At 42.0% G+C, this 63,954-nt stretch overlaps 1 protein-coding gene across 1 annotated transcript; it reads left to right on the forward strand.

Moving 5' to 3' along the window:
- Positions 1 to 22,045: 22,045 nt before the first annotated feature.
- Positions 22,046 to 59,662, forward strand: CAB39L (calcium binding protein 39-like). Its single transcript, XM_010015531.1, has 8 exons — positions 22,046 to 22,174; positions 34,215 to 34,379; positions 39,645 to 39,763; positions 45,515 to 45,683; positions 49,259 to 49,318; positions 50,838 to 50,903; positions 51,592 to 51,735; positions 58,942 to 59,662. Exons 1-8 carry the CDS (start codon positions 22,073 to 22,075, stop codon positions 59,119 to 59,121), a joined length of 1,005 nt encoding a protein of 334 aa, XP_010013833.1. The 5' UTR covers positions 22,046 to 22,072; the 3' UTR covers positions 59,122 to 59,662.
- Positions 59,663 to 63,954: the final 4,292 nt, after the last annotated feature.

Raw genomic sequence — 63,954 nt, forward strand, 5'->3', positions numbered from 1 at the left:
TAGATTGCATGCAGACTCACATTACAAAGAAAAAAATAAAAAGCTTTAGTAAGTTTGACTGCTGCTGAACAAATAGATTTCATGTGTATCTGCCTACCTCCCCCCAAAAAATGTCCACCAAATACTACTGGTTAGCTTACTTTAGAGTGCAGATATGGTTTCTGTCAAAGTTTATGATGGACCAGTTACACGAGTTGTGGTTTGGTAGCATAAGTTTTAAGTGAAGAATTATTTTTAAAATGAATTGATTTTGTTGATAAACTCATAGCCAGGTGCTATAATCCTTGCATTAGCAGATCAAGATGCGTGGTTGCAGCCAGAGTATGGGAATGAGGAAGAAGGGACAGGATATTTTTTGGTTGTTTACTGGTTTTGCCACCACGTATTGCATCCCTTCCCCTCCAAAAAAGTGGGTGGATGGATTTTTTCTTTTCTTTTGTTCTTTTAGTATTGTATCCTGGATTGTCTGCTTTAGAAATGAATAATAAAGGTAGTTCCGAAAATTTCACACCAGTTACATTTAGCAAGTCCCTCCACAATTCCTCTTCTCCAAAAGCTGCATTTTTAATGGAAATGAGAGGTTTGGTTTTTTTCTAGCTGTTAAATTTCCAGGGTTCCCAGCAGGCTGATCAGTCTCCCTCTGCAGTCATGCCATTCCTAGAACCGATGCAAAGGAGGTAATGGCACTAAAGGCTAGACTTCCGTTTTTGGCAGCAATGTAATCTTAGAGCAACTTAATTGTGAAACAACATCTATAGATTATTTTACAACATGACAAGAAAACCTGGTATCTCAGTAATGTTTGTGTTCTGTGTTTCCTGTTGGAAGAGATAATAATTAAGATGGAAGAAAGAACCATTGCATTATTGGGCTTTGAAATGTGGGGACAGTTGCATGGTCTTTGTTAAAGACCCCATGTCAATCTAGCACAGAGGTACTTGTACAAATTCATATGTACAAATTTGTTGCAGCAAAGAATATAGATCACTTGCTGTTAAGTGTGGGAAGGAAGTTGTGTGGGGCTTTTAAAAGTAGAGCACTGGAGATCATTGAATATGGAAAGATTAAAATTATGTGGAGAGTTCACTTCCGGCAGCTATAGTGTTCAGAGCAACATGTAACCTTCAGCTCTTTGTTACACCTTTTTTCCTAGGTCAGCGGGGAGGCATTGCTGTATCAACTTTCCCTCCTCAAGTGTACGTTTACATTGTGCGCTCTCTGCAGCTGATTGGCAGTGGGGCAGCTGTCTTTCACGTCTACAGATAAGAAAAGACCGATACATGGTCATTCACTACCTGTTGCTTTTGGATGCATGAGAAGCTGTCTGCAGTATATGACTTATTTGTTGTTAGAAAGAAGGCATGAAATTGAAAGGGCAGGATTGGAGGATGGTTGTAGTCCTTCGGTAAGGCAAATATTGGGTGTATCACAATCTCTGGGAAAAGTCTATGAGTTTGGGGCTTTTTTGATCATTTTTGTTTTGTTTGCTTTTTGAGTTTTTCTTTGACAGATTGGTTTAAGAAATGAGCTAAGTAGTGCTGAACCTTCTAAATGCAAGTTCATTACACAGAAACTGTGCTGACCTTTGGTCCTACTCCTCCTCATCTGTAGGCCACTAATAGGTCTTGTCTTTTACACTGCAATCCATGTGTAGGTCTGTAACTGCCTTTGACATCTGTACTGCTTTATTGCAAGTGTCGCACATAGCCTTGGGCAAAATATGAAAGTAAAAGTGCTTTTGGTAAAGGCAAGTTTGAAGGAAGACAGGTTTGAATGAACCCTGAGGTCAAACTGGCTTGATAGTCTGTAGGTTGTGCGTTGTTTGGAAAAGGTCTTTCCCTTCGAAAAAGCAGCATTAATCTAAGGAGATCCATGCTCCTGTGATTCATATATGTTCCACTCTTTAGTTAGGGAAAGGAAGATGTTGCCAGAGGATTTCTTGAGTATCCTCATGCTATTCTACTTCTTAGGCAGCAGCTAACTGCTAAGAAAATTTCATGCACAGAGATGTTATCGATATTTTTTTCCTCTCTCACAAACTCCACCCTCTAAACTGAGTCTCTTCTCATCACTGCTCATAAGGTCTCATCACAGTTCATAAGGTTATGGGAGAAGATGGCTGCAAAACTATGTGACATTCCCATCTTTGAGGAGGAAAAACATGAGTGACTAAGCAAATCTTCTGTTCTGTGTGATGTGACATGCTATTACATTGCTAATATACTTCTAACATCACTTTCAAGAGTATCTCTCAAAGTTGGGGGGGATATGAGAACATGAGGGTAACTAGAATGTGCAGAGCTAAATACAAAAAGATGTTTAAGCAAAGCAGAAGTCCCATCTTGATTTAGAAGTGGTTCAAGGGCAGCAGCCAATATATAGGCATAAATAATTTTTTTATAAGGATGGTTAAAAAAACTCTCTAGATTTTCTTTAGGATGTAGGGGTAACAAAGAGGAGTTCTAAAAATACCAGAAACAAAAAGAACAGTAATCAGACACATGTCTGATGGCTGAGCTAAAGTTGTCAACAACAGTGCTGAAAAGACAAAACTGTTATGTACGTCTGTAGTGAGAACGAAGCTGAATATTACAAATGATTGAACAAGTCCATCATATTACATCAGTAAAGACTGAAAGAACACTTCAGAAAATGTGTTACAAATTTATGGAGACTGAGGGATTTTATTATGTTTTCTAATGGCTAATGTAAAACTGTCCAAAATTTTAAGGATTTTAATGTAGCAAATGTTATTCAAGATGACCAATAGAAAACATATATCCTAAAATGTCTAGTGTATCAGTTAGATTAAGGGTTTGGTCTGGTTGGTCTAGAAACTGACTCCTGAAAATGTTACACTCGAAGAATCATTGAATTAAGAGATGAATTTGTGATGTTCTGTTGTTGGATGTTTTTTTTGCAGAAAAAAACCTGGTCCCAAATGAACACAGCTGGAAGAAAATGTAAAATCCTTCCTGACGGTTTTATTCAGGCCATGTAGAGAAGAAAAATAAACGATGCCATGGCCTTGTGATTTTGATTTAAAGGAGCACGTTAGCTGACTCTTTTGAGAGATGGACTCAGAGCTTTGGGATGTCAATCACTACGGAAAAAGGCTGGATGCATCTCAAGGATGAGGAACAGTATCCAGAAAAACCCCAGTACTGCAAGGTATCGAGGCTCACAAACAACAGCCCGTGACACTCCCTGGAGATAAGTGTAGCCAAGAGCTGGTCGTAGTTGAATACACAGAATGGGAGATTTCATTTCTAATACTTCTCAGCCCATTTCTGGAACATAATCAAGTCTGGATTCACTTCAAGACTTATTTTAAAATTGAAGTCAGTACTGGTTTTAGGTGTTTGGAAAAACTTACCTATATACTTAGCGTAGATAGTGGTGAAGAAGTAAATTCTGAGTTTGTTGTTGAAAGGATTTGATCATGTACCTATGGATGAACAAAATGGAGAACAAATACAGGAGCTACAGTGGCAGGAGGCAGAAAGTAAAAAAGAATATGAATTCACATAAAAGGAAAAAATATTTAGAGTGGTAACTAAGTAACTATCGCACTGGCTTGTTGATGGACTTCAGAGATTCTCCAGCACTTGAAATTAACGTCAAGATACAAGATCTTTTAAAAAGCTGCTCTTGTTCAAGAAGCGGTTGAGCTAAGTCAGATAGTAATGCCTGCTTTGTGAGAACCAGAGTAGAACTTTCGGTTTTTGAAATCTTCTGTTGATAGTAACAACATACATTTCTTGTTTCAAGAAGAGGAAAAAATCTCTTTCAAACTCTGATTTTTCCAAATAAGATCTTATTTCTCACGTCTATAGGAAAACTGTAGAACTTGTCTTCAATTTTGAAAGAAAAGCCGGTTCTGTGTAAATGGTCACGGGTTCTTACTACTTATTACTTTTAAACTTCCTGACCATGTCATTTGTATTTTTCTTTAAATGGAAAAACATAAAAATAGGCAGTGTGGTTGTTGGGTTAAAAGTCGAGGTATTAAATATTAAATAGCTTAGCTTTACGACTTCAGTTACTTGGCTGATACGCAGCTGTTTGGAGACAGGTCTTTGTGTGCTGAAATATTTCAATGCAAGTTCTTATGCTTGTGAAAGTAATTCCATCCCATGATGACAGCTGGTAGAGACTGTCTTGCTGTGGTCATGGAAAACTGAACTGGTCTGACTCTCGCTAGGTGACCTTCTCACAGGATTCTGCCTGCCCTAAGAAAACAAGCCTTTTCTTTTCACTGGCACTGAGGTGGAAACTCCAAAACTGGAAATAATGCCAGACATCATTTTATGTCCTTATGAGCACTGCTGTTTTGAAAGAAATGGTTTGGGGACTTTTCTCTCTTATTTCCTCTATCAGGCCTACAGCTCTGACTCCTTGAGTTTAGGAATCTTTGCTGGACTTAATAGGAATGAAATGTGATGGTAGGCTTGGACATGACTTTGAGGAATGTCATATGAGAGAAAGAATAGAGATCCTGAATACATGTATGATATTAGAAAATGTGTCCTGCAGGTGTTCAGCTGACTCGATAGCTTCTGATTAGGATATAAGTATTATTATTTTGCAAAGATACTAGATAATTTCTCATGTCTGAGCTGATACAGCTCCTCAGACCCCCTCCTTTTTCATTTGTGAGGGGGTACATCTCACTTTCAGTGCCAATCAAGACGTTTTTGGGGTTTTTGTATCGGATAGTAGCAATGTTTTACCATTCAGAAATACAGATTTTTGTGGCAGATAAAGTTTTTTTATAAATGCAGACTGCAAAAACACACACATGGGAAAAATTATCAGTCCCTTCCCCCAGGAAGAGAGCACATGTATAAGAAAACTGTCCTGTTTCCAGAGGGGATGACAATGATGGTAAGTATAGATCTGTATGTTGTATAATGAAAGAGCTGTCAGATTTCATTCGGACATATACAGAGAAGTGATGTTTGCCAAGATTTCTGTCAGTATATTTCACCTGACACAGACTATATATCTAGAGCTTGCCATTTATGTCATGTGCTGAGTTACTTTCTTCCAGGTATCCAGAGCCTATTAGGGATCTTCACTGTTGAGGCTATCCAGAAGTAGAGTTGAATCAAAGCACACCCAGGTGCCTCAGCTGCTCTCCAAAACAGAGGTTGTCCTGAAGACAAGCACACTGCTGAGTGTTGGTCCTTGTTCAGGACAGACTGCCTGCACTAAAAAAATCATGCAATCACAGAATGGTTTGTGTTGGAAGGAACATTAAAGATCATCCAGTTCCAACCCCCCTGCCATGGGCAGGGACACCTTCCACTAGACCAGGTTGCTCAAAGTCCCGTCCAACCTGGCCTTGAACACTGCCAAGGAGGGGACAGCCACAGCTTCTGGGGACAACCTGTGCCAGTGTCTCAGCACCCTCATAGTGAAGAATTTCTTCCTAATACCTTATCTAAATCTACCCTCTTTGAGTTTAAAACCATCACTGTTTGTTCTATCACTACTTACTCTTATAGAGAAGTCCCTCTGTAGCTTTCTCATAGGCCCCCTTTAGATATTGGAAGGCTGCTCTGAAACCTCTCCAGAGCCTTCTCCAAATGCCAGCCTGCTGCCATTTAAGGAATTTAAGGAATGACCCTGTCTTATTAATTAAAACAAAAGGAACTCAGCCCTTAATTGAACGCTTTGTGGTTGTATGTGTCTGACATAATTTGTTATGTCAGTTGTTGGGCAACACAGATGGGGAGAACAGTGCCTGGTTTTTAGTAGGCTGGGAATGTGCATGGTTAGATTTTCCGTGTTGTGGAGTAACAGTACTGGACGCCATAGAATGCTGTACAGGTTAATTGGTTCAGGATAGTCAACTTTTGGCCAGGATGAACGTAGCTCTTTAGGTAGGCACTGGAGGCCCCACTGTGGGACCAGAAGAATATGTGGCCAAAATCTGACAGAGGATTCATGACAACAGGAACCATTCATCACCTAACATGTGAGATGATCAATTACAGACACATCCTTATTGTGGGCCAGAAGTGAAGCGGTGTTGCATTGTCCAGTGTTGCATTGACTGACCATCTATCTAGCACATGAATGCAAATGTGTTTGCAATCTGACAGGTGATGAATATACTTCATTGTTTGTCAGGAGGGATGACTTTGGGGTACTTGTGAAGACAATGTCTCCATGTGCAACTTGAGCTTGATTTTTCATTCTCAAGGTTCCCTCTCCTGATCCAATACGTTAAACTAATGTTGTTGCAGGACGAAGACTAGTGAAGAGCAAACTATGAGGAGAACTGGGTTGTTTTTCTCCAGGGGAACGGTGTTGATTGCCAGAGATTTTCTTGAGCGACTTCAGACAAGTCAGTTTAGAGTTATACTTGCTTCAATATAACAGCCATTTATCATAAATTTTAATGATGCATAGGTTTCATTGTTTGACGTTGGAAAAAACCTGTAATTCTTCATCTGAAAGCAGAAGTTAAGGCTCTTGTAGCCTAATATTATGCTGGTTTTGGTTCAATCTTTCTGCTTTAATAGAATTCTTAACTTGAATGAGAAGTCTCAGAAGTTTGTTTTGTCTGTGGTATGGTTTCTGGAGATGTGCATCACACAAGATTGTTATCCCAGTGTGCAAGAAAAGGATGCAGCAAGCTGGGCACTGCCTAGTATGTTTCTTTGGGTTCCATTACTAGTGTCAAAGCACCTTATGGTCCTGCCTGCATTCATTTTCCCATGGGGAGACTAAATGGCTTTTCCAAGGTCATGCAGAAATGTGTGACACAAATAGGAGCTGACTCTTGATTTCTTTGGTCTGAACTTCTCTCTTCATCTGTACAAAATCCTACCTCTGTATGGGACTTCTGGTTGAAAAGTACAATGGTTCCACAGGTAAATTCTGGTCTTTGCTGCCCTGAAGAAGTAACTAACTGGAATGCAGTAAATCACTGATGGTGCTGATTTCTTGTTTGATCCCTCATTGAGAGAAAACATCAGTATCTGAGCTCTCTTGGCTGCTCAGTCTTGATAGTCAGAAGCAATGTGGAATGCAGGACAAAATCTGTTGTATCTGAGTTTTGCAGATACAATTTCAAAGTCCCCAGGAAGAAGAATAGTTGCTCTTTTAGCATCTTTAAAGTGAACAGGTGTGGAGCCATTTGTATCTGTTTAACGTGGTGATTTTGGATGACACTTCAGGAAACCTCAAAGGTGCTAATTGCCAGAAGCAGAAAAAGAGTAGAGTAGTCCTTCTTCTGATATATATTTCTTTTCTACTTTGCACTTGGTGTCAGCTGCTCTTGGAGATGGGATTTGATGGAGCTTTGGCTGTCCAGAATGACAGTTCTTGTCTACTGGCATTCTTTAACAGTACATCTTAGAGTGCTCATTTTTGGTTGTTTGCTTGGTGCCACCTCAGTTTCCTCATACTAAAATGGGTGTTATGGTGAGCGCCTCACAGCAGCATTTAACTTGCATTACAAATTAAGCTCAGTTTTGTTTGTTTACAAGTTGTCTTGAGAGCACCTGATGAAAAATGCTTTAGATTTCTATAGTATTGGTCAATAGAGGAAAAGGCTTTTTTGTGTATGTGAGCATGTTGGAAGGGCATGTCTTAACATGCAGTACTCCATGCTGTCTTGCTAACTTTTACCTAACAGTAAGAAAATTGCTTACTGAAGCTATACTGAAGCTTGCTGAAGCTACTAAAGTTGGTATTTGCAGGAAGACTAAGCAGTATTGATATAGTTTGAATATTCCAGAAATGGGAGATGGCAGATAAATGCTCTTATGCATGCGAAACAATTTTGCAATCTAATGGAGAAAAGTGCTAGCAGTGATACAAGGACTATCTTCTGGCATACAAGACAGCGAGGGCTTACTTGACTGTGTATAAGTTCTGTTTGTTACTACGGTAAATAACTTTTTTGTGTTTTTACTATGCTGTGATACAAACTGTAAGATTGGTACGCATGTGATGAGAGGTTAAATTTTAGATCTTCAGCAAAGCTCTTTTTGTTGTTCCACACTTTTAGTTCTGTGAATGGACCTTAAACACACCCAGCCACTGAAATGGTTGACTGTATAGAAGCAGTTCGGAGAGATGAGAGCTTGAGTTATGTTAAAAATACCTGCTCAGCTCTTCAGGGAGTTGCTGAATTTGGAGGACTAGTTTCTGTTTGCATATGTCTATAGGCAAAAATCATCGTGATGGCAGGAGTTCACTGTTCCTCCACTCATGAAAGTGGGAGTACAGGTATGGTTCTTAATTGTGTTTTATGTTGGCACACAGTAGATAAGGGGGGCGATTAAAGTTTTATAAGCAACTCTTCAGGCATAAAATTTTAATCTGTTTTCATTTTCAGCTGTTGGGTTTTAGTAACTTCCTGTTTAGGCATGATTCCTGTTGGGGAGGGGGAATTAGCAAGGAAATGGATTAATTTTAGCTGACTTTCTCTAATGATGCAGCTGATGGATGCCTTTAAAATACACTAGCCTGTAAATAAAGTATTTATTACGTATGGGTCTCTGGTAGAAAAGCCAGTGTCAGTGTGTGATTGCTGGAATGATGTGAATGTGAATAGTATGTTCAGTAAAAACTCCTGAACACTTTATGAAAGCTAGTGCAACTCTAAAAGAACCCCCACACACCCACCCCCAAACACTTAGCAACTGTTTATTATTTGTATTAAATAAAACTGGTAGGAAAAGGCAGTATGTGCTTAAAAACACTAGAGGGAGCCAGGAAGAAAAAGAGGGGAAAACCACCGAAGACATGATTGCATTTTTAGGAATAGTTTATACAAAGCATCCGTTTAAATCCACCTGCTTACTTCAGCTAAAATGCAGCTACAGGTCTGCCGCTGCCTCTGGCTGCTTTCTGTTCCCACACGCTTCACTAAAGAAATGTCAGTTTTGTACTCCTGAGAGAGGCCAGAATCTTTGCTGCTTTTTAAACGGCCGTAGGGAAAACCACCTGCATTTCCATACATTGTACTCCCTTTTTTGCCTTGTTTCGTATTTGGATGAGCAGCCAGATGCTAATTTGCCTTCTGGTACTGGTGACTGTTTTGGAGGGATTGGTGTATAGAAGCAGCTCTGAGCTTATCTCTTTCTGAGATTATATGGGGAGGAAAAGAGAGAAAGTGGGGATGTTGGTGTTTGCCTGTTTGGGGATTGATTAGATTAAGAAGAGTTTGATGGCATTAATTTGGAATGGCCACATTGCTCTTGCTGGGGACCTGAGGAAAATGAGTATCTGCGAGCTTGAAGAATAACATAGAAACACAAAGTTATTGTAAAGTCTCTCTTGTTTTACGAGGTTTTAGAAGTGCTGTTGGGCATACCTTTTATATCACTTTGTTGTAAAGCTAAATGGCTTGAGTTAAAGTGTAACAGTTTATGATGTAGATAATAGAAGTAATTGGGTTTTAGTTCTCCTCCACCCTGATTAACTGCCATAATATTGATATCTTGGAATCTGTAAGAGTAGGATGAAATCCTGGGCAGGGGGATGTGTCTTTAGTTTTCAGGTTTTGGAGGATGGGGGAATCCTTTCAGTATTCTAAAGTTTCTCCTCTTGATAGCCAGTATTACACAACTAAACCTGTTGCCATAGAAAACTGAATTTTGGTGGCCTGGGGCTTTGGCATTGAGCAATTTTGGGTTAAAGAAGGATGGATGATGATGATTGTTATAATTTATTTATTATTATTATCTGTGCCTGCTTAGGGTTTTAGAATCATGGAAGTCATCTCAGAGACGGTAGGCAGACTTGAAGTGGGTGATTAAATGAGCAGAATTAATATGTATGTACTATGTGTTTATCATCTGCTGCTGTAATTTACTGCTACAACACTGATTGTTTGAGTTCCCTAATTTCTCTTTTTTACTTTGGAAAATAAATGGAAAGGGCCAGAGTAATGGACTGGATTTTTCTTCCTTTGGTCTTTATTAGATGGCATGATTTTAAATTACAAAGGCAAGGATGAATATTTCTCAGAAGTACTCTGACCATGCCTTAGCCTGAGGACTCTGCTCACTTTAAAGGAAACAAATATAATGGAATTCAAATATGTAGAGGCTGGAGTCCTTTAGCAGTGCACAGGGCTTTTTTTTTTTTTTTTTTTTTAGTGTACTTTGAGACTATAAAGACTTGCTGATTATTTATAATTACATCATTCCAGATTTGAGGTGGCTACAAATTAAGAATTGAATAAAACATTTCTTTTGAAATATTTAGTAACATCTTGGCAGCAAAAAAAAAAACAACCCACAAAAACCACCCAAAAAATGAACCAAACAGGTAAGAGCACTAAATAATTACAGCTTAATTCCTTTTGGATGATTCAGGGCTTTTCCCTGTCATCTGAGAATTAACTGCACTGAAGATGAAACAGAGTATTGAAATAGCAGAGAAATGTTTTTCCCTGCCCCTTTAGCTACTCTGCTTTGCACTGTTTCTCCTGCTGCAATGCAGGGGTGGGGACAGGCATGTTTCTTGCTCTCTTGGTGTGTGGAGGGCTCCTATTAAAGCCCAAAAGTATTGCCTCAGGTACAAGACTGGCAGAGTTGACCTGCAAGTTGAGCGCATATTCAGTTTATTCCTCAGAACCTGGAAAACAGGCATATTTAGTCTGATACAGAGGATAGTAATTTTCTAGATAAATTTCTTACACTTCCAAAGGACTGCAGAACTGTCTGTGAATACTTCAAGGAACTCAGTGACACACAGATTATCAAGTAGGGCCCCATAATGTGCAACTGTAGCAGCTTTTTAGTGACTGTTCAATCTTTTTATTTTGGTGATTGTTCAGTTGCAGGGTAGCACCCACCAATGCTGAACTCCACGGGGCAGCAGAGGGGTGTTCTTTTTACCTGTTGACGTGGTGGTAGATGCTTTATGGAAAGCAAGTAATTTCTCTCAGGAGAGTTAGAGGGAAGAAAGCTATTTGCTTAAAAATACACAGTAGAAATTAATGACATGGTGTACTTAATTTTTTTGTTGCCTTAGGAAAAGCCGGTGCCTTCAGTAGTAGCCCAAGGGCAGAGTTTTTATCGTTTGACTTTAGCCATGTCGTTTACCCAAAGGCTGTGGTATCGGATAAACAAGAAAGGCTCAACTGAGCTGGGCACAGCAAGATGCCCATGAAGCAGAGCCCAGCACCAGGTTTTCCCCCTGCATCCTTGTCCTTTGTGTGATGAAGTGTCAGCCTGTGCTGGTTGTGCACTTGCCTGCTGAGCTTTGTGGAGAAAGATGGTGATTCAGAATGGCTGGCTCGTCCTGCTCTGAGCTTGGCATCCACAGCATCCTTCACTGAACTTTTCCTGAAGGTGGCCTAGAGAGCAAACCTGGCTGGGGGTGTCTGACATGATGGCTTTAATTCTTTGCTGGAGAAATATTTCACTACTGGTTTGGAGCGGAAATTGCCACTTGGTGTCACTTGTTGCAGCACATTTAGGCGGAGCGGGAGCAGTGCTAGTGCCTGTTCCCAGTGTTGCTACAAAGGTAGTCCAAAAACATGGAGCTGAGGTATCTTGATGATGTGAGGTAAAGCTCACAAATGGTGGTGTGCTTCACACATAAGTCAAGAGCAGAAATCTGCTAATCTGAGGTTGGCTTGGCACCTCCCGTGCAAATGCAGGAGCAGACGCAGGAAGGTTGAGGGAGCAGGGACAACTTCTGCCTCTGAGGCCAGGAGGGATGGGCAAGCTGCTGATTCTTGTGTCTTCAGAGTGACAATTTTGGATACTCCTGTTTGCCTTGGTTAAGAGCTGGGATCACTAGGAAAGGATGTTAGCCCTTTAAAAGACGGCTGTTTTGTCTGTATTTCTCAGAAACAATGTTTCTCATGCCTTTTTTTTTGTTGCCTTTAATGAAGGGCTGTGAGTAGCTCCTGCAGGTGAGCCCTAAATCAAGATATGATGCAGCTGTAGTGCTGCTGTGCAGTGGGGGCTGAGATGAGCTCCCCAGGCAAATGTAGCATACAGAAGTCTTTTTAATAATGTAGGACTCTGGGATTTGCCCTGAAGAAGAGGGGATGAGAGGTGAAATCACTCCCCAAGCTGGTGAGCTCAGCAGAAATACATGCTGGGCTCTCCTTCCTGCTCGGGCTCAGCTGAGATCCCATGAGGATGGGATTTAAATCCCATCACCAGTACCCACGGTAACTGGTAAAGCATCCTCCTTTCGCTGCTCTCAGTGCCTGTTAGACAGCAAGAGGGGAGTAGATGGCACTTGCCATTCCCTTTGGGAATATGTGGCATTTGCTGAGCAATAGTTGCCAAGAGAAAAAAGTGAAGCATTAAAAATCCCTGTAATTGCATTTTGCTGTATTTGTGTGCTTGACAAGAGCTGGTAGTATTTGTTTCAGAATACTTTAATTGTATGATTCCCCCCGTCACATTAGCCTTTGAAGAAATCCTTTAGGCTGATGTTTTTCTTCATCAGGATTTACATTTTGCTTAGAATATACTGTAAGTTTATTTTTGACCCTCCAGTATTACCGTGGTAAAGCGTATGGATCTTTATGTTACAGTATATAGTCAGGCAGCTTAACTTCAGCTTCCCTGGGCAGGACTCTAGTGGAAGATGTGGTGCGTGAGCATGTTGACTTTATTATTATCTTGTAACAACAACCCGCCGTCGGGCTCCCTTATTTGCATTCTCAGCGGGACGGCAAGGTGAATAATTTAATTCCAGCAGCCTCCGCCACGTGATGGTGCGAGGACCCTGCACCCACAGACTTCGGAGGGGAATGGAAACTTACAGAAGTGATGCGAAATCATCGTATCTCCTCCCTTAACCCTGGGGAAGTCTCGGCAGAGCAATCGCGTCTTCGTTTGCTGTTCCGTGCGTTCCTCTGACGTGGAGGTTGGGGGGGGTGCGAGCCTGTGAGCAAGACGAGTGGGAAGCGGGGAGGGCAGTGGGGAAAAATGCACACCCAGCCACGGAGCTAGTTGGAGCAGGAACGGCGAGGAGCCGGAGCGAGGCCGGGAGTCCGGCCGCAGGCAGCGGGGAGTGGAAATTTACAGCTGCTTGTGAGCGCCTGTGCATGTTCAAGCGATCCTTTCTGCTCACACTTTTCCAGAGGCTGACGGCCGCTTGGCAGAAGAGGAGCGGGAGGCTGAGGAGCGAGATCCCTTGTCTCTGCCACGTGTCGGTAATCAGCGGGGGGGAATAAAGCGGAATTAAATGGGAGATAACTGAAGGCAGCTGCCGGCGGCGTGGGCTGCGGAGAGGCGGCAGAGCTGTCTTCAGCACCTGGCCATGAGGCTGCGCAGGGCTGCCTAGGGGCCCCCACCTTCCCTCACACGGTAAGTATCGGCTCAGATTGTGTCCTCTGAATGATAGAAAGTTAAGGGATTTAATAAAACTTTTATTTTTCCAGTTAGCACCAGCCTTTTCTTAACAAGCCGCTTGCCTGCTGGTTCTCGATAGTCACGCTGTTAGCTTTTTATAGCTTTGTAAACTGTGTTACCAGGAGTGGCTTTTTAATGCAGGCAACCCTAAACAATGCTCCTCCTGTTACATAAGGCGCTGGCTCCACGACTAAGCGCTCCGTGTCCATGGAATATCTCTGGAAATGGCTTTATTTGCAGTGCAGCTTCCAAAAATAAAATATCTGCAATATATCATTTCTCTCGCTCCTCTCCGCTGACTGCCTGCAGCTGCGGACTGGCTCTTGAGATGCAGAGGAATGAGAGCGTGGCCACTTGCATAAGACACTGGGAAGCGGTTAGAGATGAAGGGAAGATGAGTGTGTGTGTGAACTGTCACAAGAAACGGCGTATGTAAATTAACCATCTCGTTACTTACAGGCAGTAGGTCTCGTCAGCCTGAAATGCTAATTCTGTGCAATAGGCGATTCATGAAGTTGTTATCAGGCAGAACTTTCGTTGACCTTAAAGGAAAGGGGTTTTTTTCTGAGCAAAGACTCTTGGGCTAATATTAGTAGTAAAGTGAAATTACTGCTATAGAAAATGGTTTTAATGTGTTATGAAGCTATTGAAAGCAACACAGCAGGCTTGCTGAGAACGTAGTCAAGTGAATGCTGTGTAGAGAGGTAACTTTCAGTAACATCCAACAAAAAGCAAAAATAGTATTCACGTTCCTCACTAATGGGTTTAGAGGAAGTCCCATTCCCTCTTGGCTGCTGCCTATGTTATTTAAATTATATTACCAGTTTCCATTATTTCTACAGTTATTGTTACTACTAGAAATGGAAATTCAACTTGTTTTCCCTTTTACTTAAGTAAATGAAAAGCTGTTAAGTGCTGTTCTGTTAGAACTGTGTGTACTTCAGAGACATTAGTTAAGAGACCTCTTTCTGCATGACTGAGCTTGTGGGAGTTTTGCTACAGACTACACTTAGGCATGGAATTGAATTCTTAATCTTTTAGGTCTGAAAGACCTCCATGGTGACAAATGGAATTAGGGATCCCAAATATTCTTGACTCCTCAAGTCTGCAAACTTGGTGGTGAAAAATCACTGGTTTCTTATAGTTCTAGTTTTAGTCAACATAAAGTAATAACTTACTCCTTCTAGCTCTTTCATTAGCATGAGTGGGAGAGCCTGTGTAATCCTGTGATAGAGATGATCGATTCCAGTGTGAGTATGGTGCCACAGGATGCCACTTCTGCAAGGGTTTAGAATATGAATGCTGCCTGGCACTGCAATGTGCAAATGCTGTTTTGTAATAAATATTTTATAATAATAATAATAGATGTGGTAGCACAGGACTTGCTGCAATAGAAGGACACTAGGCAGCGAAGTCAAACACTCAAAGAGTTCCTAACTTTAATTCTGGCATTTATCTTTACCGGTGTAGTCTGTTCTCTGTACCCTACTCAGGATTGTTTCTTTAAGTTTGTTTTGGAGACTTTTCTTTGAGTTTATAAACTTACACCCCCTTTTCTCATCATCACTGCCTCATTCTGGGTTTGGCTGGTAAATGCCCGAGCTGTAACATCATACATCATCTCCAGCAGCCCTGTCTCTCTACCCAACTTCCAACCCCTTCTTCCTCTCTTTTCTTGGGCCAGCTCTTTGTAAGACTGTGGGGAGAACTGGACTGGAAACCCCTGTGATCTTTTCTTCCCCACCAGGCTTCCCATGTGGCCCTGCAAACTGCTGTACCACTCTAACAGAGGCTGTGGGGATGTGAGTAGATATGGAGCAGGGTGTCACCATCACGGAACAAAGCCTTTATCAAACTGTTGCCTCAGTGCCCGATTGCTGTTCAGTGTTTCACTCTACCCCTGTGTTTGCTGAGAGACTATATAGGCTTTTTGGGATTCTTACTGAATGGGCATTCAAGCAGTCAATTAAAAATTAAATTATTAATTTCTTTGGGTGCTTCCACCACAGCATTTGAGTGGAGCATCATTAGGAATGCCTTCAGTTTCATGACAGTATTGAACAACTGTGTGATACTGGTATTCTTATTCTGTAGAGGTGATCAGATTAAGGGCAGAGCTTTCTACTTATTTTCCACATCTGATCTTCAGGATGCTTGCCATCTGCTAAAAAAAAAGACATTTGTGGTAATGGCAGGCATTACTGCAATGTTTCATGTGTTCACGTGAGGTTTCAGCCAATATCCACCTTCATTCCAGGTAATGCAACAAGTAGCCAACAGCAAGGCTTATGACAAGTAAATTCTTGACCTTTTGGAATAATCTTGTTGCCAAGCAGAGATGGCATTCATTCACCTTAACCATAAATTTGCCCTTTCTTCTGTTAATCTTGTGTCTTATTTGCAATGTACCTTCCAAAATCTGCAATTTTTTGAGGATTTGCAGAGAATTTGCTTGTTGTGTAGCCCTGATTCCTTATGCATATTGGATGAAACCTGGGTTGTGTGAGGGAACTGCATGGGGGAGGATGGATCAGGCTTCTTCAGGTGATCAGCACACATGGGAGCTTCCAATCCCCTGGTTTGAGTATGTGATCTGTGATTGCAACAACTTCCCCAAATATGGCAGGAGGGGAAAATGAGGAGCATCTCTTCCATTATGTAGAAACTGAATGAGGCAAAATTATGAAGAAAGCATGCTAATTTAAATATATGGGTCTTGGGTAGATCGGGGTGAATGGGAAATGAGGGTCTCTTTTTCCATTCAAGAAGCTCTCACCCAGTCTGAGTTATTGTTTTGATTCTGATCGGAAAGTCACTGAAGGTTAGGAACTTGGGCAAGGCAGATGTCTGATACGTGACGGGAAGGAAATTTTTTTGCTCATTCATTTTTGAAGACCAAATGCTTGTCCAGAGGAGCGTCTGTGGAGAGTGCATGGATGGGCTCACGTGCTCTCTCCCATTCTTGCCTTCGTGGGCAGCAGGAAGCAGTTGTTACTGAGCTGCTTAACTGAGTCACTTCATAGTGGGATGGGCTGGTGAGTAAAGTGATGTTGCTGTCTTCATTTTTCTTTCATTATGCTTACTAGCTCAGTTGCGCTGTAATCATTTGGGGAAGTATGAGATTAAGAGCAAAGACATTGGGGAGGGTGCCTGTAAACAGAACTAGATTTCTTACTGTGCTTTATAGTTGTACTAAAGAGCTCAAGTTGCAGTATTTTTTTTAGTGCTTTCCCTTTATGAACAGATGAACTGGCAGAAGAGTTATTTTGAAAACTTTCATTTTGATGAAGCATAGGCTTTGGCCTCAGATGATCTCAGTTTCATTCCTGACACAGCCACTGATTTATTTTTTTTATTTTAATGTGGCCTTGGGTAAGTCTTCTAATCTTTTTGTGCTTCAGCTTCTCCCTTTGCAGAGGGCAGAGTAACAGCAAGTATATAGGGTTTTGGGTTTTTTGAGATGTGTTTTACTTCCCAGTTAAGTGTTTGCAGAGCTGGAGGCCTCTGAGGGAAAGCATGCCCTGAGTATGAAGGGATGTTAGGTTACCTTTGACAGCTTATGAATACACTAAAACTCCTGTCTTGTAAACTTTGTCCACCTCTGGACTCAACTTGCTGCTTTAGTCTCACGCAGAAACAACCAAACATTTATGGCTCACACAGAACAACCAATCATTTATGAAGTGGTGTTTTTTGGTGTTTCTGTCACCTAAAATAAAGTCAGTGCCATTTTTTTTCTCTCAAACATGGAGTTATATTCCTTGAAAGTATTTTTGTAAAAGTAAGGCTCATAAAATGTGCTGGATTCTCCAGGTCTGATGGCCGAAACATCCTGTTCATACTTGATGGCAACAGCAGGCTTTGGAAACCACCATTCCTCCTCCAGTGCTGCCAGCGCATTTTCCCCATGACCAGGAGAGAGAACCTCTGAGGCCAGGAGAGTCGCTCTGGTATGACACAGCTACAGCTGTTTCATTCCTTGGTCTCATAAGCTCCTCACAAAAGCACCAGAAAAAGAACATCATCACAACTAAATATTTCAGAAGTTGGCTGGTATCTGTTACGAATTCAGGAGTGTCCACAATGCATTTCTGATGTTATACAAACACACGCTGAATAACCATTAGATGGAAAATGTTTTCCTGGAAAGTAGCAAAGAAAGGGGCTCATTCAGCCCTGTCCCTCACTGCCAGACAGCAGTGTCAAAAATTTATGAACAGATGCTCTGTAGTGTGCCTGGTAGAGTAGGTAATTTCAAAATCTCAAAGCTCCAGTGGTTGGATACATTTACATTTTCAGCATAAGTTTATTCATCAGCAGTTTGTAGCCATTTGCTTCTGCATAAATAAAGTGTTATTGTTATGTGAACTAACTTCTTTGACTTCCCTGTATTTTTATTCTAAGCTTATCAAGGTGAGCACTTTTAGCCTCTTGGACATGCTGGTCTTCCTGTTTTTCTGGCCAGCCCAGGGTCCTTCTCTTCACCCACTCTAATCTCTATTGATTTTACTTGACTGTGGGTGTTCAGGATTGTGTGCAATGTTCTGTATGAAGTTCATCAAGACTTTGTGCAAAGAGATGAATGTCTTTGTATTTCTACTGGCAATTACTTTCTTAATTTGTCACAGATTAGAATGTGTCTTTCTCCTGTCTGTAAAATTTGGGTGTAATCACCAGGTGTCTGTCAGTTCTCACAGTAAGTCCTCAGCTAGAAGCAGGTATTCACAGACTTATAGAATGGGTTGGAAGGGACCTTTAAAGGTCATCTTGTCCAACCCTCTGCCAGGGGCAAGGATGTCTTTAGCCAGATCAGGTTGCTCAGACTCTTGTCCAACCTAACCTTGAATGTTTTCAGGGATGGGGCATCTACAAACTCTCTGCCTTTTCCGCTATTCAGCATTGTCTGATACTTTCTACTCTTATTTTTTATCCTATTTTTACTATCTCAGTCCTTGAGGCAATCCAGTTGCTCAGGTAATGGTATTCCAGTCCTCTTCTGTGTTGAGAATATCTTCCTATTGTGAGTCACCACAATTTTGGGATAGGTTCTTCATTCCTATGCCTTTCTAAATGCAATCCTATCCCCAAATTGCTCTTACCTTCTTAGACAATCAGTTTCCTGTAACATGACAACTTTCCTTTAACTAGTTTATTTTCTACTGTATTTAATTTAGTGTATTTCCATGTTAGATGCATGGCTTGTACTGTGTTTTCTCTGTCTAAAAATATATTCATAAGGGACTGTAGTGTGAGGTACCTTTGGTAAGCCTGTGTTACATTCTTTTCACTCATCACTCATCTTTGTATTTCAGTTATTTTTAGACTTATTTCTTGAGAAAACGAAGCTTATGTGGTCACACTGTCCATCTCTCATCATACTTCTCTTCCCATGGTAACTTTTGAACTTCCTGGCCAATTTCAGGCAACCTTGACAGAGAGCTAGATGCCTGGGAATTCCAAAAAGTGGACTGAAAATAAGTGATGAAAAGAATAGGGAATTTAAAACAAATTAGTGCCTGTACTGAAGAGAAGACCTTCCAAATAAAGCTTAGAGAGCAGAGAGTGATGCAAGGAGGACAGGGCAGAAATGCCCAGCTGTGCCAGACCTCGTGCTTCTTTGATGCTAGAGAATCCAGTCATGAGGAGCAGAGCTGGAGGAAAGGAGTCCTTGTTTTGCCATGTGCCTCATGGAATAACCAGCTGCAAGATTGTGGAGTAGAACTCCCTAATCTCAGCAAAGTAACTTTACCTCCATTTTCTTCTACCTGTAATTGTGAATAGCACATGTCCCCCTAGAAAATTCCTGCCTGGAGAAGCAAAAGGGACCATAACCTGCAGCTGCCAGTATGTATTTTCTGAAGTGAAGGATCATCTTTAGCCGTGTGTTGATGGGTTAAAAACTGTCCTGAAAAGGGGTAAATCCAAAAACATTCTTTGACATACATTTGGGGCTCTTCCCCTTTTTTTCTCTGTCTCCCTCCACTTGCATACAGCGAATGCTTTGCTTTGTATGTAAGATTGATAAATGAAGTGAAACAGAGACTTGGCTCTGTTCAGTGAAGGGATGAACTAAACAGTCTCTTGAGTCCCTTCCTGCCCTATTATCAGGGATTTTGCTGTTGTGATTAGGACACTGGTAGGTTATGAAGAGAAATGGTATTTTATCACTGAGCAGTGCTGTGTGACTTGATTGTGAGACTGGAACTATCAATGGAAAAATGCTGGCCTGCCTCTTGGAGTTTTATAGCAAAATTTGTGATTATTTAAATACAGACACCATACTCTAGACAGCTACGTAAGTTACTTTGGGGAGGAAAATGTGTTTATAATTTACAGTTAACATTTCAGTTAGAAATGTGGACTTCATTTTTTTTAAATCTCAGAACCCCTAGGTCATGTGTACTTCAATTTAAAACTCATATTACCTCCCCCTTTATTTTTCCTTGCCTGAGACCTCTAAAAGGGGAAGATGGAGTGGCTGCAGCAATCTGAACAGACATACCCCACCTTCTGAAAGGCAACATGCTTGTTAAGCTCCTGCTCTCTCACATCTTCACATCTTCTTGCGATATCTTCATGCCATTTCTTCATGCCACAGATAATAAAAGCATGCAGAATCAGGTTCTTCTCAAAGTGTGTTGTGTATTGTTAATCTTGTAATTGCAGCATGTGTGGGATTAAGGGGTGCTTGGTGCTTCCTAGCAGTGTTGAAACAAATTTCTTTTATAATACTGGCATCCCAGTCTTTTCCAGTGTTTGTATGTAGCTGAACATGCCCAAAGGAGTTAGTTGTTAGTATACCCAGTCTTCAGTCTTGCACGTTGTCAGGTTGAGGTGTGACTCTGCTCTGTTGCTAGCTGGATGGTGCTGCCAAAGCTTGCAGTTGTAAGCTCCATGGGAGCAAGATTCCACAGCTGAGAGCTCAGCCAAGGAGTGAAAATTACATAGCCAAAACTGCAGGAATAAAAATGAGTTTGAACTGAACTGTGAGGAGCTTGAAAATGAGAATTTGAAAGTGGTGAGCTTTCAGACACTGAACGTGAAAATATTCCTGTAAAACTGACCTAGCAACAAATGAGAAGCTATATACAAATTCCCCTACTGTGGACATTATAAAAGAACTTTTAGTTTAAGTAAGACATTTAAAAATATTTCCTGCGTGTCATAGAAATTGTTTTTATGAAGATGATCTGCAAAAATATTTTGAAATGTTTTTAATAAGATGTTAGAACAGACTCTCTATAGATTTTATTTATTTATTTATTTTTAAAGTACTATGGTTTGAATTTTGTACTTGGCTGTTTCATATGGCTGCTATTTATAGTTGTAATAGAAAGTATATCTAATCTGGGTATTAATTCTGTGGGATACTTGGGAATTAGTAACACATGGATGTATGGCACAAATGGGGCCATACTGCCTGATGGACTCTGTAGTGTGTCAGTAATAAAAAAAAAAAACCAAACCATGAGAGAAGTGGGTTCTTTGGGACCACTGGGTTTTCTTCTTTGTACTGTGTGTATCGTGCTGATTTAATTCTCTCCTTGAAAACCTCTGTATAAAACTTTCTTTTTTAATTTATTTAATTGTAAAAGTTGAAGAAGTGTAAGGAGATTGAAGTGGTTTGTGTATATATGCACAACTAATCTTGCAAATGTGTGTGTGGAGAGATGGTGATGGTTGTCTTTTGTTGTGGAAAGGGATAAAGGTTTTTTCCCCCTCCCTCCTTTGTTATTGTACAAACCAGAATGCAGTCAAAATGGTGCTGTGCTCCCTGGAAACTGCCTTAACCAGAGCGTACTCCCATCGGTAGTCTGTCCATTGACTTCAGCATATCTTTGTATTGAATCCTGAGCAAAACCCATGAGAATTCACAACTTCATGCTATGTAGAATCAGAAACTAAGCTATTTGGTTTCTTTCATGTATAAATACAGTGATGTGGTATTTGCCTTTCTAGACATACAGAGGAAGAATGTTTTAAATTAAACAAACAGAACCATTTTCATTAAAATGCTCAGCCTTTCATTTAAATGTCATGAAAACATTTGTGTCTGTATTTGGGCCTGATTCTCTGTTCTTTATTTAATTTGGGCAATGTTTTACACAAGTGAGATTTGACCCACAGATTCTTGATGTCTGTCAGGCTTAGGGGATAGCTTAAAGTGCTTCCTCTGGAGAAGCTTTGGGCTGAAAAATAAAAGCAGATGAAGAAGGAGCAATGGCAGAGAAACTGGGACCTTACGGTGCTCTAAACAAAGGACACTTTTGATACGCTGGTGTGTACAGTTAGTTATCTGATCGTGATGAAGCTGGTGAGGTTTGACAGAAACCCCTATTAGAAACCTAGTGGAACCTGCCAGATACGCAGTGTTCAAAAAACGTTGGACATAGGCATAGACTCAGTGAAGTGCTGACCTGTAGGTCAGGGGCTTTAGGAAACATCCAGCTCCTGCAAAAGTACTGAGTAGTTGCTTTCCACTTGCTAATGGTAGCTTGTGAATCCTGAATGAATCTGCAGTAACTGTACGCAAGGAATTTTACTCCTACTGAGAAGATGAAGCAAAATACAGTGCCTGAGGCATAAACTTTTCTTGTTCACTATGTCTTTGTGTGTTTTTATTGCATTTTTGTATAAACCTTAAAAGCTATTATTGTTTCTTGTTTGATTTAAGGCAGAATTCTTCTCTCCTGAAGAAAGAAATCAGGTGAAGAAAAACCATGCCTTTGTTTAGTAAATCACACAAAAATCCTGCTGAGATTGTGAAAATTCTGAAAGAAAACATGGCCATATTGGAAAAACAAGAAAAAAAGACAGACAAGGTATGAGATAATGTTGTTGAAGACCAATAAGGTTTTTATGCTGATGATAAAATTGTATTCGCTCACTGCCCTGATTCTGCAAGCACTTGCATGTGTGAGTAGCTTTGTGTTTGAATGGTTTTGCTGAAATCAGGGGGCTTTTGCATAAGTAAAGTGCACCAGATTTGGGGTCAGAGAGGAAATCTTGAGAGCCGGCAGCCTCAACCAAAATGAAGGGTGATCTCCTACTACTTCAAACAGTACTGCATCTAATGAAACAGCCTGAAAGGCTATTTGAAAACTGCTATACCATTAATTGTTTTAGTAGGATAACAAATGAGACTGCCAATTAATGTATAGGTGCACACTACTGATGAACCCTGTTTGCATAAAATGGCAAACCTGTGTGTATTCATATATATATAAAAACGATCTCACTCTGTCAATACTTTCCAACCTTCTGGGTGCTAATGCTTCCTAAATGACCAGTGTGATCAGCAGGTCAAGGGAAGTGATTCTGCCCCTCTACTCTGCTCTCGTGAGACCCCACTTGGAGTACTGCATATGGTTTTGGGTGTCCCTAACATAAGAAGGACGTGGAACTGTTGGAGCAAGTCCAGAGGAGGGCCACGAGGATGATAAGGGGGCTGGAGCACCTCCCTTATGAAGATAGGCTGAGAAAACTGGAGCTGTTCAGCCTGGAAAAGAGGCTTCATGGACACCTCAGAGTAGCTTTCCAGTATCTGAAGAGTGCCTACAAGGATGCTGGAGAGGGACTCTTCATCAGGGACTGTAGGGATAGGACAAGAGGTCATGGTTTTAAACTGATAGAGGGAAGATTTAGATTAGATACTAGGAAGAAGTTCTTTACTGTGAGGGTGCTGAGGCGCTGGCACAGGCTGCCCAGAGAAGCTGTGGCTGCCCCACCCTGGCAGCATTCAAGGCCAGGCTGGACGGGGCTTTGAGCAACCTGCTCTAGGGTGAGGTGTCCCGGCCCATGGCAGGGGGTTTGGAACTAGGTGATCTTAAGGTCCTTTCCAACTCAAACCATTCTGTGATCCTATAAGCTGTGCAATTCATGTTCTAATCATAGTGCTAAGTTTTTGCTAATACTGTTGCTTTTCTCTAACCCAGTGACACAGCCCTGAGTAACTTTTGCCACTTTTCCAGTAGCCAGTTGAGAAGATGCACCCAGCTTACAAAATGCTTCCAGTTAGGAATTTGTGCTCACATAAAATCAAATAATAATTATTTTTTTTTGGCATCTGACACTCCAGTCTTCTATATTATTACTGTAACAGAAGTATATGATTTTAATTAACAACAAACTAATTTTAGGTTAAAACTGAACGTCGGTGGGAACAGAAATAGCAGCTGATGCTACATTAACACTGGTTTTGTGCAGCTGCTGTTTGTGTATGCATGTTATGCTTCCCCACCTTATGAATGAGCTGGTATTAAAACATGCCCAACCCAAAAGGTAGGCATGGAGCCCTTCACACCCTTGGTGAAATCCTCTTGAAACTTTCTGGTTCAAAGTAAATAGCTCAGTGTGTGTTAATTATGTAAGATCGGTCACACGGATTTCAGGGAGGCCTCTGGTATTTGATGTCTCATGCTGAAGTATCTTCAGTTAACTGAAAGCACTGAGAGAATTTGACTCTGAACTAAAACTTAAAATAAGTAACTAAATAAACCAACAGAAACGTCTCTCTACTGCTGAATTAATCTTTCGGAGCCTGATTGAAGAAGACATTCAAAGCAGAAGCTCTAGACACGGATTTCTTTTCTATTTGCTTTGCAGCATGACTCCTCTGGGTTGTGGTTTGGAGGATTTTTAGCTTTCAACTGGTTTGTTTATTTGGGTGTCAGTGACAAAAGAGGAGAAATTCAGACTTCTTAGAAAATCAAGAACTCAATGTAAATTTTTCATAAAAGTCAGAACAGCTGGCGTGTGTTTTCCTCGGAAAGCAGAAGAGATAGGAGCATTCCCCAGGCATATTAGGATGGAAACAGCTCACAAATTTAATGACGACACTCATTTTACAGGAGAAGGTGGTTTTTCAGTATTTCTGCCATACTTTATGGGATGGAGGCTGTTCCTGGGGTGAATGTGGGTGATCAGGGGAGAGGAGGGAGCAGGGACAAGGTAGGTGCTTCAGCAGCAAGGCAGAAAGAGAACAAAGCAGCCTTTTTTTAATGGTATTCACACATATGCTTTATGTGGCTTGTTGACCTGGGACTTTTCACTGCAATGTAGGGGAAGCACACAGGGCTGTTCTCCCTGCAGAAGGGAAGATGTGAGAGTCCTCAGCAATGCTACCTTTCATCTAAAGTGTAAACACTGAGCCTATTCCTGAAATAAATACCTGTTAAAGAAAATAGCTGTATTCATTCTCTCGGGTTTAGGAAAGTGAATGGTGAAAAATCTTTTCAGTTCAGGGGCAATGATAAACTTTAAAAACGGCAGGAAAAATAACTCTTGCAAAAACAATCACCCCATCACATCTCTTACTATCCATATGGGTTTGTTAACTTAGTAAAACCATTTTGAAGGGTTGTTTGCGTTTTGAGTTTCAGAAAAAAAGATGAGGAGGAGACTTTCAATGGCACACAGATTTTCAAAACTTACTTAGTAAAACTAATGAATAACGTCTTTTCATGAGTCTGATCAGAGAAATTTAAGGGAAACAAAAGCAAAACAAAGCACAGTGCTGTACTCTCTGCTCTTCAAGAGCTGGAGAGGTTTTAAAATTTACCTCCAGTTTGATTTCCAGAGGGAGAGGAAACGTGTCAAATTTTCATAAAAGGGCCTAGAGGTCTGGCTCCCTGCAAGAGCCCGAGATCCTGGATATCCCAGGGCTTGTTTTGGACCCTGTGGGCCTGTGAATGCAGAAATTTGGGCACCAGGGTTCTCCAAGTTTTCAGATTTCTGGCTCCTTGTCTCCTGCAAGAGCTGGAGGGGTACTGTTGTGCCTGACCATAAACCCCAGGTTCCCAGGACTTCTAGGAGCACCCCTGATCTTGCCTGCATGCAGCATAGCTTCCAACAAGGACTTGCCAGGGGTACTTAAACAGGAAGATTTATCCCGTGACAATTGAGCTGTTATTGTAGTACAGCCAATGTGGTATGTGGGCTGAGACAGCTGAAAGTTGCTAATACAGCCGGAATTGGCAGAGAAGTGTGGCAAAGCCTAAATAAACTGCAGGGCTAGCGAAGAACCTCCTCATTTCCTTTTCCAGCTGAGAAATTGTAAGTTTGAGGTGAAGATGCCCTGGGCAGCTGCAGAGGCACAAGGTTGGACAAGGAGGGGTTTGATGCTTCTAGCAGAACTTTGTGGGACTTTCAACAGGAACCATCTGTGCTTTTTGGAAGGGCTGTTTTTAAGTGATGCATTATTTAAAATGATCATTCCTGCCAAGTTATGCAGTATGCGGGTAGAAAGAGCTCTACAGCAGATCAGTTAAGGTTTTATGAGCAATGGGAGAAGGGTGAAGGACAAAACTTGGTAGATAAGATGCAGAGAAGCCACTTTTAAGTATAAAGGCAATCATACATATTTTCTGAGGCTCGTTTCCATGTATACACATCATATACAGAAGTTTGCACCCTTTCTTAATGATGCTTTTTGTTAGTCATAGAATAGGACCCATTCAGATTTTGACTGAACTCTATTGACTGCACTAGCATCTATCTTCTTAGATAAGGATTGAATTTGACCCAGTTCCTCCATGTATCTTTTACATGTATTTTTTTTAACCTATGAATGCCTGTAGTGTTACCATAGTGCTTTTTTAAAACTCTCAGCTAAAAAGTAGGCTAAGTTTGAATGTTTGGTTCTTTTATTTTATGGGGTTTTTTTTGTTTGTTTGCTTGCACGGGTAGATGTGTGCTTAAAGCTTTGACATTTTCTCAGACATATTGATGGCTCATAGCCCTCAGGTTGAGAAGGGCCACCACACATGGCTCCTTTCGCTCTGAAGTGCTCTTCCTAATACCTTGGGTTTAATTTTATATTTTTTTTAATGACATCTATTTTAAAGAAGATATTGCAGCACTGGCAAAGCTAATGTAACAACTGGCAGACTAAGCAGGGTAAAACAGAACTGAAAAAGTGGACTAAAGCCTTCTTGCCGTCTTCATCAACCATCCTCATTCTCTCCAGCATCTGAAATAAGGTGTTCTTGTAGCACATACAATTGCTGTTGTCCTGTTCAGGCTTGATGTGGTGAAAAGAAACTAATTACATTTTATTACAGAATTCTATAAATGCCATATAAAGTTAATCTCAGCTGTGTAGAAGCAAGCTGTGCTTGTTTTTAATGAGAAATACCCATTCTGGAATGAACTAGGAAAGCAGGGAAGTATTTAACTACCTCAGAAATGAAGCCTTCACAGCTTAGACTCTCTTCTTTCTTTCTGCCATGAACTCCTGCAGCGTTTGGAGGATGCACATAAATAGTGAGCAAGAGAGGAGAAATCCTGATATCAAGCAGACAGATCTGTTGAACCTGAGGAAGAATGGATAGCCATACTGCTTCTTTTATTACTGATATGCTACCATGTCCTTTGTTAATAGATGTAAAAGCACATTAATAGAAATGATACCTGACCCATCTCACAAAAAAAGGGGAGTGATGACATGACTTCTCCAAGTCTTGTGTTCATTGCTAAGTCTGGTCAGCACAAAGCATTGCAGGTGGCATCCGGTATGTCACTGAAGGATGTCCTTAACACATCACCCTCACTGCTAACCAAACACCCTCGGGTGCGGCACCCGTGACTCAGTGCCATCTGCGGTGCCTACAGGTTTGGTAACATTTTCTGAACCTGCCCTGCAGCAAAAAGCCTTCAGAGTGTCACAGGCTTTTAATTTAGTACAGCAAACAGATCTGGGGTCCCTTGAAGCTTGGCCTGATCTTTGTGCTTGGCCTAGATGGGCTGAAAGATTTACAGTTTCTAGCGTAGCTGGTCTAAGACAGGTTTGTGGCAGAAGATGAACCCAAGTGAGTTAGAGCTGGTTTAGGGCACTGTGCTGATTGTTTCCCTGGCAGGCAGGACTGTAGGCTGCAGCACCTTTAGTCAGTTCAGAAACATAGCAAAGCTAGATGTAAAATAAGTGTCTAGCTTCTGCCCCTTTCACTTGCTTATATCTAACAAGACTGCTTGTTCAGGTAGGTCACTGCAATCTGTCCTTCGTTTCATCTTAATGTACTATAACAAATTTGGTCCTGTTCAGAAGGGTCAGGAGAGCAGCACTTTATTAAGGCTACAGTTAGAAGACTGTAAGATTTCTGGACCAAATATTTATATCAATAAATCCTGCCTTTTTACATCACAACAACGAAGCCATTATCAGCTCCTGTTCACCTTGCTTGCTCCTGTGTTGATAAAGCGACTGGGGACCAGGGTGCAAGAGGAGGTGCAGGCAGAGGATGTGATGTGCATTTGCATGGAAGAATGGTTGTAAGACTACTGTGAACATGGATGCTTATGGATGCGATTCTGCAGCTGCCAAAGTCAGTTGCAAAACTGCCTTCAACTTCATTGTTGCACACTGAAACCAAGGGAACGAGATAAGAAGGGCTTGGCCTTCCTTCCAGCTCGGCATGTCCTGGGGTTTTGTGGGACGTTTCATGTTTCAGCTTCCCTGTTCTGCTAAAAGCCTATTACTGCTCTAGAGATGGGAGAAAATCCAGACACAATCAGGTGCTGGTGCTGAGAATTAAAAGTCTCATCTGTTGCCTGCTTTTTTAATTATTTTTAAGGACTTCACAACCTTTAGTTCTGTCTTAAGTGCAGGATTGCAGGATTAACAGTGGGAAAGCAATTTATGTCCAGGTGGGGCAAATCCATCTCTTTCATTTAATCATACATCTTTTTACAAGGTGTTTCCCTGTTGTGCCTGCTTGGCCAAATTGTCTTTGCCAGCTTTGAGTACTATTATTTTGCCGAATGACAGAGTTCATGCCCCCTGATCCAAAATGTCCAAAATTTGTTCCTATATATCTGTTAAGCATGAAATTTTACCAAGAATAAGTCAGTTGGGATGACCTTGAAATTACATAGATGTTGGATTCACATTCCGCTAGTGGCTCTTCTTGGGAGTCCTTACAGTTGCATGTAGAGAGATGTGTTGGCACTATTCTTTTAGGAGGAAAATTGGTTTGAATCACACAGAATATTTTTAAACAAGATAAAGCCAAACCAAGGAGCTTGTCGCTTTTGGTTGTAATATATAGCATGGAATACTGTCAGTTCACTGAATCACACTTTGAAGTATTTAACATCACACTGGCAGGCATCTGTGTGTGTTACTGTCTGCTGCTGTGCAAGCAAGCAACAGTTTAGGAGATTTTTTTCCCTGGAAATATACTAGGTACACAAACAGAAGACATATGATCCTATTTGCTATATTCTTATGAGCGGTTGAGGATTTCTTGATCAGTATGCAGATGACAGATGTCAGGCATCCTGTATTTTTCTATGTATATTTGGTATTTGAGTTTGGAAAGGTGGAAAAAGTTTATGCAGTCTGTTTTTTTTCTTCACTGTAATAATTGGTCATAAATGTTATATTAAGTTCCTGGATGAGTAAAAGTAAGAATAAGCCCTGCTGACCTGTAACATATGTACATACGTGTGAAACTTCTAACCTGTTGGTGAAACAGAGGTAAAATAGAGACAACCCACTGAAAGCTTTGAAAAGCAGTTCAGGTGTCGGAGCTCGGACTATTGATTATTCAAAGCCTGATACTTTCTCCATTATGGTTTCTGTAATCTTCCTTGGAGAGAGGTAAAAAGATGCAATGGATCTACATGAAATAACAGGGAATCCATCTGTCTCTCTCTTCAACAAGCATAATGGGTATGGACTGTGAGCACCTAATATGACCCTTTTAAGATAAATGTGAAACTGGAGGGGAAGGTCAAGGTTAGTCAATAGAGGCAATTTTTATTAAGCCAGTTGAAATAGCTAAAAAGTTTAAGTTGCTGAAGTTGAGGACTGTTGGTAAAGTATCTCTTTTTAAAAAACTGACGTTATGAAGTTTTGATTTCTGAAGCCAATGCTCTGTTTGTTTTGCTTTATCACACACAAGCAGTGTTGCAAATAAACCAGCTTAGCCTTTTGAGTATAGAAAGTCCCAACTCGTGATTATGGAAATAAAAATTCAGCTTTCTGCATGAACAACAGATAAGACCTTTGTTTTAGCCTTCCATGCTACTCTTTAAAATCTCTCTGGAAGATTTTAGAAGAACAGAAAAAAAGACTTGTAGGATTTCTTTGTAATCCCTTAATGAAAAAACCCAAGAAATTCCTTATTGCGCTGCCTTGTATAATTGTGGAATATAGAGAAAAAATTAACCATTATTTAGCATTCCTTAATAATGCTAAATTACTGCCCTAAGAACGTTGTCATGCACTTTGGCCATCCTGTAGAGATAAATAGATAAAACTCAGAAATCGTCTTCTAAACCTGGCAAAGCAAGTTAAACTGAAGAACCTGGTATTAGTACCATGGGAAAGGAAGATCAGCACTGTAGTATGGAAATATTTCAGTGTAGGCACAGTAGTGTTACCCATTCTGTATAATAAAGGTTGGACCTTTAGAACCGAATGGGCTGGTCTCCGCATGCATGTTAGGCTGTAGAAAGGAGAGTCTTGAGTTCTTTTAGGGGAAGATTTTCAGATAGAATTTCAGGGAATAATTTCTTCATAAGCTCCTTTCTTTGTGTTATGGTCCCATTAACTCAACAATTATAAGACTTGGATATATGAGGAAAACAAGCTTGAGAAAAGTATGTTTAACTCAAAAGTTTCCAGCTCTTGCTGTTGAAGCTGTTGGTAGGTTTGGAAAGACACATTAATGCTGACAAAAAAGTCAACTTTATAAGCAGGGGAGGTTGAACAAGTTTATAATTTAAGTTAGAGAAGTTATAAAGGCTTACCTATGTCGTCAGTTTTCCAGCTACAAGTCTATTGTACATCACCTAGTCTAGCAGGGGTAGCAGAGTAATCCAAGGATGGTTAGAAACCTCCTGTGGGTTGCCGGTCACTATAGACTATACTCTGTGGATAAAGAGTTGTTTCTTGTTGGAGATAACTTGTTAGTCCTGTGTTGGGTGAAAGCAGAGAAGAAATGGCCACTGTTGGTAAGACTGCCTTCATTGCGCAGGTGGGTATGGGTAGTGCTCTCCTTTATTGCCCTTACACAGCTATTGCAACTCAACCTTGTAACTCATTTGAGGCTTAGCCATGTACCCACCCTGAATTTCAGTGTTCTGTGGTGGAACTGGATCCTCCCAAGTTTGGATGTTGCTGAGATGCCTGTATGCTAGAAACCTGCAAGTTTCTTCACTGAAAGGGTGAATCAGGTATTGAAACAGGCTGCCCAGGGCAGTGGTGGAATCGCCATCCCTGGAAGTGTTCAAAAACCATGTAGATGAGGCCCTTAGTGACATGGTTTAGTGATGAACTTGGCAGTCCTGGGGTAACAGTTTGACTTAATGATCTTAAAGGTCTTTTCCATCCTAAGTTTTTTTCGGAGGTCAAGATCCTGACGTCTGTGCAGTGACAGCAACACAAACACTAAATTGATGCGTGTGCTGGGAATCAGCTTGCATTTCATCTTGTGCTTTGTTGTCCCTGTCTGCAACTTTAACTGTCCAAAGTTCAGCATATCCCACTTTTGACATTTCCATGTAATATATATAAGCTGTTCTGTTTGGGATTCTTTGTTTAGTTTTTCTTCTCCCTGTTTTTTTCCTTCTGTTCACACCAGCTTCTCTAAATATAATGGCGTACATTTAGTCATGACGTAAAGGACTCACACCTAGAGGACAAAAGGAAAATCTGCTAGAAATAAGATTGTGCTTAATTGCAAGATTGAGGCAAATGGCTTAAAGTGCTTTGATATTTCATGAAACCTTTTCTTTTGCTCTGTAACTTCTGCTGAAGTGGCAGTTGCAGCATTTTGCTATTGTTGCTGTTGCCACTGATGGAAAATACAAAGTAGTATGGAAGTTGTAATAGGCTTTGGAATTTCTAGCAAATCTTTTCTTTGTCACTGCAGTTCTGCTTGTGTCATTGCTGGAGGAAGGGTGTCTTGCTGAGGCTTTTGTTGCTTTTTGCAAAGGGGCAGAATGAGTCTGGTTTCTTACAACAAGCTGTTCTGCAGCTATGTTTCTGTCATCTTGCATTTTCTGTGAATACATGGAAATACATTTGAGTGAATGTATTTGCTTTGTTGTTTGTTTTGGACAGAACTCGGGTCTTTGGATCTTGGAATGTCTTTTTTTTTTTTTTCTTCTGAGTCTTGAACAAGTTTCCATCCTAGAAACAGTGCTTATGTACTTAGGGTATTATGCTAAAAATGCTGTGAGATTAAGTAGGAATGTCAAAGTGGAGGGTAGAAGTGGCTGTTGTTTTAAAAATCTGTGTTTGGAATTACAGTTTTCCTCCAGATAGATTATAAAGGATAGGCACCAAAGAGCTGTCCTTAGATTTGACCGGGAATGGCTTTTGGTGGCAGGTTGGATGTCAAACCACAGACTATCCAGAGGATGTGAATGGGGAGGAAGTTAAACATGAGATGCAAATTACATGTAGAAAAGCTGAGAAGATGAGCGGGTGGGATGGCAGATGATTAGAGAAATGCATCTGTGGTGCCTAGTTGTGCCCATCAACACCACAGTGCTCTGTAGTTTCGTGTTCTCTTTCATTTTGCTTTTGCTCTCCTTTTTGAAAATTAAGCCTAAAGCTGAGTCTTGCAGATTTTTCTATATATCAGAAGGGACTACTTATACTTGAAAGGAAAGGAATTAATGTGTTTTTTACCACAGAATGCCAGAGATATTCACACCCTGCCCAGAAGAATGGATGAAAAGCCAAAAATGTATGGATTTTTTCTTTGATATGAAAATATTTGCACAGCTCTTATAAAGATTCAGAGCTTTAGTTTCCAAGATAGCACCCCTGTTGTTAATCCCATCTGTACTCTGTGGGATATCTCTAGTGGCATACCACTGACATTTGAGGTAAAAATAGGCTCTTTTGCTGAGCAATGGTACGGAGCAAGATTTCCGCTGTGGCTGAAGTTATCACATAGTCATATTCATTTACACACTGCTCATCATGACCTATCTCAACTAGCAGAAAACTGAGAATAGGCACAAACAGACTGGGGGAGAACATTTCTTATAGCATCCAAAATCAATCCTTGAATCTTCCAGGTAGGTATAATGCGAAAGTGGCTTTTTATTGGGGTTTTGGGCTTGCTTTTTTTGTTTTTAAGGATTTCTAGGCTTTTGCTGGGATTTTTATTCACTGGTGTGGATAAAACCTGTGATTTAAATTTGTATTAAAGTGTTGGAAAATCAGCACTTGAGAGGTGCCTCTCTGGAGGACTGTGGGTTTATTTTATGCAGATTAGTGGGATGGTATATGAAAGTATGACATTTTTTCCTTTCAGTTTATGTGAGAGAGATATGGAAATTATTTATTTGGCTTTGAACATCCATTAATGCCCAGTTAGCTTTTACAAATGACTCCCGGGTTTTCTGTGTGTGTCTTTATGTTTTTATTTATTTATTTCCCCTGCTAAGCTAATGAAACACTAACTTCAAATAAAAGTTTTGCAATATAGATGTGAAATGCTGTCCTATCTTCAGGATCTTTAACTGTCTTGCCTGGCACTTTACTGTCATTCTCAGCTTTGCTTTCAAACCTGTTCCTTACTTCCTTCCCACTCCCTGCCAAAAAATCCAACCAGGCTTGCTGTGGTTCATGCATGTATTAAGTATATGCCAACCCAGAAAGAGCCGTTGCCTCTATGGCACCATGTCTAGAGGTGGTGGGATTTAAAGCACGTACACACATGTGAAAAAATAACACCTTTGCTCCACAGAGTCTTTATTTATATGAAATGGAGCAAACCTGGGAGGAGAGCGTGAGCCAGAGCTTTGGGAAGTGGGATGTTATCATTCACTTTTAAACCTGCTGACTGCCACAAGCACTAAGCTGTTACCTGTTTATATGCATTTCTCTTTCATTTTCCTGTTATAATCTTTCTTATCAAGACATTTTGAAAAGTGATTCATGATTTGTCCTCTGTGTTAGATACCTGAAACTGAAACTTTGCACAAAATTAATACACAGTAGGTGGGAGCAAAAGATGAAACGCTTATTTTAGTTCATTTGGTGGCAGCTGTGGAGCTTTACCAAAGCAAATTAGAATCATAGAACGGTTTGGGTTGCAAAGGACCTTAAGATCATCTAGTTCCAACCCCCCTGCCATAGGCAGGGACACCTCACGCTAGACCAGGTTGCTCAATTGTTTCGTTTAATTAATTCCCCAACCTGAGATAGAAGTGCCTGCCTGCTCAGTAGGCAAATCCCTTGCAGAAGATGCTGGCTCAAACTACACTTGATGAGGAGAAATAGGTAGTGGCAATGCAAAGCTGGCAGGGTGTCCTGGTTTCAGCTAAGATAACGTTAATTTTCTTACTAGTAGCTGGTACAGTGCTGTGCTTTGGATTTAAAATGAGAGTGATGTTGATAGTTCAGGGATGTTTTAGTTGTTGCTGAGCAGTACTTACACAGAGCCAAGGCTTTTTCTGCTCCTTACCTCACCCCATGAGAGAGCAGGCTGGGGGTGCACAAAAGGCTGAAGGAGATACAGTCAGGGTGGCTGACTCAGCTATCCAAAGGGATATTCCAGACCATATGATGTCATGCTCGGTATATAAACTAGGGGAAAAAAGCTGGTTGGGAACTGCTGCTCAGGAACTGCCCCTATTTTGTGCCTGTGGTCTGTAAGTGATGGCATGCTGTGTTTAAATTGAAAATAACTGTGCTTGTGTAGGACCTGCAGAATCCAGCATGGATTCTCCAGCCTCAGGGATTACTTTAAATTATTAAACCATTTTACAACAGATAACAGGCATTGGCAGTATGGCTAGAAGCTTTTGGTTTGAACTGCTTGTCTTTTAAAGTAAAATGCTTTTTTTTTCCCTTTTCTTTGTTTTTTTTTTAAACAAAACCTGTGTGCTGGCAAACAGGCATCAGAGGAAGTGTCAAAATCTCTGCAAGCAATGAAGGAAATTCTGTGTGGGACCACAGACAAGGAGCCTCCTACAGAAATTGTGGCTCAGCTGGCGCAAGAGCTATACAACAGTGGCCTTCTAGTGACACTTATTGCCAACCTGCAGCTGATAGATTTTGAGGTAGGTCAGCATCCAGAAACCTTTTCACCTCTTTGGTCTCAGTGTTATCAGTGAGTAGAGCTGTATTTTTCTGAAGTCTAAATAATTTCATTGCATTCAAAACTGGTTTTCACATGCTGTAGATTGGTCAGTGTCCTGATAGATGTACTCAGATACTGGAAGTAAATGCAATGCATCTGATTTTTTTTTTTAATTTGTTTAAATAAAACAAGAAATATTGCCATGTGTATCCAAACAAGATAGAAAATGATGCTTCGAATACCATTTATGACTGACCTTGTGAGCTGCAGTGATGATGAGCCTCCTTGGGATCGTGAACTAGAGCCAACCGTATGTCTGATTTAGAAGGGGGAAGGGACATGGAATAAAAATAATTGGAATCATGGGAAAATGGCATGTGACAGAGACTGCAAAAAATTGGTACAGTTTAGTTGAGAGGAAGGAAGGTGAAAAAAGTGTTAAAAACAGATGACAAGGTAAATTGGGTTGTCCCCACTTAATGATTTGGATTAAAAGAAAAAGGAATATGGCTTTTTTTGACAGCAGAAATATTAATATGAATATGTATGTGTATATACATTACTTAATTTCATGTAGTTATATAAAAAATTATACATTCCATAGAACTCCTTGCCAGTTTTCTTGTTAAAGGAAAAACATTGTAGACAACTACAAAGACCACTGAACTTGCTTATAAAATTGTGGTAGAAAATATTGCAGTGATTCAGGATAATTATAAACCCTTTTAACTGACCTTTGACTGGTAGGACTGGGAAGAAACTTTGTCACTGGCAGGTCATTACAGTGTTCCTGTGGTCTATGGTCAGCTGGGGTAGCAGTCCACAGGGACTGCTGTTATGAGTCCCATGATTTCTGTGTTTCCTGGATGCTGGTGAATTGTCACAAGTGTCCCAGCATTTCTGAACACTGAGAAATCCCCAGCTCCCAGGAACCAAACCTTCACTGCTGAGGTCTGAAGCAGGAGCAGTACCCAATGTATAGTGCATGGCAGCTGCTGAATTGAAAAATCAGTTCCCTGCTGATGCTCTCAGAGCCATTTCTTGTGGGAGTTACTTGCTTGTGGAAGTTTTCTCCTATTATTGAAGCTATTCATTGTTTCTTTACTTTTCTTTCCATTTTTTTAAATGAATGAAAGGGGGAAATTATAGGAGATTTATGTTTTCTTTTTCCCTCTCTTCCTCCCATTCCCATTGAAGCCAGGATGCCCCATCCCTGACAGTGTTCAAGGCCAGGCTGGATGGGGCTTTGAGCAACCTGGTCTAGTGGAAGGTGTTGGAGGTCTAGGGGGTTGGAACTAGATGGTCTTTAAAGTCCCTTCCAGCCCAAACCATGCTATGATTCTATTTATTTGGTATTAATTTTTGGAAGTGGTGTTAGTGAAGGTCTCTCACTTTTCTTCAGGTCTTCAGTTCAGGAGTTGGATTTTTTTCATGCTAGAATTTATTGAGATCCTTTAATTTGTTTTCCCCTGTTACCCCTGGTTACTGGTAAATGTGTAATTACAAAACAACCACCCCGAACCCAGCAACCCCAAACCTTCAAAATCCAGTAATTTATTTATTTGTTTTTGAGAAAGAAGGAGAGGGGGGGGAGGAGAAGATACTGTTCGCAAATACACCACAGAAGGGAAACTACTGCATTCTTTTAGTTACATGACAGTCTGTATTGCTTTTGTCAGACAAAACATTCTGTATGGACATATTGAACCCACAGTCTTCGAATACCAGCACTGAATGAAATACCTAATGTGTTGCTGAATTACTGCTATTACAAGCAATTCTAATAACTTCTGTTGCAAAATAGATTTTTCCATGATACAAACTTTTCAATCATTTAGCAAAGCTGATGTACATATTTTTTGGCAAAACAGTAGAAACTAAATGCCATTGAACAGAGGACAGTAAAAGCATGTGCTTCTTTGTCTTAATATCCCCATGGACTTTTTCAGTGTACCAGCTTCTCTGCTTTCATCTTGTTATATTGGTGGCCACACTTGGTATTTAGGTTTCTTTATCAAACAAGAATTTCCTCACTTTAGAACATGCACATATTTTTTTTAAATCTGTATGTAATGGTAGAAAGCAAAATCATAGATTACTTGAAAATCTGATTTCTGACAGGAATGTTCATGTAGGTTACGTTGTTTTGCCATGACTCCCTGTCTCCTCGCCAACCCTGCTGCTCGCTTTGATCCCGGTTTTGCACAGCTGTACTTCCCTTTGAAGATGTGTCTTCAATGACCTCGTGAAACTTGATGGCTGTTTAGAGAAGTGAGACCAGAGTTAACGTCCACACTAAGAAAAAGGCACAAGCACAGACCTGAGTCCTGTCCCATTTGTGTTTCACCTGCCAGTACACTTACAGCATGTGGGGCTGGGGGCAGGTGTGCCTGTAGGGGAGACTTGCACACATCCATCACATGTCTGTAGAAGACACAGGTTTATTGCTTCTGCCACTCAAGAAACAAGATACGATTTTGGTGATGATATTGTGTCCTGGGTTCAGCTACAGCAGTCATTTTTCTCCTTCTTAGTAGCTGGTGCAGTGCTGTGTTTCTGACTTTCAGTCTGGGAACAATGCTGATAACACCGATGTTTTTAGTTGTTGCTCAGTAATGTTTACTCTGACCAAGGACTTTCTCAGTCTCATGCTTTGCCAGAGAGGAGGGGAAGCCAGGAGGAAGCAGAGACAGGACACCTGACCCAAACTGGCCAAAGGGGTATTCCATACCACAGCACGTCATGCCCAGTATAGAAACTGGGGGGAGTTACCCGGAAGGCCCAGATCGCTGCTCGGGTCGGGCTGGGTATCGGTCGGCGGGTGGTGAGCGGTTGTGTCCTTTTCCCTTGTTATTCCTCTTATCATTATTATTGGTAGCAGTAGTGGTTTGTATTATACCTTAGTTACTGGAGTGCTGTTATCTCAACCCGTGGGAGTTACATTCCTCTGATTCTCCTCCTCATCCCTCCAGGAGCGGGGGGAGGAAGAAGAGGGAGAGTGAGCGAGCGGCTGCGTGGTTCCGAGTTACCGACTGGGCTTGAATCATGACAGTTCTTTGTGAGGCGAGATTGGGCATTTTCAGGGTGGTGTGGCCATAGGCCACATGCAGCACTGCACCAGCTACTAAGAAGGACTAAAATATGACTGCTACAGCTGAACCCAGGACATACTGTTATGAAGCACTAATGCTGGGTTTGGGCAGGAGCTCAGAATCAAGGCCAGACTGGATTTTTTGAAATTTAAAAGATGGAATTTATTGTTGAACTTTGAAGAATGGAGGGAAGTGGGCATACAGAAAAGGTCAACTAAAGAAATAGGTGTTGCTAACTGTGTGTAAGCCTAAAGGTTCACAAGTTGTAAAGCTACTGAAAGAGGCAGGAAATAGCCACAAGCTCAGGACTGGTGACATTAAAAGCTTTCCCTTACTTTCTCTTGAAACATGAGCTAAATTATGGTATAGGTATAGTGAAATTTGTTATTTATATAATGACATCCTTTGCAGATTTTTTGTTCTTGTCTAGCCACTTTATCTCCACGATGCCTTATCTTGTGCTTTAGTAGCCATATGTATTTCATTATAAGGCAAAATTGAATTACAGATCCAAGTAAGAAGTGATGTAGAAGTATTTCTACAATCTTTATAGATGTCTGGTGTTGAGAGAAATCTGCCTTGGTTCCATCCTATCTGCCTCCATCCCCTCCAGAAGAACCCAGAGAGACCAACTTCTCTGGCTTTCACCATTGCTGGTCTCTAGAAAACTTTGTATAATTGCACATATACATATATATATCTGCACACATATCCTCTCTGAGATGTATAAAGAGATTATAGAATCACAGAATGGTTTGGGTTGGAAGGGACCTGGAAGATCATCTAGTTCCAATCCCCCTGCCTCTGCTATTGCACAGAATACTGCAGTGCACCTAGTATTAAGTAACTGATATAAAACTTGGCATAGCAGAGAGGATCACTTAATTTCTGGCCATTTTCACCTCACCCTTTCAATAGCTCTTCTCTGGATCAGTTTTGTCTTGGAGTAACTGCTGAAGCCACTGGGGATCACAAGATTCCAGACATATGTTATGGGTGTTGTAAAGATAGGGGAGAATGGGATGACATTATAAAGAATTAACCTAATTAAGAGAATGTCCAAGGGTCTGAAGTGTTGCAGACAAAGGCAGATGGACTGGCCTGCTCTGACTTGATTGTCCTATTTAATTTCTTGTGTCCCCATGTCTCTGAGCCAGCTGGGTTGTAATGAGTAGGAAAGTAGAATATTTTGTGTTTCTCAGCAGTGATTTGTTTATAGAGGTGAAACCTGGGAATTTCCCTCTGTGTGAAACTATCTGCTCCTTGGCTTCAAACATTCGATAAGTTCTTTGCCATGGAATGTTTGTCCTCTTGAGGCAGATCGATGATCATGTACAAATTGTAAGTAACCTTTTGCTTTAGCTTGTCCTGCGCATAGTGACCTGCTGTTGACTCAGTGCCTTGGTTACTGGTCATTAGTGCAGTGGTCTTCCCCTCCCTGAATTTCATACATCAATTTGTCTCCTGTGGCTATGGGAGAAAGCAGCGGGGGAGGAGGAGGACTTCTCATGCAAGATGTATTGGCAAACTCTGTGGCTGAATAGAACATAATTTGGAAAGACCTTCTGAAAAGCTGTTTGCACAGGAAAGCATTTGAAGGCAAAACATGATTGTGTAGATACATGTATTCAGGAGAAAATTATGACAAAGTGAAGGATCTTAGTTGTGACTAAAGCAGAGACATGTATGTGACACAGCTGTTTTATCAGTAGTAATTATTTTATTTTTCATAGTGAAATAGTGGGCACAGCTTTAAATTTAACCCTGTAACCCTCAAATTTGGGAGCTACAGGAGCAATAGTACACACCACAAAAGCATGTTTGGCTCGAGTTAGTAGCTTGCTTTTTTGGTACTTTAATGTTGCTATTTAAGATAGCCAGGGACTTGTTTGACAGAAAAAGGAGGATGCATATCTTCATTTAGAAAAAGAAAAGTGTAAATGGGAGTGGGGGGATCAGTAGGCTTCAGAGCCACCCCAACAGAGGAAGCCTTCCTATGGCGTTAAACAGCAAGTATGAGGTGGAGAGCCCCCCCCCAAAAAGAGACTGACTTGTTTCGTTTTCAATTTCATTTCTACTTTAAATAGAGGCTATAGTAAATGGTTATTTGTTTATGGTTTTCCAGTTGAAGATATATTTTGCTTCTTTAACAGGGCAAAAAGGACGTTTCCCAGATATTTAACAACATCTTGAGAAGACAAATTGGCACACGCAGCCCTACTGTGGAATACATTAGTGCCCATCCACATATCCTATTCATGCTTCTAAAAGGGTGGGTGCTTTAATTTGATTTTCATTAAACAGCATTGCCTGGAACATGCTGGCACTGCAGCTGATCTACTTTGTCACTTTTACTTAACAAAAAAAAAAAAAAGAGATGTTGTCCTAGATCTCTTATTTTGTTTCATATTGACTTTCTTTCTACTTAACTGTATACTTTTAATGACTGGATTATTTTATTTGGCCGTTACTTCTTCACCAAACTTCATGTTGGAATAATTATGTGCTGATTGTTTTTGACTGCTTCCCACATGATTGTACTTCAGTTCTTGCCCTAAACTCTTCTGTAGCATTGTTGATGACTGCTGAATTTCATTTAGACCTTTTAGCATTGCAGGAGTGACTTAGAGCGGTGTCTGTAAATAGCTGGAGTCAAACTGGACCACTATGTGGTAGAACAGAGGGAAGCAAAAATGCATGAAAAGAATAGTTGTGTCTGGGGAACAGGCTTCTCCAGCCCTTCTAGCCACATGTGAACTTCAACTTTAAATTAGTTCTGTAATGAACTCCACAGCTTTCAGCATTAAATATTTTGTGTGTGTGTGTTTTAACCTTTGAGGGAGTCAGTGCTCAGCTGTAACCTGGTGGTTCCCAAGGTAAGTTGGGCAAGGAGGGGCATAGACTGTTGTGTGTGGAGGACATCAGCTGTACTTGTATTCAGGAGTGTCCAAGCATTGGCCTAAAACTCCTGAGGTTTCTGTTCCCTTTACTTTTGATTAAAAGCACCTTCCATTCAGTGAGAAGCTTTGCTATTCCAACCCTAGAAGTCTACTGTTTTCTGCTCCATTTTCTTTTGCCTTTAGGATTTTGGTTGGGATTTTTTCCCAAAATAAATGAGAGTACATGTGATTGGGATTAAATAACTGATGTAGAAATAAGTTCATTTATTAGCTGATCAGTATGAAACAACATGGACTCATAATATTTGTATGGTCACACTAGTAACAGCATATCAAAAAGATGATCTAAGCCTCTTAACCTAATGCTTCTTAAGAGAATGATTTTCTCTTGCTTTTCTTGCTCTTGAGGTTGAAGATATTCATGTTTACCATTTGCTCCACTGCCAGAGTTAGGAAACTACTTAATCACCATCTGAGGTTTGTGCATGATGAAGTTACAGCCCCAAGGGCAAAATTCCTTTCAGCCAGCCTCTCCCAGGGGCAGACCTGAGCCAGGAGAGGGATAGGCACAGGAATCCTCTAAAATAGTTATTTCCTTCAGAACTGGTCACATTCCAGCACAGCTGAATAGGGAAAAAAGGTAATGGAGGGAACCTGTCAGTACCAGGGATTTCAAGAACTGTGAGCTTGTGGTTGAATGTTGTGGCAAAGCTCTTGGTTGCTGCGACAGGAGGTGTGGACCTGCTGCCTTCCTCACAGGTAGGGCAGTGGAGAGCTCAGGCAGATGAATGGGCTGAGCTGGGCCTTGCTGTTATAAATGTAGTGATTTAGCTTTAATTTTGAAATTCTTTATTTGTTTTGTGTTACTAATTGCCAGCTTCCTCAGAGAGGAAACCACTCTGCTAGTTAAATGGGTTCTGGTTTCATTTGTTCATTAAAATTCACCATTTATATAAACCTCAAACTAGTAGTCTCAGGACAATGATGCTAATTCTCTCTGTCTTCATTCAGTTGTATAACTGTTTTCAATTTCATAGATACAGTCATTTTTTTCCCTTTTCTCTGTCTTTGCTGTTTCAATTTTTCACTCATTTTGTTTTTGCACATTGGGGGTGTATCGCTACCATATGTCTGGGCTTTATTTAAAGCTAAAAAATATTTTTGGATCATGTCCCAGATCTTCTTTGGCATCTGTAAGAACCAAGAATATTAAGATGATAGTAAAGATGTTATGCTCTGCATATGTGCTGCTGACAGACATTTTGCTGTAGGTGACCTGAGCCACTGGAAGTATGTAAGTGGCATCACTTGGGTGCTCTTCTGGAGACTCCTGCTGCGTTGAGCAGCATGTCCATGTTAGTTTGGTCCTCGGGCTCCTTGTTAATGATTTCTTGGCTTTCTGCAGCACTGCACTGTACCAGAATTGTCATTTCTGGAGTTTCGTTAGAAAGTGCTGTTGAATTAATGAGTAGTAGTCCAGAAAACAGACCTAAACAGCTCTGATGGTACCTAAGCAGCTGCTGTAGAACAGTGTAATGATGTCAAACGTGATGCTGCCTTACCTGCCTGTGTCCTGCTGCTGGGACTCTCAATAAATGGTACTTAAAACATGTACCTACAGCAAGGGTAGGGCCCTGAACACACAGCCTGCTGCATGCATGCAGCATGCAGTGCTTGTATGCAGTCAGCTATGAGACTGGGAAACCCACACTTCATGATAGGCACCACCTCTTGAAAATGTGACTTGAGGACACATTTTCATGTATATTTAATGCTAGATGAAATATGTGAAATTGGAATCTTCTTGAAGGAAAGGGAAGTGGATTTGGCTGCCTTGTACCATTCAGTGTTAACGACACACAAGAAATCTGGAGAGGGGCTTTTTACGAGAGCATGCAGTGACAGGACAAGGGGGAATGGTTTTAAGCTGAAACGGGATAGATTTAGATTAGGAAGAAATTCTTCCCTGTGAGGGTGGGGAGGTGCTGGCACAGGTTGCCCACAGAAGCCGTGGCTGCCCCATCCCTGGCAGTGTTCAAGGCCAGGTTGGATGGGGCTTGGAGCAACCTGGTCTGGTGGAAGGTGCCCCTACCCATGGCAGGGGGTTGGAACTGGATGGTCTTTAAGGTCCCTTCCAACCCAAACCATTCTGTGATTCTGTGATGATTCTATGATGTTACCCGGAGAGAAAAAAAAAAGCTATTTCTACCATGACAATAAAAGAAAGAACACGGGAGTATTGCAAAAGCTTGTCATTGTTCTACTTCTATTGCATGCAAAATTTCCTCTGACAGTCAATTTCCAACAGCATCAACAAAAGGTTGCTTTTTTGTTGCATAATGTGAGCTCTGTTGACTGGGAAGGATCCTGAATCAGAGCTCCCGCCCAGTGTTTCCTGCCTAATACTCCAGCGGCACTGCCAGCTTCAGATAACTGACTGTTCTTAGCTTTCAGACTTCATTTTACTTGCTGGCTACTTCCTTCCAGCTTCTCAGCTTCAGAAAAACATACAGCACATAGTTCACTACTTTTTTATTTTTTTTACTTCTTTTTGGTAGGTTAATTTACCTTCCTGCTGTACGAGGACTTGCTTTAATAGTACCTTATTTTCTGTGTGTGCAGGGTTTGTGTATGAGTAGGATTTCAGATGGAGACAGTGATTGGTGTATAGAGAGTACTTTCTAGATTTGGGCCATTTTTTTTTTCTTTGGTGTCAGCATGTTGCATTAGCCCAGAAATAACTTGGGTCCTTTGTATTTTAAAATACTTTCTCTCTAGTACAGTGGCTGTAAAGGACTTGAAGTTTGTGGCACTTGCATTGTTTCTCACAAGTGATAGATTTATAAGCTCCTTTGTGAATATATATCATGCCATATGCTATTTTTAATGTATTTAGTCACTGTCCTGATCTGTTCTGTGATGACCTCTTCGTACCATAGTGCAGTTAAAGCTTTAATGGTATGTTGGCTGAAGTTGCAGAAATGCCCTTGAGTTTATCTGAGGATAAACTCAGGCTATAGAAGTTAGTGTAAAACTGGCTTAGAATATAGCTATTTGTCAAAACCTTGTGTCTCCCAGGCCTGATGCCTTCCAGATCTCCTGCCTGTGCTCCTTACCTTGTGCCATCTTCTGCACTAGCCATGCAAGTATGATTCCCTTTGTACAGAGGTACATCTCTGCTCTGTCTTGCCTCTTTCAGCCTCCACAATAAGAGTTTTGAAATCTTTCAAGTCCATTATTTCTTTTTCTGATTGTCCTCAGTAGTCAGTAAGTGGGGGGTTTCCTCAGGTTGTAAGGTCATCTGAACAGAGAGCTCCTCAATATTTTCTTCTGCTTTGGGAATATGTCAGCATAGAGCACTAATTGCTCATGAACAGTGATTTTGGAATATATTTCAATCATTCCTGCCTGGTGGCTTCGGATGTAAGTGTGGGTGCAGAGAACATGCTAGTTATGACTGGGCAGCTTGTAAACTTCTTCCAGGCATATTCCAGGAGCCAAACCCAACTTCCCTCGCTTATGTGAACAGCCAAAGGTCCATAACCCACTTCCAGATAATGGAGCATTTGACTAAAAATGATTCTGTTGATACTGTTTTAAGAAGTTATTGTGCTGGAAACAATGCAGTATGCTTTTATTCCAATCAAAATATTCCTTAGCCAACTATTAAATATTTTCCTGGCTGCACTCCTAGGAGCAACTCCTCCTCTTTTTCCTTGAAAATTGGTATTCCTGTTGATGGAGTTGAGGAGAGGTATGCCTCAACGGGAAACATCAGCAAATTTCCGTTGTCTGAAGAGTTACAAATTCACGTTTGCAAATGTTTCCCAAAAGGAAACAAACAGGGGCTTGAGTGCCTGCATTTCCTTGAGGGTGGGAAGTTTCATTTGCCTGTTTGGAATAGTAGTTCATTTTTCATTAAGCCAACTATTGTTGACATCAGGTTGGAGTATGCAGCTCTGGTATGCTTGCAAAACACTACCATTCTTTTACATTGCAAGCTGGTGGTAAAATTGAGGGCCCACTCACTTACAGCACAGATGGCATTTTGTGTTTTTCTTCTTCTTTTTTTCTCTTTTGGACTACTGATAGGAATTAATTGTGCAAAGGAAAAATGATGCTGATAAGCTTCGGGTGATAATACACAGTTCTGATATAGTATAACCAGTTTATTGAAACAGAGTGTGCTTTCTGTCCCCTTGGACTTCACCGCTTTCACATGACTAAAGATTGCTGGAAGAAGTTCATTCTAAGTCCTTTCTTATTGGTGGATTTCATCCTTTTTTAAAAAACTATTATTTTTTTAATTATGTTTCTAACAGTTTTGTTTCAGATTAATTTCAGCATTAAAGAAATCAGGACTTCATAGAAACAGAAGATGATCTGAATTGCCTCCCCCTCTATCTCTCTCTCCAAGATGGAGAAGTGTACTGGCTCCTGGCTATTGCAATGTCTGTGCCATAACAGAATTGTAACTTGAGGAATGAGTACTTGTATCCTGGACAAAGTCATAGCCTTTGCAGAGGAGGGATTGGACAGAATTCCTTAGGAACTTTAAAAAAAAAAAGATCTTCAGAGCTACAGAAAGTTTAATCCTGTGTAGACTGCCTGGATAAACTCCTTCCACCTTCCTCTTTAGGTATTAATATTCTAGAGCGACGTTCTCTAGAAGAGGAGTGGGAAGTGATGGATGGTCATGAGGTGTTACATTTTTCTTGGATAAACTGAGGGGCTCAGAATTAAATCTGAAAAGGGAGATTGTTATATTGTATGGGCTTTGTGTTCTCATAAACCTGAAAGGATGAAGCAGCTCTGCTGAAACGTTATGCACTCCCCATACTTCCACAGAGCGGAGGTGAAGTGCACATTTACACCAAAATGTGATTTGGCTCGGGAAGACAGAGGCTTGCAATGGAAAATGCTGGCAGCCTTATCTGCTCCTTAGCTTCGGGCTGAGGTCCTGAAGCTGGGTGCAGTGCTGTGGCTGTGAGCTGCCGCCCATGTGTTGTTTCCCCTCTGGTGCACGCATTCCCTGTGCTACAAAGTTCCCTCTTGCTAGAAAAGTGCCTGTTAATCTTTGTTCTTCTACATTTTGGTCTCTTCTGTTTCTTTTCATTCTTCAGATATGAATCCCCAACTATTGCCTTACGCTGTGGAATTATGCTGAGAGAGTGTATCCGGCATGAACCCTTGGCCAAGATCATACTTTTTTCGGAACAGTTTAGAGATTTTTTTAAATATGTGGAAATGTCAACATTTGATATAGCTTCTGATGCCTTTGCTACATTCAAGGTAAATTCTTTGATACCTGCCTCATAGTGTTAGTGTCAAAAATGGCACTCCATCAGTAGTCATCACTGAATGTTGTGTTGCCTTTAAACTGGGTGGCTTTTTAATTGTTCAGTAAAGGATACAATTCCTGACAGTGATCAAGTCAGCAAAGAATCTTTAATTCAATACAGATTCACATTTCACTAATGTTCTTCATCTTGACAATTAAAGGTGTTTAGTGCAACCATTTAAAACTCAAATTAATCATGTATTACATACAGTTCTTGTAAAATGCATGACCTTTTTCTCTCCCTACCTTCCCCCAGAGACAAAACCACTGCCCATCATGACCACAATCTATAAATAGAAGTAATCATTTAAAATTCACTTGTGAAATCCTTGTAAGTTTTGCTGTCCCATCTGAGATCAGCAGTCAAGTTTAGATTAATGCTATGCCTGTGGATTATTTTACAATGTATTCATGTGCTTACTTTTGTGATCCATGGTTCGGTGTAAGGACCATACTGCTACAAGCTGAGTAGGTGGAAACACTTGTGTGAGCCTGTGTTGTGCTGGAAATGAAGTTGGGTGAAGCCTGCCAATTTTCTTGGAGTTTGTATGTGACCATCATCATTCCAGCATGGTGCTAATACAATCTTTGAGCAAACTTGGGTGCTTAATGTACAAGGAAGATTAATTTATTTCTGAAAAATAATTTAAGAAAGCTGGGAAAATTCTTTCTAGGTAAAGACTCTTCTAAATATAGATGCAACTCCTTTTATCTGCTATCCTTGGGTTCCTTGCTGTCATAGAAACACATTGTTTAGTCCTTCTCAAAGCTAATTAGAAACACGATTTGATAGATCTTAGGAATAACTGTAAGGAATGTCATTGCTGAAATCCGGCCTTGGTTTTTACTAACCTACTGAATGGGGTAAAGATCTGCAGAATGGAGATAACATTGCATTCTTCAGTAATGAGGTGAGAAGAACCACCTTGTTCATTAAACAATAGCAACATCTTTCAGTTATTTTAAGTTGTGCTGTTGTGGTGTTCATAGATGTAATGAAAGTGGAAGGAGCACAGAAACAGACAAGTGCAGTGCAGGCCTGTATAAAAATGCAACATAACAGAGAGATTTAAATCTTTTGTCTCTGGCATTTTACCCTATGCTTGAAAAAGTATTTGTCTGTGGTCAGAAAAAATGCCCCTGGACTCTGTTCCCAGCCTGACGGAAGAGATTTGCATCCTTCCCCCAGGTCCTGCTTTGAGCAGGACAGCAGTGTGTGTTGGTGATGATGGACAGTCATCCAACCAGGAGGCAGGACTGGGACAAGAGTCAGTTAAGCTGTGGCAAGGACCACACACTGCTGCAACCCTCCCCCCAGAAGAGAGGGATTGGTGTCGTACATGGATCTACAGCTGCAGAACGAACTTCTGTCCGCTGTGAACCCAGTGTATTTTTAGCAGGATTTAAAAATAGGATTCTACATCCTCACGTGCACTGGGGAGAGGAGTATGAGGGCAGTTCATCCTCAGACATAGGTCAGAGATGGCCTTTTAAAATGCTTGGGGAAAAGCCTAAAACTGCCTTTTTTAAATAAAATTGCCTCTTAGCACCTGATACATGGTCAGTTCTGGAAATAGCCCAGCTCTCAGCTCACCTCCTATTTGTCTGTTACTCTGAATAGCTGGAACAGCAAGAAGTGGTGTACAAGTGATTGAATTGTCAAATATGGAGCTACCTCATTTCTAGTACTGTAAAAACAAGCGCTATTGTTACCCACAGAAGCTGTGGATGCCCCATCCCTGGCAGTGTTCAAGGCCAGGCTGGACGGGGCTTGGAGCAACCTGGTCTAGTGGAAGGTGTCCCTGCCCGTGGCAGGGGGTTGGAACTGGATGATCTTTAAGGTCCCTTCCAGTGCAAACCATTCTGTGACTGCTTGCTGGCTGATTACTGAGCTCATGTTTTGAGTTCTGTTGCCTCTCTGTTGTGTTTGTAGTGTTGCCATTGGGGTGTCTGGTTCAGAGCTGGAAGCCTCCCACCAGAGGAGGGCTTAAATTAAATGTGCATTAAAGTCTGAGGGTATTTATATTAGGGACATACTGGATTTTTTGATCATCTGGAGATGTACTTAATTAAATTCAGCCAGGTGCGCTGTGGAGAGGAAAAAGAGCTGTTAAAAATGCAGAGGAAAACAGCCTGTATTTAGAGATATATTTGGCTGTGGAAGGTACAAGCAGCAGTTTGGAAAGAGGGCTGATTGAATACTGCTGCTTTCCACTCTCTCCTGATTTTCTATGAAAAACTCATTTTGGTTCATATTCCATTTGTGCCCCCTATTGAAAACTGTTGTACTTGCCTCCAGAGTGCCCTGCAAAAAAGCTCATGAATCATGTTTGTTGCACTCAGTCTTTTAAACTGCTATCGCTGCAGTCCTCCTACATGAAGGAATGTATTAAAAGCATGTACTGGATTTTATAGCACTCCACTTTCCTCTTATAATTGACAGTAAAAATAAATTAAAGGATTAGTATGTAAAGGATTTCTTTTATTAGTGGTGCTGTAGAGGATGTGTCTGTGCATCTCTTTCAGCTGCTCATCGGCTTCAGTGTCTGACTGCATAGGGAAACCAAGGAAAACTGATAAAAAAGATAGCAGAAACTGATTCACCAAAAAAACCAGTGACTTGAATGGAATTCATCAGGCATTTATTGTGATCACTGTTATGTTTTAAAAGAGGCAATAAGATAAAAATTAAACTTAAATGCTTCAAACTGGCCACTTCATTTTGTAGCTATTCATCCAGTAAAGAGGCTTGATTTCCTCTGGAGCTCAACACTTGCATCTCTGTCACTGAGCACCAGCATTCCTATTCTGTGGGAAAGGCTGCTTTAATTTAAATTTGAATTAGTTGGCCTTTTAGCATGGGAGATAGCCAATTCAGCTGTCTAAAAAGTCTGTTACTACTTGTATCAGGAAACCCACCAGTGGGCAGAAAAAAGAGCTGCAGATGGGATTCATCCCACCTGCCTGAAAACCCTTTCTGGGGAGGGAGAGCCTGGTTGGCTAGCTTAGATTAGTGCCCCATTTTTAGGATTTAAATAACTAAATGGATTTATACAGTAGTTGAATTTGAGTCTTCCCTGTTGTATTCTTGGAGATGAGCAATAGCAGTTGATCCAGCTTAGCATAATTTCCAGCTACGGGATAGCATGTATCTATCAAAAAGCACTTTTGGCTTTGGGACCATAGCTGGTCCCTCCATGAAAGGTTAGTTTACTTTCTTCCTTTCCCCTACCCCAGTTTATTGTAAGTATTGTACTCAATGAGCATTGACCCTAAGAAAAGGTGGAAGGAAAAAGGAACATAAAGAAAATTATATTGATTCTGTTAGCATTAACTGAGTTCTCCTTAAAATCCTACTAAACACACAATGCAGTCTTAGTTTTAAATGCTTTCTGTCTATAGAAATCATGTTGTAAATATCTTTTAAAAGAGGACCTGGTAAAAAAAATGCTAACATAGATTTGAGAATCAAGGGACAATCAAATGAGCACACTCTCTCAGTTAACCTTTCTCTGTTCTTCCCCAGGACCTGTTGACACGACACAAATTGTTGGTAGCAGAATTTCTGGAACAAAATTATGATGCAGTAAGTATAAATGCTACAAGATTTTTTTCTGTTCATTCTTAGCTGGAAAAAGTGCCCTTTTAATAGCGGGGGGGTTCATGCCGCATGTAAAATAGTCACATAGGACAGCAGAACTAAACACTGTGTTTACTGAAGCAGAATCCTCACAAGGCATTTGAAATACCCCCCTCTGCACACACCTGGGGACACGCACTAAGGTTTCAGGAGAACTAATAGTTTAAAAGCAAGTTTTATTCCTCTCTGCATGCTTCATTTCTCCTCATATGTAAATGGAACTGTAAACTTTGTATGTAAATAGGTCATGGGGAAAAATGTGCATGTTTTCAAACAGTTTTGTGATATTCCAGCACTGGTAGGGCTGTACTGGTGTTATTTATAATACTTTGGGACAGAGGAGAAGAGTTACTGGAAGAAGTTTTAGCATTACTGGAAGTGACAGGTACCTGAGTGGGGGACTGAGGTGTGACTGTGCCTTTTACCATCCTAAGGCAGTTAGCCTCTTGGTTAGCTGCCAATTTTCACTTTGATTTTTTGCCTCAGTTTTGAACCAAATGTAGGTCAGAAAAATTCCACTGGAATCAACTAAAATTAGATTGATACGGATCATGCAATGATACCATGGGTTATGTTCTCATGTTACCTCAGTTATTCTTTATTTCATTGCCAAGGTGAAAGGGCCAAAGACTGTGTCTTTCATTCTGATTACCAGGAAGGTTAAATAAAGATCAGGCTTATTAGTGCTGAGTCACAAATGCAGTTTACCTGGAGCAAAATTAGTGTCTCTGCTAATCTTTCCTCTTAATACTGAAGCACTGCATTGGAACAGTCCCCATTCTGCATTTATTTAATGTTAAACTTTTTCAATATAAATTGTGGAAGGGAACGTATTTTTAGATGGTCTTGGATAGCAGCGCTGGGGTTTATTTTTCTTGTTTGGTAGATGGTTTGAACATATTGTAGCCTTCTCTCTCGGTGTTCTGGACCACAAGATCGCCTTGTCCCAGTCCTGCAAAGCCAGCATGTGCTCAGCTCCTGGTGACCCTCATTGAGCAAGCGGTTTTAATCAGTGGCACCTCACCAAAGGAGCTTTTGGCATATGCCAGTATGGGATGCACCATCACCTGTTTTGAGTTCACAGAGCAAGTCATGAATGCAATATGAGTAGACATTATGTGCTGGTCCCACATGTCCTGGCAGCAGATTCACCCTCCTGTAAGAGAAGGCTGTACAGGCACTGGCTTTACTTCTGTCCTAGCTGGCTCTCACCAGGTCGTGTTACATCCAGTGCATATGTGGTATCTCCCTCTGTGGTATTTGGAAGAGGAGTGTTCCTGGGCATTAATTCACTGCATGATAACCAGCCAAGGAAAAAGGCCATGAGAGCTGGGCCTGGCATGACAGCCACGTGTTAGATGGTGGCCAGTACTTCAGCCTCTGCTGCTGCTCTGGGGTGGGACAGACCAGAATGAGGCTGGTTGGACATGAATCAGATGCATTTTGTGTTTTCTTGTTACTCTAGATCTTTGAGGATTATGAAAAACTCCTTCATTCTGAGAATTATGTAACAAAGAGACAATCTTTAAAGGTAAAGTCAAGTTTCTCAGCACTTCACTTCTGAATTTGAGCCCCATGTTATGCAGGATATCAAGATGCATGTATGCCAATGGAGCAGCCACGCACTCTCTAACAAAGAAAGAGATAAGTTCTTGGAGTGCTTTTCTTACAGTATGCAAGATCTCGCTGCGTCTTTTCTTTCCTGGATCTGTGGTGAAGCAGTGGGACATTTCTATGGAACAAGCACTCTCATTTCTCCTCTGACCTCAAATCTGCACTTTGGTTCAGAACATAGGTTAAAATGAACTTGAGAGTAATGTGGCAGTCTCTGTTTGTCTGGTGCTGCTTGCTGCTACAGCAACCACGCCTGACATGGCCTGCAGATGGGACCAGATAGATGTGTTAATGTAACTTTTGAATGAAATGAAGGTGTCTTTGTGGGACAGCTGCACTGCACTTGCTTTGATCCTAACTGTCTCTCACCAGCTTCTATTACACCCAGTCTACATATGGGATCCCTCTCTGTAGTATTTGGAAGATAAGCTTTACTGGGCAATAAGTAACTCACTACATAGTAACAAGTCTTGTTATTTTTTTTCTTTAAAGGTAGTGACATTGAAACCTCTTAGGCAAACATTAAAATATGTTGTTGCTTTCTTTGCATCCAGAAATAAAGTGGTGAGCCTAAAACACCGTTCTGTTTTTAATTGTGTCTATAGTTGCTGGGTGAATTGATTCTGGACCGACACAACTTCGCCATCATGACAAAATACATCAGCAAACCAGAAAATCTGAAGCTGATGATGAACTTGCTGCGAGATAAAAGTCCCAACATCCAGTTTGAAGCATTCCATGTGTTCAAGGTGAGCTGCAGAGGTGGCAGACTTTCCCTTCTCCTCATAAAAGTGTCTTTCAAGGTGGGCAAGAGAGAGCCTAGAGAAAACTATGGCAAAGCTTGGGGTTTACAGTAACTTTCAGCATTTGAGAATGTCTTCACTGGAAACCTTTCTATCACTCAGCCACTGATTTCTGTTTGTGAGATCAAAGCAGCATCGTTTTGGTTTGGGCTGAGGGTATTCAGGCAAGTAACAATGAGGTGGATGCTACAGGTAACAAAATACACAGCTTCTAGGTAGTATCCAGGGTACCTTCCCCCAGTTCTTAGCTCATTTTATCTGGGCAAAGATTAAAAACCAAAGTCTTATAGCTCTCCATTAAGACTAAAAGTGCTGTGCATCAGTGGGAACACAATTTGCTTTCAAAGGTATTAAAAAGATTTGGTAAATCTGAGCTTGAAATGAGATTAATCCTTCCGTCCTTTTGCAGTGATCATTAATGCAGTCTCAACCAACCACCAGGCCCAACCAGTGTCCTTTTTTTTATGATGATTCATGTTAATAAGTGAAAAGTTTACCATTTTCCCATCAAAAAAGTTCTCTGCTCTGGGACACAGGGTGAGTTGGATTGTTATCATGCAAAACTACCTTTAATTTGGAATGAACATTAGTTTCAGACTATGTAAATGGAGTTGTTAATGATTTTCAGTGGAGGAATATTAAGCCTGTAAGGATATCCTTCCCCAAGATGGTTAAGAAAGATACCAGATCCCACCAAAAGGCATGCTGTTGGAAAAAGGTTATATCACCCTGCACAAATTCAGGGTGACTTGTTTTGTACTTCTGCCGTTTCTGATTTGGAAAAAAGCTTCCAGATCTTCAGTGTGAAGGCTTAGAGGACGTGCAGCTTCTCCAAAAAGCTTTTAGTTTCCAAAAAAACAAGCTTCAAGGAGGATTAAAAAACCAAAATCCCTTCCTGAAATAAGCGGCTTGGTAAGCCGTTCCCTTGCTGACTTCCTCCATAGTCAGCTGAAGGACTGTAACTTCTACTCCTCCTTCTTATCAGGAGGTATGTGGCTCCAAGATAAGTGAGAAGTCAGGCTCCAAACACTTGCAGCCTTTGAGATGCCTATGAAGGAAAGAGATCAGAGGATTGGGCTCTTGAAGCCACTCTATGAATAAATGCCAGATTTTTATGTATGAAACACATGAGTTGCTATTCCTGAACTAATGATAGGCCTTGGGAACAGCTGATTTTGCTTAGTTTAAGAGGCATTTGAAAGGATTTGGAATAACTTGAAAGGACTCCAGTGTGCAACCATGTCATGCATTGCTTTTGCTCCCACTCTGACTTCCCATTCCTCCCTTCCTATCCTTTTCCAGTATGTTGTGTCCCATTTCCAGTTAGAGTGGAGATATTGTAGACTCAGCCTTGCTTGACCACTTGACATTGCTACTATGGGAATATAATGCTGAGGCCTTGGGGTGCCCAGCAAAACCAACAGTGTGTGGTGGTAATGTGTCTCTTCAGTTCAAAGAGCCAGATCTGTCCTGGCTCCAGGGATATTTTTGGGGTTTCCCAGTAGTACCCATCAGCAGCATTTAAGCAGTGCCATGACACTCCGCATGCAACCTCACATGCATAGTGCTTGCTGTGGGGAGGTTGCAGGCTCAGGTCAGAGGCAAATCAGCTGAAAATTGCTCATTTATAACTACCAGCAGCACACTAGAGTAACTCTAGAGGTGCAGCAGAGCTCCCCTTTGGGGTCCTCACTGAGGATCTGGGTTAGCTGGATGTAGCATTCAGCTTCTCCCCAGAGAGCAGAGTAGTTACAGGGCATGTTATAGACAACTGCGTTGTGAATTAGTTTTGTAGAGCATGTTAGAGAAGGTAGTTTTCCTCTGATTTCACTTCTTAAATTGAATTCTAACTCCTTGAGAACTACTAAAGGAAATCCTTAAATATTTAAGAGAACGGAAGAAAACACTTCTGGTTGGCTGTGCCCTGCTCTGCAGTGTCCCTGCCTCCTGTTTCTGGGTTAGTGTCTCTCAGGCCGCTGCTCTTGTCAGCTGTAATAATTCCATGCTAATGTAACTGGGGGAGGAATCTTGCCTTCAGCTTTTAATCTCATAAATTTTAAACTGTGCCTGCCTTTTAAAATTGTGCTTGCAAAGTACCTGTGCAGTGCTGGTTGGAATTACAGTAGACTGACCGCAGAGATTTGAAATTAGAGGTCTGCTGAGAAGTGGATACTTGCTGCTCTGTCTGAGCTGCCAAAAGATTTGGGTTTAAATTACCTGATTTAGATGTTTCACCAGTTAGACACAGCTGAAATGAAAAAGGGCTTGTTTTGTAAGCATCCAGATTCCAACACTCCCATGCCCCAGTTGACCCCCCCTGAAAAAGGCATGTAGTTCTCACCTGAGGCAATTTCCAATTATTAAAGATTCAAAAGTGTAAGCTAGAGATGAAAACAACGAGCACTCTCTAGTGCAGGAGTATTTTTCAGGAACATTTTATGACTAAAAATGCCATTAATCCTTAAGCTCTGAGGATATTTTACTTATCCAGGATGCTTTGGGTGGGAAATTGAAGACAGAGAGTCCACTTGCAGTGTCTCCTTCTGTTCTCCACTGAGGAGATACTTGATCTTCCTCCTAGCTCCAGCTCCTTCTCTTCCTTTCGCCTGAGCAAAATGGAGCTTTTGCCTTGCGGCACCACCCTAAAGGCCTGTGGCTGCTTTGTAAAGCTGGATGTCCCAGACAAAGTATGCATGAGGATTAGCCAGTGTTTAATCATCAGGAAAAGCTAATACACCTCACCCCTTTCCTCCTCCTCCATAAACAGTGCAGTGGGGTCACCGAGAGTTGTAGGCTTTTGCGAGTCACCAGTCTTGTCCGCATTGATTTCACTGGAGAGGTCTCAGTCTTGAGCATGCACGCTTTGAGGACTGAATATTGGGAAGGGCTCTCCAGTTCCTGTGATGGATTTGTGACAGTTATTACTGAAGCCTGCTATGAGTTTGCCTCCTGTATGGGAGACCAGATCTTTCAGACATATGTGAATGTGGTGCAGGCGTTCCCTTGACCTCACACATTTGCAGCTAAAGGCTAATCACAAGCTCTCTTGGCTTTCACGTAAACAATTAGATTATTTTGAGGAAAACCCCCTGTAGCAGTGAATTAGGATTATGCAACTTACTTGGTCTTATGCAGACATTTAGCAAGATACATTTTACTGTCTAAATCTAAAAATAGAATGGGTACACTGTGTTTTGTGACCTTAGTTTCATGTTTCCATTCTCTTCCATGCCCATTACAGAGCTACCTCCTGCAGCTTGCTCTGCAAATGGCCTTACTTAATTGGACCGTACTGACAGTTCCCTCTTGGTAGGAAGCTGGAACTATGTTTGGGGGATGTGTCCTCTGTGTTTCTTAGCTGGAGAGTTCAAAGGGCAAGCAGTGTTATGTGAAGCGTTGTGCTGTAAGTAGCATCAGCCATAAGGGCACTTCTGTGTGCAGTCTCCTGACACAGTAAGACTGCGTGTGACCCCAGAGTAAGTCTTAAAATACCCACTCCAGGGTATCCAACCTCTGTAATCACTTTTCCTCTGCTGTAGTCCCAGAGGGTGGTAGTGCCTGGTTATTAATTGTATGGAAACAAGGTCGGATTCCTAAACCAAGTGATGATGGCATTTGTTTGAAGAAATACAGTGTATGACTTTTAAAGGAGAAGAGAGCAACAGTCCCACTTTGGACAACTATTGAAGCTTCAGAGGTGATTTTGCTTCTAGCCCTTTTCAAATATTCACAAGGTGGAACTGTACTGAAGCAGCTATTTTTAGAGTTGGGATTTTAATGACAGTACTCTCTTTATACTGAGTCTCTGTCTTTCATCTGTCTGAACTAAGTGCTGAAGTACATCCAACCTTTCATGATAAAACCATAGGTGAAACAAAGTTCTCTGAAGTGTTTTAGCTTCAGTTAAACTTCATGTTAGTAAAAATGTCCCAGGTCGCGTTAATAATGATTCCTGTTTTCAGGGATTTATCTCTTCCTCTGTGATAATACAGAGTTCTGAATGAGGAGGGTTCTTTTCAAAGTGAAGTCTCATGGTGGTCCTGCTCCTGGGCTTTGTGAAGCTGATGAGTTGATACTGGCAGAATTGATTTTGTTTGCTTAACTGAAGTATTGAATAACATTTCAGGAATTTTTTGGCACTTTAGCATTGTCTCTTCACGAGTCCCTGTTGACACTGGGCAAGACTGGCAGTTGAGATGATCTTTGTTTGCATGTGCAGTTTTGACAGTTTTGCAAGGGGAAGATTCTAATCTATAAATAATAAAGCAGGAAGATAAACAGGATGCGATGTCTTGCATTAAACTAAATTCTTTAATTTTGCTGTAGTCGTACCAGTTGAGTGGCCTATGTGAAATGCTGGTATTTACTAGGTTTACCACTAAAACCTTCCGGTTCTCTCTGCAGACCAGGTAGCTTTTGCAAGAGGGATGATTTCAATTTCTTCATTTTGAGAGTCAGCCTTCACCTGTCTTTATAAGGAGGCCTAATGTTCATTGAAGGGAGCGTTAAGCACTTCAAGGTCAGGCCTTCTTTAGAGGATTCCATTTGCATTGTAATCAGACTGTTTCTGACAATGTTGATCCTGCCAGTGTACGTGGTGGTTTCCTCCTGGTCACAAGGGGGAAACTGGCTGAACTCCAAAATTAAAACCTTTTAATGAAGACCTGTAATGGTTACTTTCCTCATCCCTGCCTGCAGGCGTACGTACTGCTTTTCTCAAAGGGATTTTATCCAGACAACTGGGGACTTATCACAGTCTGAATCCTGAAAGTACCCAGCCTTCACCAGCTTGGTGACCTGCTGTAGGCCAGCACATGGGGAGCTGCATCATGGGGCTGCTTGAGCTGAGAGTAGGAACTACCACAGTGTCAGCCAAAGCCAAACATTCATACCCATGCAACGTCAAGATTTGTGTTCTGTAGATAAGGCACAGGCTGGAAAGCTGTAAAGTACATTCATCAGTGATTTACATCCCAAGCCCCTTTATTCCCCAGTCTAAGGGGAATCGATGCATCAATAGCAGGATGTCAAAGTTATTTGCAAAGGAGGGATATTGCTTTTGTAACAATCAGCTACTGACAGTCCATCAAGTGCAGTGAGAGCTGCGAACTGACTGTCTGACCCACTGATAGATGTGTCCCTGGTAAGATGCTACACTTTGAGTGCTTGGAGCATCATGCAGGAAAGCTGTTATTTTAGAGTGGCTGCTCTGAAGGGATCCTTGTGAGTTTGGGCTCTTTGTGCTACTTTTGAGAAGTTTTCAGTGTCAAGTAAACTTAAAAAGAAATCATTTGAGATTAGTAATCAGAGAAAGGTGATGTGGAGGCCTGTGCAATGACAGTGTGGACAACTGTGGATACTGTACTGTCACAGGGACCATGGACTGCCAGTAGATCAAGGAAAACTTTGGAAAAGACTCAGGGCCTGGGAGCGTTCACCCAGCATGGCAGAGGTTGCAGCTCCTTCCCCAGAGCAGAGGGAAAAGCACCTTGAAGCAGGGACTCCTAGGGGTGGCATCAGGAGGAGGGATCCAGAGGAGACAAAAGCATAGGCTCCTGCGGCATCAGGTTGCCAGGGTTTAGGGGTAGATGCATTACCTCACCTTTATGGAATAAAACAAAGTAAGTGTTTCAGCCCTGTCTGGGCAGAAGTACTTAGTGTGGCACTGTTGATGTCTGCTGAGCTCCGTTCCTTCCACACATTCCCCACATGTGGCATTTTCCATTCCATTTGTATAACATCCCCTAATTGGAGAGTGCGAAGCTTAACGATAGGTCCAGTCTGAATCCTGTCCCAGGCTTTACCAGGTGTTGTTTCTGGGGGCAAGTGGCTGTAACAGAGCCCCCAGGGATGGTGTGTGCATGTTCCTCATCATGTAACACAGCTCCTCCCTGTGCAGCTGGAGCTCGCCCAGGTTTTCATGTGGGCACAGTCTCCACAGAAATAAATGAACCTGCAGAAGAGCCCCATGTCTGGAGGCAGCAGCTCCAGGGCCGGGAGAGCAGTGGTGCCGCCTGTGCTGGGCTGGACAACATGCCATTCTGTACTGTCAGCAGATGTTTGTTTTCATTCTGGTTTGGAGAGGCTCAGAGGGAAACTGGCCATTTTCCAGTCCTGTCCATCCTTAATTTCTTTCAGTTGAGTAGAGAATAACTGGAGTTATTTATGTTGTTGCACAAGCACTGGGGTGGTGTTTTGTTGTCCAGCCATGGTAACCTCAGTGCGAGGCAGACGCGGGAGCCCCTCCTGCGGTGGCCAGGGATGTGCTGTGCCTGTTCCCATCACTGGCCCCACGTCCCAGCTGCCCCTCCCGCATCCCCGCAGCATCCTGAGGTCCCTGGGAAGATCTTGCCACTGCTGGCCTTTACAACTGGCCTCAAGTTTCCTATCGTCAGCCAGCACATAAGGCAGGGAAAACGTTAAAGGAACAGTGCCATGGCATAGGGGAAACCCTGTGGCTTTAGGTATTTGTGGAGGAAAAGTGAGAACATGGCTAGGTTTATCCCTAAAACACCACTGTTTGAGAAGATCAGTAAGCCCACAGTGCTGGGCTGTCTGCACCAGATGAGTATGTGTGTCTCGTGTCACCTCCCTGCCTTGCCACCCTCCTCTGCTTGGTGAGGGCAGCGAAGGCGCCAGGCACACCAAGGCTCTTCTGCTGCTGGAAATTTCCATGCTCCCATGAATGGATTAGGCAGAGGGAAGCAGAGCCTCTGACATACTTTTCCAAACCAAAACAAAGCTGGCAAGTCTAATTTTAGGCCTGGTTTAGTATGGAAATGATACCAATAATGACACAAAGCTTTTCCGTTCTGGTAATTAATTTCTGTGTATTTAAGTCTTGCCTGTGGAAGAGGCTGAGAATTGATGGCTCACTCTCAGCAGCTGCGTTTACAATCAAATGCTTTCATCAACAAAGAGCAAAATTAAGGGGAGGCAATAGCACATGCAGGCACAGCTTTGCTTCGATTTGCTGTTGAACCAACATGTTTGTAACTCCTCTCTCTCTGCCTTGGGAAAAGGTGTGTAGCAGCAGAGTATCTGCTTGCCAGCCTTCAGCTGACTTCTTAGGGCATAACTGACGGGGACATTGTGACTGATGTTCCTCTCTCTCTCCGAGTCTCACTGTGCCTGGTTTTGTTTGCATGTTAGGTTTTTGTGGCCAGTCCAAACAAAACACAGCCTATTGTGGAGATCCTGTTGAAAAACCAACCCAAGCTAATTGAGTTTCTGAGCAACTTCCAGAAAGAGAGGACGGATGATGAACAATTCACTGATGAGAAGAACTACCTGATTAAGCAAATCCGAGACTTGAAAAAGCCAACGGCATGAAGAACTCCTCTTGTTTTCCACCGTAGGCATTAATCTCATTTGTTAAGTTCCTCTGTGTCCCTTAAATGCCACAATTAGTGCTTGAGAAGGCACAGCAAGTGCCTGGTTTTTACTTTGTCTTTGTTCCTAGATGTCAAGAGGATAGGGGTTTTACATGAAAACTAAAAAAACCAAAAATCTAGAATAATATATTATTTTTAATCGAGACTATAATTATTTATGTCAGTTTAGAATCTTGCTGTAATAGAAGCTGGTTTGATGGATTTTCATTTGTGCTCAAGAAGAATGAACCTCTTTGCTTAACTTTACCAGCAAACTCAAGCTGTTGGTGTGTGCATGGAGTAGGTCTTCTGAGGACTGTAACGTTGTTCCTTTGCACCCATAATTGTGACTTTGTCCTAGTGCTGCACACACAAGACTGTGAAAGAGTATGTTTGTCTCTGGAGTTACCTGCACTTATAGATCGGGTTCTATAGTCAAAGCAGTGGTAGGTGAAAAAGCAGTAAAGGTCACGTTTTTGCTTCATTTTTTTGTGTTCTTTCATCTTTAAGGTTTTATTTTCCTTTAGATCAGAGGTTTTCTATTCAGTGCTGGGTGAAGACATCAGCCAGGCGAGCTGTTTCTGCCTGCCTCCCATCTTCCTGTATGCCATCTAGCTTGTGCTGTAGCACTGGCTCTCCCCTCAGCTCCCAAGCAGTCTGATGGTGAGCAGCCCCAGGTACGCGGTGCTGTCATGGAGCACCAGTGCAGGAGGCCATGTAGCACCAAAGGCCGCTTGTAGTCTGGCCTTTGCTGTCCTTGTTCACACCGATGTGAATTCAGGTTCTGCATTGAAGTTGTAGAAGATGAAACTGTTGCACTGTTAGTGTGTTAAGTTTAATAAGCTCTGTGGTCCAAACAGTGTTTCCCAGGTGTGTTTGAAGAGTTTTTTGGGGTCTTAAAATGAAAATGTTACACTGATGCTTTATTAGGAAGTGGACTTTGAGAGCAGGGAGTGGGAATTTCTTGACTTTTTCTGGACAGCCTAAGTTCTGAGTTTTCCTATTTGTTGTGAGACAGTTATTGAGCTAAAACTCTAGCTAATGCTTCAGATAGAAAGGTGACACTGAATTGTAAAAACAGAACAAGACCTTCTTGTTGTTTTATCTTGGGGTGACTGATACATTAATTTATGTGCTTTAGAAAAGGGATGAAACGGAACAGATTGTCAACTCATTTTTTTGGGATGTCAGATATGCACAAGAAATTTACATCTTAGTTGCCTGGAATTTTAAAAGAATAATAATATTTACAAGTTATTAAAGGCATGATTACTGATCACCTTAATTTCTGTCTCTGGTTTTTCTCCTCTTGCCTTTCTGGATAGCCAGACTGCACAGCGCTAAATTCATTCTCTCCTTTGCCAACCAGTTTCAGCAGATGGAGAGAGAGAGATGAGTGCTGCCTTCAGAGCTACAGCACTCTGCAAGCATCACATCTGCAGCCCTGGCTGGCAGGGGGCCTGCAACCCAGGCTGCAGTCCATCTTAGCCTGACTGCGGTCCTCCCCCAGCCCCTGGGCAGTGATCACTATCAGCGGGTTGATAAAGGGCCATCTCCAGAATCACAGTCCTCAGAGTAGTCATTTAAGTCTGATCCTCTGGGATTTGGAGCCTGAAAGTGAAGGGCGCTTGGCTGTGCTCTGAGCTCCTGGGGTGGGGCTGGCCTCCAGGGCCGGATTAACACGGAGACACGTGTACAATGGCCTCAGCCTCTGGAGTCACATGAGAACATCAGGCTTCCAGCCCGCACGTGGATAAAGCATCTGATGGTCTATTGTTGGGGAATTCCTGCCCTTGAGAATGTGAGTGTGACCCATGCGGAGGTGCCCAGTGCATCCGAGGGTGGTCAGCACTGTGAGCTGCTCTTGTCTGCGTGCTCTGGGCACAGGAGAGCGCTTGAAGACATCAAAACCTGGCTGTAGCATGGGCAGGGAGGTGACACCCACGCCCCAGCGTTCCATGTGGCCAACACGGAACACAGCAACAGGCTCCATCCGTGCAGCCTTTCCCAGCGTGAGCAGTCATCGGACTCACGCTGGAGCAAGTGGCAGGGAGGGCTTGTGAAAAGGCGTCTGTGTGCATGCGTGTCTGCAAGAGAGAGGAGGGAAAAGGAGGGGTGGTCTTACAGTACAGTGGCACGGGCCAGGCCCCTTCCAGCGTATCACACAAGAAGCCGGTTCTGAATTAGGTATTGCCAACACGCCTCAAAGTAATTGAGTCTTCCCCAAGCTCAACTTGCTTAGCTCTTTGCAAGAAGCAAAAGCAAAAGAAATGGTGAAGATGAAATTAAGCACCATAATAACACTTCACAGCAGATGGGGACACATCCCTAGTTAAATGAAAATGAGGTCTTTTCTAATGCAACTGTGAAATAATGACAGAGCTCTGAATTTCCTCTGGTACATTCAATCATGGTGGTTCTGCCTAAGCAACTGCTCCCACTATGAGCTCACAATTCCTCTGAAATTAATACCTGAGGGAGCTGCAGTTCATCAGAGTGAGGACAGGGAAGAAGACTGTAGTGCCCAGAGAGAAAGAAGCTGGACGACGCTTGGAGCTGCAGCCTCTCCATTCCAGTCCCCACCCTGCATTCAGGAAGGTTTGGGTCATACGGATGAATCTCTGCCAGCATGCGATGTATGATCCCGCTCATAAAACCTTGCTTGATACAGCAGGGTGCCAGGAATCAGTGAACCATAAGCTTCTGTCCTGGGATTTGGGCAGCTTGTGCTGAAAAGATTAAAATCTGATCAGAAGCAGCAACAGCTTCTCCTTGTCCATAATGGCACATACACCAGCAGGTGTGAAACCGGGGGGAAGATGCAAACTCCAGCCTTCAAGAAGTGTGGTTGTCAAGACTGCTTGAGCCCCTTAACGTGCATGTCCCGAGGACGAGACCAGTTGGGAAGGGAAGAATGACTTGGACCTTGTAATCTAATGATAGCAGCACTTGCATGAGGGAAAGGAGATCACGATCCCATTTGCTCTCTAGTGCGTGCCTTGCTCTTGTCTGCAAAATTGGAGCAGGGCTAAGAGAACCCAGGCCTCTTTCCAAAGGGTGCAGTGATGTTTGGTCTGAAGAGAGGCTTTTGCTCTGGGCCAGCAAATGCTTCATTTTTCCATCTGCAGTGGAAGCACTGCAGCGTTTAGGCTGGAAGCACCTTCCTGCAGAATGTCTGCCTGGGGATGAAGGCTGTTATAAGGCAGAGGTTTTGGTCTCCATGACACAAAAAGGAATTGTACTTAGCCCTCCCCCTTCTTCACTAAGCATTCTGGCATAAAAATACAGATTTCCATGGCCTTCCACTGTTTTTGGACTTGCATTTTTGCACCTGCCACTTCACCTGTGTGGGGTTCACCCTGTATTTGCCTTGAACATCACCCACTGGACTTGTACACACTGCCTGCAGCTAAACAGCATCAAGCACTGAGGGATTATGTAGACCATAAGAGTTCGTTGCATTTATTGCCAAGCAGTGAAAGCCTCTTGCATAGCTCTTGTGCTGATGGACCTGATGTGGCCACTTGCTTTCCTGTCAGAGCAGGTAAGTGGTGGAAATTCTGCTAGGCTGCAGCGCTCCTGGGGTCTGAGCAGGACACAGCAAGCACTCACCTACACAGGCTCCTGAGGGCCTCCCCTGCCGGAGCCCGAGGCCTGGAGCTGCTGGTTTATGTCAGTTTGTGCTGTAAATGTGTGTCCATTCTCAAGAACTGTTGTGTTCCCTCTTCCAGCCAGCACTTTTAACAGAGAGCTCGGCCAGTCTCTATACCTGTTCAGAGCAAACCCAGGAAGAGAAGGAGCCGAAATCCCTGCCGCTCAGGCCATGCTGAAGGGAGGCCTTGTCTCCAGCAAAGGCTCCCATCCCTAAGCCTGCAGGGCAGCAGTGGCCCAAGCCAGCTCTGAGCACAGCTGGTGCTGAGCAGACAATGTGGGACAAGGCTGAGGGGAAAGCCAGTTTTGGCTGCGTGGTTCAGCTGTAAGCCAAGCACCTCACAGGGCTGTGACTTGGCCAAGCTCCCCGAGAGCCCCAGGGGGTGAGCCCAGCCCTCCTGGCTCACGGTCCCGCTCCACAGCGCCTGCCTCGTGCCGGCCCTTCTTTCCAGGAATGGGAAAGGAGGAAGAACAGTCTAGAAAAGCACCCTCTTTCCTGTGGCATCAGCTGTGAGCGGCTTTGCAAAGCCATGGTCCAAATAACTTTTTCCACCTCCAGCACCGTGCAGCTGAAGGCTGTAATTCACCACTGCTAGAGGACCCCGTGCCTGGTTTTCATCACTGCCTGGCACTGGCCGCAGCTGGGAGGGCTTTGCTGCTGAGCCTTAGCCCCAGGAAACGTTGCACTGCCCCGGCCGTGGGTGAGGCTGCAGGTCCCTGCTGCGGTGCAGCACACGAGGTATGGCCCAGCGTGTGTCCTGCTGCATCTCCCTTGCAGTGAGGGGCCCAGAGCTGAACACGGGGTTCGAGGTGTGGCCTCGTGTTAGGGTTTTACGAGTTGTTGGACACAAGCAGCACCTGACCGCTGAGGTGACAAATACAAACAAAGTCATCGACAGGCACCGGTCCGGCCATGGCACCACAGCCTTCGTAGTTAAAGCAACAAGACCCACCCAAGTCCCCAGTGCATCTGTCCTGGGGAGAGCTGCCAGTCTTCTAATGAATGGAGTTATTTCTTCTGAGGGCACAGAGAAGACAGGACTGTGTCTTTGGGCCTTGCTCGCCTCTTACGAACAGAGGCCCTTTCTTTCCAAATTGCCGGGTACGTTACCTGTCCCGACACACAGCTCTGGCAGCGCCC

The sequence above is a fragment of the Nestor notabilis genome, unplaced genomic scaffold, assembly GCF_000696875.1.
Source record: "Nestor notabilis isolate BGI_N333 unplaced genomic scaffold, ASM69687v1 scaffold11575, whole genome shotgun sequence".
Lineage (NCBI taxonomy): Eukaryota > Metazoa > Chordata > Aves > Psittaciformes > Psittacidae > Nestor > Nestor notabilis.

Excerpts from the sequence above, each read along its gene's own strand:
- CAB39L (XM_010015531.1), top strand. The coding sequence starts at position 22,073 with ATGCCTTTGTTTAGTAAATCACACAAAAATCCTGCTGAGATTGTGAAA. Across the intron at positions 45,684-49,258 it reads ATGCCTTTGCTACATTCAAG|GACCTGTTGACACGACACAA; the intron begins GTAAATTCTTTG and ends GTTCTTCCCCAG. Across the intron at positions 50,904-51,591 it reads CAAAGAGACAATCTTTAAAG|TTGCTGGGTGAATTGATTCT; the intron begins GTAAAGTCAAGT and ends TTGTGTCTATAG.